Below are 72,089 nucleotides of genomic sequence, written 5' to 3'. Positions count from 1 at the left end.
GAGGCTGAATGCCCGAAGACCAGCAAGTGGTACATCTGCAACGAGAACAGCGGAATGCAGAACCGAGATACTGAAGATTGCATCCATCAACTCATCACTGAGCAACAGAAGCTAACAACGTGCAAAGCGGCTCGAGTAACTATTCATCGCCCAGCTTATGACGAGCTCGACGAGAAACACTATACTATGCACTTTCCCACACCCTCTAAAGTGCGTGTATCCTGCGGACAGGATCTCTTCAAAGAATTAAAAGGAAGCTACCTTGCAACTATTCCGAAGAGTTGCTCTATTACTACATCAGACTTCGTCATCTCAAATATGAACGATCACATTGAAGGCCAAGTACTAAAGATTATGGATATAACTTCAGAGGAATCACCGCAGCTGCAATCACCAACTTCAATAGAGTTAAATACCATCAACCTTAATCATCTACATGAGATCAACACAAAAGTTTCTGCGCAGCATTCGATAAATATAAAGTTAGAAGCAACCGAAAGCAGTATATACCACACAACCATACCACTATATCTCATAATCGTGGGAATTGGTGTGTCCTTTATTGCGTTCCTGATTTATAAGAAATACTGGCGTATCCAAGAATCTATTAAAGAAGCACCAACGGAAATTGTAGTCCCTGAAGTCAGAACAAGGTTTGCCCCTGATCAACCCCCAGCTTCCTTCACATCAAAGGTGTTCAGGCGCTGTTCTACGGGGGGAGGTGTTACGCGAGGCAACCATGCAGCGAGTACGTGAGGCAGCCCTTGCCAAAAGTGCAAGATTGCACCCATTGTTCGGCCGCATTCCATTGTATGAGCGTCACCTACTCTTTCACAATATGTAATAATTATGTTAACACTTTTACTCCCAACTTTGGAGTAAACAGGCACTTACTTGTAACTTAGCTGTAGTTTCTAATATTAAATCTAATCATAAGTCAAATTTGGGTTTTCTTTGAAATTCTCGGTGCGACCATACATTTTTCGTAGGACTCAAGTGGGGACTTGCATGCTAGAGTTAGGAACTGTTTATTGATAATGGTTTTTAGTTACCTTAAGGGCCACGTAGCAAGAATGAGTGACGATAGATGAACTTCTCGGCTGACGGCATGGACAGAGCATTTAGGTGCTAGAAAAAGAGGAAGACCTAGAAGTAGATGGGCAGACGACATTGAAAGGACGGCTGGAAAACAATGGAGAAAAAAAGTCACAGAGAGACTACTGGTCGTCTCTGGAGGTGGCCTTCACCTTCACAAAAAATTGTAATTTTTGTTGTTTTTGTAACAAAATTAAAATTTTATTAACTTAGTTCACTATGTAAAATCTATGCGAAATAAAAGGCTTTTTATTTTATTTTATTTATTTATTAAGGCTTGGTCAATCAATTACTATAACCATAAAAACCTCTCAAATGAAGGTGACTATGAACTGAAGCATGGGTCTTTTAATAGTCCATAGAATGTAACTGGAACTGAGGCATAAAATATGAAAGCAATAATATCGGCGTCCATTTTTATTCTCACCGTTATAACCGCCATTCGAACTGGACGCGCCTACGTCTTTACGGCTTCATATCGCGCTTTAGTGTCGTTTTATTGACACCGTGCGTGGATGTACGAGTTGTTTTAACCTTTTCTTGACACTAAGGGACAACGCTCATTATACTACGGACACGGACCGGCGTATCGACTCGCTGTCCACTCGGAAACGCCGCGATTACGGCGCGGTCACATGGCGTCAGTCTAGATGTGATACCTCGTAACTAACAATTTTTGGTAAAAATTGATTCTGATGCAGAAAGCTTCAAACAGCTTTTCCGGTGGTAGCCCGTAAATATCTACGTACGTACATTAAAAACGTTTTTGATCGCATAAAACGACTTTTAGTAATACCTAAAAGATATTTCTTGTCTCTCCTGTAAAGTTCGTCAGTTTGCACGTACGAGCTATCACATCTAGACCAACGATGGTGTAGTCTGAGAGCTGATGGATATTTTTGGGTAGGTTTGTTGTAAACCTGTCCTGTATCAATGCTATTCTAACACAGAACTGGAGACTGGCTGGAGAGTAATAGGTTTTTTTTGGCGTTTATAAGTAACCATATCTCGAGGTGTTTACGTTACGTATCCTATTAGCAGTGGCGTGCATAAGGTTGTCGATCAGGGTATGCACTTGTAAGAAAAATTAACCAAACTGGGAAAATCTTCATTTAATAAGCATTAAGAAAACAACTCTTAGGGTATGCAGTACTTTAATGTATGTATGAAGTGCACGCCACTGCCTATTAGCATACTCGAAGAATGTAGTTTCATACAAAGTCGAGTCGGCTCGACGCGATATGGAGCCGGTCCGTGTCCGCGGCGATATTATGAGTTTTGACCTTAAGGTACCTAGTGATCTCGCGACCACTACCACGACCAGTGGTGTGGATTAGGTTAACTAAAGAAACCATAACACGACTGGTCGTTACGACCAAGCTACTTATAGTTATAAACGTTTGTGCACTATAGACAAGGGGCAAACCACCAAAAATCAAACTAGATCCATAAATAAAGGCTCAATAGCTGCACAATAGAGGTGGTTCGATCCCCGCCGCGTCGGTACCCACTCCTAATGGGAAAATTGTACATATTTAAAAAAGATATAGCAAATATTCTTTAAAAAAAAAGTTAAGGGTAAAAAAGAGTACCTAAGAGGGTTTAGAGTTTTTTTTTAATTGAAACCAAAATATTTGTTATTTATTTATTTGCAACTAACAGCGTTTAACAAAATATGTACAGAAAATATATAACAAACAATAATAAGGCCACATACAGATACAAAGAAAGTTACAATATAAAGTACTGTATAACAAGTGAAAACAAAAATATTTTTTAAAAGAAATTATAGTAAATAAAAAAAATATTAATAAGTTAATCAGATATTTAAGAAAAATAGTACCTATAAAATTTATTAAAAAATTCACAAGTTGTATGTAACAGAATGAGCGTGAGAGTGTGTGTGTGTGAGTCGATGGATGTGTGAACGCGTGTCTATGAGCATGAAGTCAGCCATTGACGGTCAATTATTCTCACGTTTCTGCAGCGCAAACGGCGGCGAAGACGTTTCATAAGTCGAGCCGTCATGCACGCAGCGACCAATACACGATCAGTTATAGTCGTGGGTGCTGAAGAAACGTTAGAATAATTGACCGTCAATGGCTGACTTGAGAAAGAGAATGGACAATAATGCACAATACACCTGTTTACGCATAATGTTTTTTTTTATAGCAATAATGATTCAAACAGACTATCCTTCTTATATTTACATTTCATATTCTTTGCCAAGCAAAGAAAAACATTTTTTAACAATAGATTTCTTCAATTCAGACAGATGCACTTTGCACAGCAAATCTTGCATTCTTCTGCTATCTTGATTCATCGCACCGTTCCAGTAACTCGCATTATTTGCTAAGCACTCGAGCTTAACACTTTACAAGTCATGTTCCGAACTGAAAATCGAAAAACTACATCGCTGGACGAATTGGATTTAATAAAATAGTGAATAAAAGTCACTTTTGTATATTTTTGTACAGCAGTACAATGATATATTTTATATTAATGCATCAAATCTGAGGCGGACAAATGTACTTTTTTTTATTCTTTACCATCAGTTGAGATTGTAGTCAAAGGCTACAACCTCAACTGTAAAAGGGGAGTGTTATATATCTGTCAAAGGCGCCTTTAACCCTACACACATCGTTCACAAGTGCGTAACTTCAGTCAAGGTCACTCTCTGCCATTCTAGGGTCTTATTTTGGAAACAGTTTGATTTTTTAATTAAGTTGTGACTCATAACCCTTGTTCGACATTAGTCTTGTTATTTTTGTAATCACTTTTGAGTCTGCTAAAATAAGTTTTCTCAAACATCGTCAAAGTTCTCAAGTAACAAAGAACAACAGTAGCAATCCTTTCACGTTATGCCGTAAAGGAAAAGAAGACATAAAGGTTAGTGGTGTAATAGTTTAGCCATCTCTACTGGGTGCCATTTTGAGATTGGTTATTTATGAGGCGGGGTGTACCTCATAAATAAATCCATACGCTATGCCGGACTGTACTGTGGCTATGCGTTACCTATACGTTAGCTATACGGTGTGTGTATACTCATCCATATTTAGATGTAAACTAAAATTATAAAGATGTTAGTTTTTCATTTGTTTTTTAGGAACAGACTCTGAAACTACTGATTTTAAAAATTCTTTGATCAATTAAAAGTTACATTATTAGCTAGTAACGTTGACTATAATATGTATTTTACAATGCGGATGAGACCACGGGCGTCTGCTAGTACATTATAAATGCTAATGTGACTTTATTTGTTACCTTTTCAAGGCTAATTTTCGAATATAAAAAAAATCACCAATTAGAAGCTACAATAATACAGTAATAAAGGCTATTCCGAGAAACAGGTTCTATTATTAGAATAGGTAACACTTAACTAGATAAGTATAGTTGCCTCGATTGGTTACAGAAGGGCTGGCTCCTAGACCAATGACTTATAGACCCGTAACACCTAACAATTTTTAACGGCAAACATAAGCCATTTCTGTGACAATGTGAGCGTAAGAACTAAGCTAAATACACTCGCCGACACGCACACAAGCGTATTTATCGTAGCGTAGTGATGCATCAAGGGCTCCTATTTCGGAGCACATAAAACGGCTAACGAATCCTGCGACTACCGACTACACACTATATATGTATAACAAAAATCTATTTTTGGCTCCTTTTTGCGCAATCCTGCGACTACACACTATCGTACGTATAATAAATTTCTGGCTCATTTTTTGCGCAAAGGATCAGCCTGGCTGTTCAACGCGGAAATGCAAGCAGTATTTTTGCCTACATTCCACGTGGGCATAATTTGTGCCGTTATTATAATCTTTTTAACATAAAAATGGGTCCGACTTTAAAGACGTATTCCAGTTATTTTGATTTTAACACAAAATTACTAAACCGATTTTTATGAAAATGAAATGGGAGTAACTCTTTCAAGCAAAAAAGGATTTTCAAAATTCCTCCTTTTTGAAGTCTGTTGAAAATAAGTTATCATAAGCTTCCTATTGCATTCTTTCTCAATACTCAATACAAAAAAGAGATGAAACTTGAAAATGTTTTCAAAATCAATCTTATACAATAACAAAGAACTAGGAATACAGTTTCATAGACAGTACAAAGAGTGTGGTCTGAAAGACCGCACAAAGCTCCTCGACAAACTTGCCGAGTCAGATAATCACTAAAAACCGGCACGAAAGTAAAGTTAAAAAGTCCAGCGACGTGTCGGGCCTCGCAAACACCTCCACTTGAACTATCTCTTTCAACGAGACTCGCCTCGCACAAATAAAGTAGCTAAGTTAAGGCTCGCGACACGTAGATGCCAGATAAAGTGGATATGGCATTATTCATATTATCTACTAGCAGATCCTCGCGGTTTCACTCGAGTGGTTTCCATTCCCGTTAAAATAAGGGGATCAGTGCCTATAGCACTCAGGGATAGTGTAGCTTCAAAAAGTAAAAGAATTTTTCAAATCGGATCCAAACAAAAAATCAGATTAATAGTTCCCGTTCCTGTTAGAATACGGGGATAAAATATAGCCTATGACACTCACAAATAACGTAGCTTTCTATAGTGGTAAAATAATTTTCAAAATCGGTTCAGTAGATTCAGAGTATAAATCCATACATATCCATAAGTATAAATATAAACACATACACACATACCCTTGGTACCCTTGGTCTCGTTGATCTAACGCAGTAGCAGCAATACCAAACTACCCCTGATTTTACATTCCTTTTAGGGTTCCGACGTTCAAGTACAAAAACGGAACCGTTATAGGATCACACGGGTGTCCATCTGTTCGTTTGTCGTTTTTTCCCCAAAACTCTCCTTGAAAGTACGAAATTACACGAAATTTCGTACTTGTAGGGGCAGAATATGCAAATTCCGATGTGTTATTTACTCGTAACGAGCTTAGTTAATGATCCCGACTATAATTTATTGTTAGTCACAAATAAATTTATATAGTTTTTAAGTTACTAAAAATAATTGAAAATAGCATTTCCCACTTATCGCTGAAAGTACGATCATATTTACATAAATACAGGAATCACCTTATTTACATACAGATAACAGATACAGGAAAACCTATAAAAAGTTAATTTAGCTTTCAACTGCCGCATCCACACACCTTTGCAAACTTTTCGCACTTCCGATAAATTTCCCCATCAGTATGCGCGACGCAACCCTCAAATGCCGGACCGACTTGCAATACTTATAGCAGTTTAGTGTTAGCCCCGAGTATTGTATTACTGGGGGTATTATGTGCCGGGGTCCATACGTGACCCTACGGCTTTTGAATTTTCAATTAGATTGTCCGGCTACCTGTTATTGGACAAGGTAGTCGTTTTGGACCCTAATCACTTGATAAAACGATTTTGTTAACATACGTACATTGTCGTGGAAATGTGTGAAAATACAACGCAACATTTTTTTTTATAACGATGAATGAATGAATACCAAAAATAAAAAAAAATACAAGCGAGATAACTTAAAAAGTAATGTACAATTGGATATCGCTAATGAGCGATGTCTTCCAGGCAACCAATTAAAATAGAGAGAATAAATACAAGGAATATTGATAATAGTAATATAATATAAATATAATAATAATAATATAATACTAAAAAACACGAAAACATAAAATTAAAGTTACCAAACGACAAAATTATATGTAAGGTGCTGACAGACTAGAGCATTCACTTGTAACAGAACATCGAGCATTCGTCGTTTTTTATATTTATCTAACTGTACAACTAGCCGAGCCAAGCATAGAGCCAAATATTGCTATGAACATCTAGAGAATTCTAGCGAACGATCAATTCGATCAAGCAAATCTGCTCGCTAGAATGCTAGCCATAACGCTCGATAGAATGCTCGCTAAAATATTCTCTTATTTTTCTGTGTGTATTTACAGCGGACGATGGAACGAGCTACTAGGAGTATCTCTGCGTGATCGAATCAGAAATGAGGAGATCCGCAGAAGAACCAAAGTCCGACATAGCTCAACGAGTTGCTAAGCTGAAGTGGCAATGGGCGGGGCACATAGTTCGAAGAGCCGATGGACGTTGGGATCCCAAAGTGCTGGAATGGAATCCCCGCACTAGTAAGCGCAGTGTTGTCCGACCCCCCACCAGGTGGACTGACGACATCAAGCGAGTCGCAGGGATTCGCTGGATGCAGGTGGCTCAGTATCGTGATATGTGGAAGTCCCTACAAAAGGCCTATGTCTGCAGTGGACATCCATCGGCTGATATGATGATGATGATGATTTTTCTGTGCTGTAACATTCGCACGAATGTTACAACAAGTGAATGCTCAAGTCTATCAGCACCTTAATCAGTTTTTTGATCAAAATGAAATTTTAAAAAAATATTTTTAATTTACCAAACCTCACAAAGTACGGTTAGTAATGAACCACGAGCAACTGCATCGCCCCAGGCAGTAGCCAAGTTTCCATAATAAAAGGAACAGCGTAACCACGTTAGTTTATTAGTCGGGGCAACAAGGCTATTAGCTAATATAATTTAGCCGGGATCACATGCCGACCGCGGGCGGAGCAATCAAATATTTGCGCGCCCCGGGCGGTTCCACATTCCCTATTTACCGAGCTAACAGATACACAGACAGCATACTCTGTAAGGATTAACTATATTAAATATCAAGCACTAGTAGCTTGACGCTTGCATTTAAGACTATGGGGGATATGGGAGGACTATGCCCTTGTAGCGAAACCTTTAAATAAATAAACATTTTTTTTTTATTTTTCACAAGTTAGCCCTTGACTACATTGTCACCTGATGGTAAGTGATGATGCAGTCTAAGATGGAAGCGGGCTAACTTGTTAGGAGAAGGATGAAAATCCACACTCCTTTTCGATTTCTACACGACATCGTACCGGAACGCCTAATCGCTTGGCGGTACGTCTTTGTCGGTAGGGTGGTAACTAGCCACGGCCGAAGCCTCCCACCAGCCAGACCTGGACCAATTAAGAAAAACTCAATCAGCCCAGCCGGGGATCGAACCCAGGACCTCCGTTTTGTAAATCCAGCACGCATACCACTGCGCCACGGAGGCCGTCATAATTGAACATTACACACATCACTACTTATCCCTAAACTTAGATCGATAGGTTCTTCACAGAATTTTACGTGACACTAAAAAAACTTATAGTTTTCCTACTACATACATGACTATGTGTTGAATTAGAAATGAGGAGATTCGCAGAAGAACTAAAGTCACCGACATAGCTCAACGTGTCGCGAAGCTGATGTAGCAACAGGCGGGGCACATAGTTCGAAGAGCCGATGGCCGTTAGGGTCCCAAGGTACTGGAATGGCGACCCCGCACTAGAAAGCGCAGTGTTGGTCGATCCCCAACCAGGTGGACTGACGACATCAAGCGAGAAGCAGGTATTCGCTGGATGCAGGCTCAGTGTCGTGATGTTTGGAAGTCCCTACAAAAGGCCTATGTCCTGCAGTGGACGTCCATCGGCTGACATGATGATGATGATGACTATGTGTCACGGGGCATTTTACTCTACAGCAGCTCTTCGGCTTCCCTACTATTTATGATATCCACCGTAAGCACCGGATGATAATTGTAATTTGTATCATAGTATGTGGATGACATTTTGACAATTGATTTGTTTTTTTATTTTGATGGGTTAATAATAAAGACCAAAATGGTGAATAGGCCAGCTGAACACTCTCTTAAATATTAATAATAGACCATCTATTATATTTCTCAGCTTCACTCGACCCGATTTTATATTAACATATTGTAGTATACTCCTATGCTACAGCCAATGACACAGTTTTTTAAAGTTAATAGGAATTTTTCAAAAATATCACCATGGCAACCCAAACACCACCCCCGCGCGGCCATAGGTCGCCATCTTCATTCTGTGTTTCTGTGTTCAAAGCCTAGACACGCTAATTCAAATAAAAATAATTTTAATCGTGGAAATCTTAGAATTTATAAAATTTAAATAAAATTATTTAGTTAGTCATGCCAAAAGGCAAACGTAAACGTAAAAGTAATGAAAAATATGCAGATATTAGGAAAAAATTACGGAAAATCGAGGCAAGACTCGATAGGTCAACGCGGCGTCGAACCATATCTTCAGGGGCGATGATGTTAGAAGAAAAACATCATTATTCAGGGAGTAAGTCGTCAGGTCAGTTCAACATCTTGTATAATATAATATACCCACATTTTCTTGTAAGAAAACGATTTGCTATCATAATTTAATTTCATACGTAATATGATGACATTTAGTGATGCGGGATGCCATCTGGGCTATCCCTGTCACAAAACCTTTTTTCACTTAGCCCAACTGGGGCTAGGTCCATTCTCAAAGATCATATTAATTTATGATTCTTGTTACATTTTTATAATGTAAATTAGTGATGCGGGACGCCAACTGGGCTATCCCTGTCGCAAAACCTTTTTTTCACTTAGCCCAACTGGGGTTAAGTCCATTCTCAAAGATCATATTTATGATTCTTGTTACATTTTTACAATGTAAATTAGTGATGCGGGACGCCAACTGGGCTATCCCTGTCGCAAAACCTTTTTTCACTTAGCCCAACTGGGGCTAGGTCCATTCTCAAAGATCATATTAATTTATGATTCTTGTTACATTTTTATAATGTAAATTAGTGATGCGGGACGCCAACTGGGCTATCCCTGTCGCAAAACCTTTTTTCCACTTAGCCCAATTGGGGTTAAGTCCATTCTCAAAGATCATATTTATGATTCTTGTTACATTTTTACAATGTAAATTAGTGATGCGGGACGCCAACTGGGCTATCCCTGTCGCAAAATCTTTTTTCACTTAGCCCAACTGGGGCTAGGTCCATTCTCAAAGATCATATTAATTTATGATTCTTGTTACATTTTTATAATGTAAATTAGTGATGCGGGACGCCAACTGGGCTATCCCTGTCGCAAAATCTTTTTTCACTTAGCCCAACTGGGGCTAGGTCCATTCTCAAAGATCATATTAATTTATGATTCTTGTTACATTTTTATAATGTAAATTAGTGATGCGGGACGCCAACTGGGCTATCCCTGTCGCAAAACCTTTTTTCACTTAGCCCAACTGGGGCTAAGTTCATTCTCAAAGATCATATTTATGATTCTTGTTACATTTTTACAATGTAAATTAGTGATGCGGGACGCCAACTGGGCTATCCCTGTCGCAAAACCTTTTTTTCATTTAGCCCAACTGGGGCTAAGTCCATTTTCAAAGATCATATTTACGATTCTTGTTACATTTTTATAATGTAAATTAGTGCGGGACGCCATCTGGGCTAAAAAATGCTGGTCACGTAAAAAACACTTATTAGGCATTCTTATACTTCTTGTTACCACAAAAAAAAAAAAAAAAACTGATAATGGTATGGCATTGATAAACATTTCGGTTTTAATCGCTTATATGGCTTCACTCCTTGACCAGCCTGACGAATATAAATCAAACCCTAGCATGCAGAATATGCCTGTGGCTTCTACCACAAATCTTTCAGCGATCCCTATTTGACCACCTCGAACAGTACTCCGAGCCCAAGCTCAGCGGGTAATCAATCTTGCGCCCTGAGCCCGACACCAGCCACTGCAATCGTGCTAGTCTCAAGTGATGCACCGGCAGAGTCCCAGGAGCCAGAGATCGATGAAGAGATGCTCGCTCTATTGGGTGATTGTATTGTAGACAACAAATTTGGGAAGGCTATCCATAAAGACCTAAAGACCATCATGATGGCTTGAAATACTTAGTAAGGGGCTACAAAAGGAGGTTAAAGATAAGATACTCCAAGAATATTGAATACCCGAAAATTGCGATTTGTTGGTCGCGCCCGTCCTTAACCCTGAGGTTAAGGCAGGCAATGGTCAAGAGGGATTCATCACTAATGACTAAACAGAAACGCCGTTGCGGCTATTAATCAAGCTATTGAATTATCACTAGCTAAGGAAAATCACACAAAAATATTAAAGATGTTTGTTTTTCAGATTTCTTAAGAAGTAATAATAATCCTAATAATAATCGATTAATCTCGAAAACCCTGCCTTGGAAAACGGGGCTGAACTCTGAAACAGAGAAGCCTCGCCGCAGCCAGGGTCATCGTGTAGCGCTGAACAGCTCTCAACAGCGGGGGATATCCGACCAGCCAGCACCGAGAACTTACAAGTACCCGAGACAGTACCTCTAAAATTATTTAGTTAGATTGCAGCGCTATATTAAATGTTGGAGTGATATTACAGATGATCCCATCATTTCATCGTGGTTACATGGATATGAAATTCCTTTTACTTCATTTCCAATTCGTATTCGGAATAATACTTCAGACTTTGTTAATCAATCTAATGTCTGTTAGATATAATTGCTATATCTATATCTATATAAATCTGTCAATCTAATGTCTGTTATATATTAATGCAAAATCTAGATGCACGCACACATTAATGGCGAATTTATTTTAAACATATTTTTAGTTCCGAAACCAAATGGCGATAAAAGATTACTTTTGCATAAATAGATTTGTTATCACATTTTTAAAATGGAGGATTATAGAAATATCTCCAAGCTTATTACACACAACTATTATATGGCAAAAATTGATATATGAAGCATGCCTATTTTTTTTTCTAAATCATTAGAAGGACTTGGGACTTACAACTCACAACTTTTTTAGGTTTTATGTTCGATGCGATAGAAATAACTATAAAGTTACCTATTGAAAATAAAAAAAAAAAAGAGATTAAAGAATCATTAATAACATACATTAATCAGAATAAGTGTAAATACTATCAATCTTGAAATGAAAGTAGCTTGCTTTGGTCTGAAAGTTTGTGCTAAAAAGCTTAAATAGTAACGAAGTATTACTGCGAATTGATAATGTTCCTGCTATATCATACATCTGAATGAAATTGCTAGAGAGATGGCAAGATGGCAGTAGTGTGAAACAAGAAATATAACAGTGATTGCCTCGTATACTATAATAGTTTCCCTCGTATGCTAAGGATAATCTTGAAGCCTATTCTATAAGGCATAGGGACATAGGAACTTTGTGAATATGTTTCTTATGTTTCTTTTAAAAATAGTTTATATTTTCGGTAAATCAGAGATAGACCTCTTTGCTTGATGTAATGTATGTGCCACTTCTCGTTACATTTCTCGAAAAACGTTCTCATTGCATGGGCTGTCAATGCCTTTACTGTTTCATGGTTTCATTTATCATTTTATGCATTCCCTCCGTTCTCCTTTATTTTGAAAGTGTTACAAAAAAAAATATGCGATAAAGCAGAAGGCAAAGTATTTGTGCCCTATTGGCCAACTCAAGCGTGGTAACCTATCTTTAAAAAAAAAAAAAAAAAATTACAGTAAAAGATCCTATTTATTTTGGTCCACGTATTAGTTTATTTGAAATTTCTTCTAGGGTTATCCTGGTTGCCGTGACATATTCTGGCAAGCTTTATTAAACAAATCAATGTTACCTAATTCAGTCGACATTATGTGAGCTTCTTTAACTATTAACACGTATCAACGATGGGTGTTTTAAGGAATGGCTGGATTATTGTAAAAAAAAAAAAAAACAAATTAATTATTTAGATCCTATCCTTCTATTCCATTAACATTTCAAAATTGTACCAAATATGGCACAGTTAATAGTTACAAATCAGCTTTATTGTTGTTCATAGGTTTTCAATCTGTTAATGACAGAATGAAACGGTTTATAAAAGGTGTTTTCAGATTAAGACCACAAAGGTCCTAGGTATAATCTGACCTGGCCCATCATCCCAGCATCGTGCTTAATTATTTATCTGATTTTTGGCCTGGGAAAACTTAAAAAAAAAAAAAAAAAAAAAAAAAAAAGAAGTCTTCTACTTTGCTAACCTTGGTCACCGCACTTCGAGTACAAACTTTAGCTCTTATTTAATTAACTAACATGAAAATATTTGAGAATATTGAAATAATTATAAAAATTCCAGATTTGATAAAAACTTCAAATATAAAATAATTTCAACCTTTATTAAAACTACCGTTTTTTCAAACCTGAAATTTGTCCCGCTAAAGATATGAAATCGTATACACAAAAAACTAGATTATTACGCACAAAAAATTAAGACTGCTTGTTTCATAGTATCAAAAATCATCATCAGAATATTTTATCCCAAAGGCTTAGCCATTGGATAAAAGACACAATTCAAAACAGTGGTGAAGATACGTCAATATTCTCTGCACATAGTAGGTACTCGACATGCGATCATTTCAGCAGCTAATAGACTTGGGGTTAATTTTGATATAATTAGGAAGACAGCGGGATGGACTCTGACATCCTCAGTCTTTGCAAAAAATTTATAATCGAGAAGTTATATCCGATCATAAACAATTTGCGTTGTCTATATTATATAACAACAATAATATGAATGGTTCATAATATACTCTGATTGTTATACTCATGTAATCCTAACGAAAATGATTAAGAATTAAAATTCTACATATGTAGTTCACATAACTTTTATTTACTCTGAACATCCTACAATATGTTAATATAAAATCGGGTCGAGTGAAGCTGAGAAATATAATTAAGGATCAAACGAACTTACCTGGAAGTGAAGTTCGATCATAATTATATGATCAGCTTCACTCGACCCGATTTATAAATAAGCACCCTCCCATATGTAGCAAATATTTATTTACTTCCCTACCCATTATGTGAACTAGTCAATATCCCTAACTCTAAACTAAATGAAGATGGCGACCTATGGCCGCGCGGGGGTGGTGTTTGGGTTGCCATGGTGATATTTTTGAAAAATTCCTATTAACTTTAAAAAACTGTGTCATTGGCTGTAGCATAGGAGTATACTACAATATGTTAATATAAAATCGGGTCGAGTGAAGCTGATCATATAATTATGATCGAACTTCACTTCCAGGTAAGTTCGTTTGATCCTTAATTATTGCTCTGTTATTTTATCAATAACTAGCTGACGCCGCGCGGTTTCACCCGCGTGGTTCCTATTCCCGTAGGAATACGGGGATAATACATAACCTAAGCCTTCCTCGATAAATGGGCTATCTAAAACTGAAAGAATTTTTCACATAGGACCAGTAGTTCCTGAGATTAGCGCGTTCAATCAAACAAACAAACTAACAAACAAACTCTTCAGCTTTATAATATTAGTATAGATTTTTAATAAATTTTCTACCCGTTACCCTAGTTATAAACCTTAAACACGCAACTGCCCCTCTCCTATATGGAGGGAGATCTTAAATAGGCTGATAATGAAAATTACTCTTAAAATGCAACGAGGTTATTCAGACTTGTAGCAGATTGTCAATCGTTGTAGCTGGTAGTAAACCATGTTTCGAGTACTAGGCGCCGTAAGAGTACATTTTGAGGGTAGTGCAAACATTAACGAAACTGGTACTGAAGCTCTTTGATAGTTCGAAATACAAATTGTATCCAATTTACAAACTTTCTGTCATACTATTGCTGTGACAATACATAGTATCTTCAGACTCAGTGGTACGAGCATGTAGTAACAGTAGTCGTAACGCGTTACGTTACGAAGCGGTGAAGTTATCACTACAAAAATGACACGAATCGATAGAACTACATTCTGTTTATTAATTCGGTAGAATCCTTACATTTCAATTTCCGGTTCCATTTGTCAGTCACTTTTGAAATTTCAGTTGTCACAAACCTTTTTTTTCTGCTGTTTGTTTCATCAAACCATACTAAAAATCATTCTTAATATGAAAATTGATTTCACCTAAATTTATTAAGTATGTTATTTCTATCGAATTTGATATTTTGTAAATTGTGTTACTTATAATTAAGATAATATTAATTTATAATTTAATTGAAACCTAAGCCTGTATAAATTTCATTTTTAGAATCTAAAGAATAAGTTTCGTTTTAGTTGTACTTGTAATCTTTTTTTTATAGGAACTGTTTTACAAATAGAAACACCGGAAACGGAAACAGAAATGTCAGAACTCTACGGAATTAATAAATGGACTATAGGTAGTTAATTGGATCAATAGTATGGTATAAAAATTGTAGAATTGCTCTGAACCATACATTCTTTGAAGAAAGAAGCTAAGAAGCGAAGCGTCAATATTGACCGCTCGATATAAGCTAAGCCTGTCTACCCTCAGTCTCAAAGAACGATACACGTATGCGATGTTTTCAGTCAGCAAATATTTTCAGTCTAGCTGTTCATTTCTATTCTAAAACTATAAAGAACTTGAGACTGCAATAGCCTGATATGCCTCATTTAAGGCTAAAAGTTAGTCTAAGATCCGTGTTAGAAACGTGCTTCACCCATATGTTTAATGTGTGTTTTATATCAAAGTTAAACAGTATTGCGAGAAGGTTGCCTCAAAAACTCATGGGCGAACGTATTATTATAACATATATTATTAATCATCACCATCATTAACAACCCATATTTGGCTCACTGTTGAGCACGAATCTCTTCTCAGAATGAGAGTGGTTAGGCCTTAGTACACCAGGCTGGCCAAATGCGGATTGGAAGAAAATTCTTAGATTTCACGATGTTTTTCCTTCACTGTTTGAGACACGTGATATTTAAGTTCTTAAAATGCAAATAATTTCTTTTTTGCGCAATAAATTTATTATAAATAAATAAATAAACAAATAGTTCTTGTGACTATCATTAATGATAGTTTATAATGGTTAGTAATTGTTTGACTAGGAAAATTTTAGGTGACCTACTCGCGATTTATTTTTAACGTACTTTTGATATAAAACACTTTTCATCATGATGGGTGAGGGTCGTTTCTAATACGGATCCTTTACTATGGTATGGTAGCCTATTAGGGAGTTTGGACCGTAGTGGTTTTGATCTTAGGATTCATGGGTCCAGAACCCAGATCCTCAATTGATCGAATAGACCACGTATTTTTTTTGTAAGCACGTCAGATAGATTATTTAATTGCTAAACACTATCCTCTCCGACTATTTAAACATAACCTATGGGAATTAAAGAATTACAAACTAAAGTAGGTACTGTTAATTGTTTTAAATTATATGATAATTGAAATAAACTCGAAAAATATTTTGTCGCCATTCTGCCAGGAGATTAATAAAAATTGCCTCTAAAGTCTGTACTTTTCAATTCAGATGAAAGCGGAAACAGGAAATTTTAATAATTTATCTATTCTTCCCGTCTATTAAATAATAATTTACAGGTAAATGTAATTTATTCTTCCTCTATTCTTTCTATCACCTAGCAAAACCCATATTCCGCGATGCTCTAGTAAATACACGTTTAGCATCATTGTCTACGTACAGTCATGTAAAAAATGGTATATTTTATTATGAAATTCGATATCCGAGCAATATGACTGGATCCACTATCTCATATAAGTCGACGGATCGCTCGAGGCGAGGATCTTCACCGAATGTTAATATCGACGTCTTTTATTACTCGGCCATTTCGGACGCTCAGCTTTGGAACACCCCTTATAATATTACTAAAAGGAATATGACTCCGTTTCTAAAAGGGTCAGTTAAAATAACGATCGAATAGGTACTTGAAGATGTTCATATTTTTTTATTACTGAGGATTATATGACCTCTGCCTCCGTGGCGCAGTGGTATGCGCCAGTGGACTTACAAGACGGAGGTCCTGGGTGCGATCCCCGGCTGGTAGGAGGCTTTGGCCGTGGCTAAACTAGTGGTTGGCTTGTAAAAATCCGGTCCGGGACTTGCACCTCCAACTTTACAGTTGTGTGCATTTAAAGAAATTAAATATCACGTGTCTCAAACTGTGGAGGAAAAACATCGTGAGGAAACTTGCATACCAGAGAATTCTCTCAATTCTCTGCGTGTGTGAAGTCTGCCAATCCGTATTGGGCCAGCGTTGTGGACTATTGGCCTAACCCCCCTCATTCTGAGAGGAGACTCGAGCTCAGCAGTGAGCCGAATATGGGTTGATAATGATAATGAGTATTTTATGTCTTCTAGCAGACCTCCACGTGAAATTCAGTTTTCACAAATTCCGCGGGAACCATGGATTTTTCCGCGATAAAAAGTATCTTAAGCTGAGCTGTACACCCTTTCTTTTTTAAGGGTTACAGACAGACATGCTGTTTTCAAAGGATACTGTTTGTAACTTTTAAATTTGAATAAATTTATTTTCTTTCTTCTAAATATGTTGCTCGACAACCTTTTCATTGAAGATGCATGGGATCCGCTAGTTTAAAATACTCCAAGACGTTTTCAAGCCCCGAACAAAGTATTCCTTTTGTACGAGTATAATAGTACATTAGGCGATTCGCGTCTCGACCTATTTGTACCCATTTAGGTACGGGTCACGCACAGAGGCTCGCGAGGTCTTCTGTATGTCTTTCTGTTTGTCCTGGGTAATCTCTGGAATGACTGAACCGATTTTAAGTAAACTTTTTTTTTATTCTTTACAAGTTAGCCCTTGACTACAATCTCACCTGTAAGTGATGATGCAGTCTAAGATGGAAGCGGGATAACTTGTTAGGAGGAGGATGAAAATCGACACCCCTTTCGGTTTCTACACGGCATCTTACCGAAACGCTAAATCGCTTGGCGGTACACGTCTTTGCCGGTAGGGTGGTAACTAGCCACGACCGAAGCCTCCCACCAGCCAGACCTGGACAAATTAAGAAAATCTCAATCTGCCCAGCCGGGGAATCGAACCCAGGACTTCCGTCTTGTAAATCCACCGCGCATACCACTGCGCCACGGAGGTCGTCAAAACTCGACTGGACTGGAAGATAGAAGAGGGTATTGAGAAACTTACGAGTATAGGCTAAACTAGATCGACTAGGTCTAAGGGGCTGAACTGAAAACCCGAACTTCACTTATTTACAGTTTGTTTCGTGTAGGATGGTGCGGGTGACAGTTCGTTTCACTTTTGAAAATTAGCCGATATTCACGATAATAGTACGTATTATGAACGTCACCGTACCCATGCTATCTGAAAAACACTTTAGTCGCGGGCGTCTGCTAGTTTAAAATAATCGAACACCTTTTCAAGTCCCGTACAAAATATCCCTTTTGTGTTACAACAGTAAACTGTATTAGGGCGTCGCGACTCGCGTCTCGTATTTGTACCCATTTGGGTACGAGTCACGCGCGGAGGGTCGCTAGGTTCTTTTCAAACCGTTTTATCAGATCTACTTCTATACTATTGAATAAGTACATTGAATACATTCGAAATCAAAGCCTCGGTAGCTCAACGGTATTGAACTCACAGCCGGATAAGGATTCGAACCCCGCTAGGACTATTGTCAGGATACCACAGCGCCACTTGGTCATAAAATAATAGTTGAAGTAATGATTCGATTTATAAAATTAAAGTGGTTATTACGGTATCTGGCATCAGCTTTTTTATTGTCTTGGAACATCGTCAAGTTTATGAGGATGGCTATCTATGTAACACTTTTTTGTTTTTTATACAATAAAAAAAAACACATTAAAAATAAATTAAAAGTGGGATTTATGGAAATATTTAAAATCTAGTTTAGTTACTTATAAGATTTTTCACAAATATTGTCAGATTTATCATGACGATTCATCTATATTAATATTATAAAGAGGTAAAGTTTGTAGCGTTGTCATCTCTGGTTCTACTGAACCGATTGTGAAATTTTTTTACCACTGAAAAGCTACGTTATTTGTGAGTGTCAGAAGCATATTTTATCCCCATATTCTCACGGGAATGGGAAATACGAGGGTGAAATCTCGGGGCGTCGACTAGTATTAAATAAAAACATTTTGAGTTTTGAATTTATTCTAAACGGACCAGCCAACGAATGTTTTGACGACCTCTCTGGCGCAGCTGATAGTTCTGCGAATCTCAACAGATCTTGGGTTCGATTCCCAGCTCGGATCAGTTTTGGATTTTATATTTAATAAATTGACTGAAGTCTGCTCGGTGGTAGGCATCGGTCTTGACTAGTTACCACCCTACCGGCAAAGACGTATCTACATGTAATTTAGCGTACCTGTATGATGCCATGTCAGTCAAAAGTAGGGGTAGCTGAAACTTGTACCTCTTCCAAGTAAGTATACCCGCTAACATCTTAGACTGCATCAAATCAAATTCAAATTTCATTTATTTTAATTAGACTTAGTTTACAAGCACTTTTGAAAACTTAAGTTATGTCATGACTAGCTGAGGCCGCGCGGTTTCGCCCCCGTGGTTCTCGTCCCCATAGGAATACGGGGATAATATATAGCCTATAGCCTTCCTCGATAAATAGGCTATGTAACACAGAAAGAATTTTTCAAATCGGACCAGTAGTTCTTGCAATTAGCGCGTTTAATCAAACAAACAAGCTCTTCAGCTTTATAATATTAGTATAGATTTAATGGTGGTAATTAAAGTCGAAAACTTGAAATTAAAGTTACATCCTCACCTAACATCAGGTGATATCGCAGTACGCCATCTTTTCCAGATTTTAACCACTGCTGTATTGGTAGATACGAGTAGGTTCTTACGGTAGATATACTGGCCTGGTCCGGACTCACGTAATATTGTTTATCAGTTCCGTGGGCCGTGCTTCCGGTTCGTTTAGCGATCAAACAACGATACGTGTTGGTACAATCAATCAACAAATTGGATGTTCCTTGTCCAGTTAACATAATAAAGTTACTCGTACCATTTGAGATTCAATCAACTAGTAATTATTATACAAAAAAATCTAACCAGATCTAATAAACTATAGAAAAAGTTGTATGCAATTCAAATTCCAAGTCAATTTACATTAATTTATAATAAGAATAATAATTACATCAATTTTGTATCATGTGACATGTAATGATATTATGAAAGAATGGAATTCGTATTTTATAGCTGTATACCAAAAATGCAGTTGTTCTAATATACACCCAAGTACAAAAAGCCAGCTATTAGACTGCGCTATGAGTTTTCATGCCTTGCATAAATGCCTTAGTAAAAAAAAAATATTTATAAAATACGTGTAATAACATCCAAAACAGCGTAACTACGAAATTATACATTTTGTGCGTTGATAAATTTTTCATTCGTACCGGCTGATTCCATGAATACACCTTTCTTAGCTTTTATATAGACTAAGGTCGTGTAAAGACCTCCACTCAACACATAACTGTGGTAGTACTTATGTCTTCAACTACGACAAAATCTGGTACAAAGAGTTCTAAACATGTGCGGTATTTTTTATATCTCGGCATCATCATCATCATTATCAACCCATGTTCGGCTCACTGCTGAGCTCGAGTCTCCTCTCAGGATGAGAGGGGTTAGGCCAATAGTCCACCACGCTGGCCCAACGCGGATTGGCAGACTTCACACACGCAGAGAATTAAGAAAATTCTCAGGTATGCAGGTTTTTTCACGATGTTATTCCTTCACCGTTTGAGACACGTGCTATTCCTTAAATAACTTAAGAAATTATATCGTACAAACGCCAAAATAAAAAAAATATTCAACAAAATAAAATGTAATAACATCCAAAACAGCGTAACTACGAAATTACACATTTTGTGCGTTGATAAATTTTTCATTCGCAACGCGGCGGCTTGATTGCGCGCACCCGTTCCGTAGCTTTTATGCTTTTACACCGACTTAACGCAATTTCCAGATTGACTTTTTACGACGGTACAAGAATAAACTTATAAATAAATGAATAAACGGCGGAATAAACGCGAACCGCGCAAGGGCAGATATCAACAACATTTTTATGACATCTGCAATGTTATTTTATAAAAGTTTCCATAAACTTAATGAGATTATAAAATAGAATTAGGGAACATAATGTATTTTTAAAATACATCTTACATCTATACTAATATTATAAAGAGGTAAAATTTTTGGTGTTCTGGGGGTTATCAAGGGGGGTAATCTAAATCTTTTAAACCGATTTTGAAAATTATGTTATCACTAGAAAGCCAAGTAATTTGTGAGAGTCATAGGTTAAGTATATTTCGTGGGAGAAATCGCGGGGCGTTGGTTTTAGTAAATATATGACACCACTTTTATTAATGGAAAATTTACTGAAAATTCAATTTCAAACCCGGTCAGAGGCCGAAGCCTCCCACCAGCCAGACCTTTTTTTTTTTTTTACCCACCACCTCCCATGGCCCTTTCAACCTCTCGGTAATTTGGGCCGAATCGAGGGAGGGCGAACCCATACTTGCTCTTTGCGTGTTCCCGGGACGCCTTCTTGACTCCCTACAAGTTATTTTCTCTTTTCGCTCCTTGTCCCTTGATACTCACTCTCCCCCTTCTGGGGCTGGACGACACCAGCCAGACCTGGACCAATTAAGAAAACCTCAATCGGCTTAGCCAGGGATCGAACCTAGGACCTCCGTCAAGTAAATCCACCGCGCATACCACTGCGCCACGGAGGCCGTCAAAAGGAGGTACAGAACCTTTATAATCGAGACAGTTTCGGGTGACGCTATTTCGGACCTTGTCGAAGGATATCTTCGTCGACCGTAATAAAACCGGATGGGGTGCTCCCAATGATTGTTTTTATCTTATTCGTTGGACATCGATGGTGAGACGCTTGCGGGTTTTCAAAGCTATAAATTTTCTTGGAAATGGTAACATTTACAAACTAACATCCACGATAACAAGTGATCGCTGAAAAAAGGTTTTGCGTTTCATATAAAATGCTGATTCTTGTGTGTGTTGAAGTGGAGTCATGAAGGCTTTTTTAAGAATATTTACTTACCATATATTTTAAATATGACCAGTATACCTACAGGGTGTTGGGAAGTATCTCCCATAACCCTCTTGTCTGTTATGTCATCATCATCATCACAACAGCCTATGGGCGTCCACTGCAGGACATAGGCCTTTTAATGGGACTTCCAAATATCACGCAATTCTAAGCCGCCTGCTCACCCAAAGCCAGCGAATCCCAATGCCCGTTATGTAAACCAACTAAGTACATAAAGAAAGATATTCAGTCTTTTCTATACTGAATAGTATAAAGCTGAAGAGTTTGTTTGATTGAACGCGCTAATCTCAGGAACTACTAGTCCGATTTGAAAATTTCTTTCAGTGTTAGATAGCCAATTTATCGAGGAAGGCTATAGGCTATATATTATCCCCGTATTCTTATGGGAACGGGAACCACGCGCATGAAACCGCGCAGCGTCAGCTCTTAGTTATATAAAGTGGCTTAGTATATCCGAAAGGTAACTACGTAAACAGAAAGCGGCCCAATAGTACATTTTTCAATCAAACCCTTCGCCTAGCATCGGGTGTCAAACGGCTAAAGGTCCAATAAAAACGTGTAAGGTTACGACACGCATTTGTTCTGAACGTTAGGAAGGCTTGCACGTTACGAGGAAATATAAGGGTCGGGGTACTTCACGATATACGGACTACGGATTTATTTATTTAATCAAGAGCAAAATTTTGCTAAACATATTATTTTTATTATCACCATAATCAACCATTTTAATGGCCCAAATGGGCCAGATTAGATTTAGAGTTTTAACCCACCACGCTGTTGTAATGTAAATTGTATGGAAATGAAAATAAAAATGAATTAAATTTTAAAAACCTTTATCTCAGGATCCTCGCTCTTTATACTTTTACTACTAAACTACTGTTTTAACAATCATAGTATAGAAGTTAACTCGTAAGAATTTAAGATTAGCATATGAATATGTATGTATATTTGTGTGTCTTTTTGTATGTATGCGTGACACATACAAAAACTGACACATGGTAAAGACTGTATAATCTAGAAAGTTCGTTGATAACACTCCCTTGATATGCAGGCGACAGGAGGAAAGTCTGCGTGGGTGTGAAATCGTGCGTGCGGGTAAGTGAGGTGCATCAGTCGTCAGTTTTTCATTCATCGCTACACGCCCCTCGGCCAACCCCATCGGGAATGTTACGAACGAAGGTGCCAAGCTATAACAAGCAATCAACCCAATAAAAAATATGCTTAGTTTCAACTTAGGTCTATAGCAGTTAAACAATTCGCAGTATGCACGAAGTCAAATCTTAAGTCTGATGTCAAACAGGTCACAAGGATCATAAATCATTTTCTGTTCATGTATTGGTGAACAGATAGCCAATACGAGAAATTGGATTGTGCATATCTTCACAGACGAGCTGGAGTATTGTATTGTTAGAGTTCCCAATTCTTTTCCAAAAAGATGCTATACGAGCCCTAACACTACAATAGAAGTCGGGCCCTCGCTTCGGCAAACATGGTGGAAGCACTGCAATACCGTGGGAGACCCATAATAATTCGGAACGCGTTGTTGTACTATACACGTATTGCAGTGTGTGTTCTAATGAAGAAGCAAATAATACAGGGTTAGGCTAATCATTAGAAAAACGCGGAAGTTAGTACCTACGTAATATCATCACTAATACAGAGTCAGGCATTAAACATTAGCAAATATAAGATAAGTATTCGCAAAATCTGAAATTTTCGCGCACAACCTAATGTTATTAGATGTACCAAAGACGTAGAACGGCTTACATGAGGGTATTATTAAATTGGCAATGCCTGCAGACATTTGCAGCTCTATTCAAAATGGAGGGAAAAATATAGCGGAATTACGAGTCCGCACTGGATTCGCGGCCCCTACTATTGTAATTTTGGGAGGAATATTACAGAAATTGTTTACTTCTGATATTTTCAATTATATAAATCAATAGTAAAAATATCAGTATCAACCATTTTAATGGCGTTCTACAATAACAGTAATATATTCTCTACTCAAAAATGATTTTTTTTATTAAAAGTTACTAAGAAAAAAGAAAAGCTCTGTACGTATCAGCCCAAAGCCCAAAGATTCGAACCCAGGATCTAATAACACTTAACAGTTTAATAAGCGTTTCATCATTATCAACCCATATTCGGCTCACTACTGAGCTCCTCTCAGAATGAGAGGAGTTAGTCCAATAATCCACCACGCTGGCCCAATGCGGATTAGCAGACTTCACACACGCAGAGAATTAAGAAAACTCTCTGGTATGCAGGTTTCCTCACGTTTCTTTCACCATTTGAGACACGTGATATTTAATTTCTTAAAATGCACACAACTGAACGAAACGCAACTTGCGTTTAAAAATATGCGCAAAAATTTGCGATTAACTTTCCTCAATACACATTGTTATACCATAGTAGGGGTACAAAATGTTATTACGTAATTCATCCGTGTAATTTGTATAAATATAAAGAAATACGAAAAAGTTGAGTGTTTTGTAAGATTTTACGCAGTTGTTTTAAAACCCGAACCTTTTTTCTTTATTTTATTTTATGACGCCAGCATTATAATAGTACGTTTACTCATTATAAAAAAAAAATGCTTTAAATGTTCTTAATCCTTATATGCCCAGTGAGTCGTTATTGTCCTGAAAATCGAGTTTTGGGGACAGAGCAATTACGACAGTCAGAACAGTAATTTAGGACGCCTAGAGACATCTATCGAATAATCATAGTGTGATATACCAAAAAAACGCTTTAAATATTCTTAATAACAATCTTGCAGCTTAATATTACGGTATTTTTGTTTTTTTTTGTAAGTTGCCGTATCATAAAAAAATATTACTTTAACTAAAAACATATTCATATCACTTCTTTGCTTCGTTAGCGTTCTTATCGTTAGGAAGAAGTCATGGAAGAATGTGTGTACTAACGGGGTATAATGTGCTTAAAAACATACACACAATGAAACATAGAATGTCTCCTTTTTGGAAGTCAGTTAAATACATGCATCGACTTCACAACCCGTAAAGTTGTAAAAGGCTTAAAAAGTTACAACTGCACTTGTTTTACGAAAATTTTACAGCACATTCGCAATACGCTTTCACTTTGCGGCGTCTCATTTGAAGTTTCATATTTACTTATTTATAACATTATTCTTGCTGACATAAAAATTTAATCTGCAAATTGCGCTAAGGCGCAGTAAACGCCGGGAAGGGAAAAAGCTATCAAGCGCTCGAGTTGTGAATAAAATATTTATCAGTGCTCAAAATGTTATATCTAGGAGTTGTACCACTTCTATATTACAGTCTTGAAACTTCAGTCGCAAGAAGTGCTAGAAGTTTACCATGTGAATCATCATAATAATCTTCATCATCATCATCATCATCATCATCATCACCATCTGTTATCGCCGCGTTGCAACGACTTGCGGTACGGACGGATTCAGTGTGCTCGTGGCGTTCGAGCCGTCCACATCTCTTGTTGTGTAATTCTTTATGGGTTACTTGGGATAGGCGGGGAGAGTGACTTGAGTGGAAATGGGGAGTGTTTATTAACAGTCAAAGGATCCTTTAACCCTACTCACAACGTTCACAAGTGCGTGACTTCACTCAAGGTCATTCTCTGCCATTCTAGAGTCTTATTTTGGTTACAGTTTGATTTGTTAATTAAGTTCTCCTGACAAATGTTGTGAATGATAACCTTTGTTCGAAATTAGTTTTCTTATTTTTGTAATCAGTTCGGAGTTTGCTAAATCATCATCATCATAATCATCACAATCATTATCATCATAAAGTCAAAAGTTCATTTATTTCAATTAGGCTTAGTTTACTACCACTTTCGAAACGTCAGGTATCTAATAATAATATTATTAGCTAATGGTGATAATAATTGGTCGAAAACTTAAAATTAAAGTTACGAGAAGGGCCCACGACAAACTCATAAATATTATCAGCCGAATACCACTGCTGGATGTAGGCGGCCTCCTGTATGGATCCAAACACCAAGTAATATCTCACAGATGGCGCAGTGGTATGCGCGGTGGACTTACAAGACGGAGGTGCTGGATTCGATCCCCGGCTGGGCCGATTGAGGTTTTATTATTTAGTCCAGGTCTGGCTGGTGGGAGGCTTCGGCCGTGGCCACTTACCACCCGATCAGCAAAGACGTACCGCCAAGTGATTTATCGTTCAAATTATTACACATAGTGCATACCCCAGTTAAAAAACTTGTGCACGTCACTGACTCGTAGCTATTAGTTTTACTCAATACTCGTATCTACATGCTAAAATTGAGTTTCGAATAATATGACAAGAAATGTAGAAAATGATGCTTCTAAAGTATGCCAGGTAGAACTAAGGGACTAATTACTTATATTCAACTATATTCAGTTTCTATACAAAACTTAGTTTTCTATGGAGATGTAAGCATAATATCTGTTCTGCTTCCTACCATAAATAATAATTACAATAATTTATCTCAGTATACCCACATAATCGAGAACTACCTTACGTTACGATTGAACTCAAAAACTACTCGACCTATTTTGAAAATTTTTACACCATCAGAAAGTTACATCTTCATCGAGTGACATAGGCTAAATTTTATGCGCGACTTCGTCCGCTTGGAATTTAGTTTTTCATAAATCCCGCGGGAAACATGAATTTTTCCGGGATGAAAAGTTGCCTAAGTGTTAATCCAAGGCAAAATCTATTTTCATTCCAAATTTCAGCCAAATCGCTTCAGTAGACGCGACGAAGAGGAGGAACAAACTTACACACACACTTACACACAAACTTTCACCTTTATATTAGTGTGATTCTCATGGGAACGGAAATTACGCGTGCTAACCCCTAAGGCATCTGTCTGCTAATTTATCTATACTAATATTATAAAGCTGAAGAGTTTGTTTGATTGTTTGAACGCGCTATTCTCAGGAACTAATGGTCCGATTAAAAAAAATCTTTCAGTGTTAGCTAGCCAATTTATTGAGAAAGGCTATATTTTATCTCCGTATTCCTACGGGAACGGGAACCGCGCGGTTTCAACCGCGTGGTTCCCGCATTAGCTAATTAGTTAGCTAGGAACTTTTCAATTTTCCTTCTTCACCTTTTTACCATAGAACTGCCAGGCATCGCAGACAGTCTGCATCCATACGTAGTTGATGGACGTGTACGAAGCGTTTCGGTTCTTCGTTCCTGATCCTGCGAAGTTATGGAATGCCCTTCCAGTTTCCGTTTTCCCAACCACCTACAATATGGGTATCTATAAGTCAAGAGTGAATAGGCATCTTCTAGGCAAGCGCGTTCCACCATAGGCTGCATCATCGCTTACTGTCAAGCATGATTGCTGCCAAGCGCTAGCCTATATAATGTAAAAAAAAATGATATAGATATAGTTTTAAGTTTGCTCATCCTTGAAAAGCTAGTCTACACTCGTTACAGAGTTCAGTAGTTCAGAATTTTACGTTTTAAAATTACTGTGAACATTTTTTAGGAATATTTCTACCGGCGCGAGCGAGAGCCACCTTCTAATTTCCCTCGAGACTCTATGGACTGGCGGTAATTGTTTCCACATCTACATAATTGAAATACTATTCTTTTGAGTGTACTATACGCATCGGTAATTTTGGACAGCATTATTTCTTCAATTGAAACCCCAATTTATCAATAGTTAAGCGGCCAGAATCAAAATCGAGAGGCTTAAGGTTCTATTAGTAACAATTTTTAAATTAACTTTTCGCTTAATCAATCAATAACTGCTGGACATAGGCCTCTTGCATGGACTTCCAAACAAAACGGTCTCGAGCCACCAGCATCCAGCGGCTCCCTGCAACCCGCTTGATCTCCTCAGTCCACCTAGTGGGATGTCTACCAACACTGCGCTTTCCGGTGCTGGGTCGTTATTCCAGCACTTTGGGACCCCAACGTCCATCAGCTCTTCGAACTATGTGGCCTGCCCATTGCCACTTCAGCTTCGCGACTCGCTGAGCTACTCGTATATCAGTGACTTTAGTTCTTCTGCGGATCTCCTCATTTCTAATTTGATCACGCAGAGACACCCTCAGCATAGCTCGCTCCATCGCCCGCTGAGTGACTTTGAGCCTTTTTATGAGGGCCACAGTTAGCGACCAGGTCTCGGATCCGCAACTCGCACTGTTCGAAGACTTTCGTCTTCAGGCACTGAGGGATTTTGGATGAAAATATGTCGCTGAAGTATAAAGGTATAGAAGTTAAGTAATTTTGAGAAGCATTATTATGGCCAAGGGGGTCACGATCCTCACTCATAAGGAATCTTGAAATCTTTTCACGCACTCGTACTTCTCCTCCATCTTGTAGTGTAAAAGGTGCGGGCTCCTATCTCTTACGTATCTCTAGAAGTTCCGACCATAGGGTTGGATATTTACACCGTGGTCATTACACCGTCAGCCGGAGATGGGAGCATAATATCTGTTCTGTTTTCTACTATAAATAATCCTACTAATATTATAAACCCGAAAGTTTGTATGGATGTTTGTTTGGATGTTTGTTGCTCTTTAACGGCGCAACTACTAAACCGATTCAGCTGAAATTTGGAATGGCAATAGATTTTACTCTGGATTAACACTTATGCTACTTTTTATCCCGGAAAAATCTATGGTTCCCGAGGGATTTGTGAAAAACTAAACTCCACGCGGCCGAAGTCGCGGGCGTCCGTTAGTTGTAAATAAACGTGTCTCAGTTTTTATACAAATCGGAATTAAACTAACCATTGTTTAAATACGTAGTAAGATTCTACCAATTTCTTAGTAAAAGCATATGAAGACGGTTTAATATACATTTCTAGTCAATACATTCGCAATTTTCAGCAACATATTCACATTTTCATATCGAGTACATCTGAATCACAGATGCGAGCAAAGCCCGTGTTAAATATAGAGCTTAGATGTCGCTATAGCGCCGATGTCGCCGCTGCAGATTAAACAAATATTACCCCGTGATAACGTGCACTTACTAATCTATTAGAGCGGGCATTTTTTTGAAAAAAAAAACCTTGGCTGAGTTTGTAGTGGGCTCTTCTCGGACCAAGGCGCGTTTGGAACCCTCGTAACTTTAGTTTTAAGTTTTCGAATATTATTACCACCATTAAATTAAATTAAATTATGACATAATCATGACCTTTCAAAAGTGCTTGTAAACTAAGCCTAATTGAAATAAATGAATTTTGACTTTGACTTTGTTAATCAAATTTTGTTTGTGTCGAGAAGGCTTAGATTTATTATATTAATTGTGATTCTCTATTTGGATCGGAAGAAGCTATTTGCTGTTTTAAAATAATGATCATTTACAATAATAAAAAAAATGACTTGAAAATTGCTATTACTTATTAATTTTTATTCCCACCAATAACCCTTGTCATAAAGAAATTCGATTCGATGTCGTATAGTAGTCTCGACTTAACAAAATGTGTTTTAATACATTTTAAAGTTCTGGATTTCCTGTATTGTGGTAATCATTACCTTCCATTGTTGTAACAAAATGTAACAATAGATTTAGGCGTTACGTAACTTCTCCCTATTTTTTTTTGGCTTTGATATCTCTCATAGTACAAAGGTTCAAATATAGTACAAAGGGTCAAAGTGAAAATCGAATTCAAACTATAAATAATTGCCCACCGTACTTATCGTATGTATATAAGTATAAACCTGCCGTATAGGAGTATGGCTTTGCTTTTCAACTTTTGACTACTGTAACGGCCAGACTCAATAAAATCACAGGTCTTACTTGGAAAAGACGGTTTATCGCTGAAATTTAGTAGTGACTCGTAAGCGGTTAGCAAAAAAAACGGTTTGTATGTTCAAAAGGATGTGAAAGTATGACGTATGCTGTCATCACGTAAATTACTTCACGTATTTGCGTCGTTACAGTAATAAATAAAAATACATGATCCTGTCTAAAAGTTCTTAGGTGTTGGCATCGCCAACAGCTTTTGGCGCGTAATATCCAGCAATATCAATACGGCAGTCGAACCTGAGCAGCCTCGCCCGATATTATTGTAGCTAAGCACTTCCATATACACTGCGCTCTTTGATTGCTGGGCCATCTCATTTTGTATCTAACACTGCTGTATTTTACAAGGTTTTATTTAATTTGTTTTGTATGGGATGAGCTCGTTTTTATTCGATATCAAGTTTATTTATTTATTATTATTATATACCCCATTCGAATGAGAGCTTTTTTAACGGACGTTTAAAAAGCGTACACTTACGTACGCAGACGTAGCGTAGGGGTAGCCCGGGATGCTAGATTTGCAGTTACTCGAGCGTCATGAGGACCGATTACATTTGGTAGATTAAATTATAGGAAGAATAAATGGTTATACGTATACGTTTTTCGCTTTTAGCTGTGGAATAAAAAACTACAAACTTTATTACTTTGGCTAACTAAAATGGCGATCAATAAGGAGGTTATTTTCTTCAAAATAAGTAAAAAATTAATCGCGCTCGTAACTCGAGAACTAAAATATATGGGTTTTATTTTGTAACTTTAAAACCCTCTCATTCCATTACGTCGCTCAAATCGTCAGATTTTCAAAATGTGCAGTTTTTAGCTATCAACTCACCTACCTCATGAAACTTAAAACACCCCTTATTTTGCGTCGGGGGTCAAAAATACAACATCTTACACACATTATCAACACATCCAGTCTACCATCTAATCTCCAAAACACGAGGCACTCAGTAAGCGCTCATTTATCGCAGTGGCGTAGGCAAAAATCTCATTTCCTGCGTTAGAAGGAACGAGCTGATAAAAAGCACGCTTCGCTTCGCTTACTTCCATTTAACAACGAGCATATACCCACTTTTAGAAGCTATGGATTACATGAACGTATACAATAGACACACTATTTGCAATGTATACCTATAGGTATTGATAGAATGATCTTGTGAAATAAATAAGCCCAATGGATATGACCTCTGCCTTTTCGATCGGAGGACAAAGGGTCGAATTCGGTCCGGGCATGCACCTCTAACTTTTCAGTTATGTGCATTTTAAGAAAATAAAAAAATATATCAGGCGCTTCAAACGGTGAACGAAAACATCGTGAGAATACCTGAGAGTTTTCTTAATTCTCTAGGTGTGTGATGTTTGCCAATCCGCATTGGGCCAGCGCGGTAGACTAAGACCTAACGCCTCTCATCCTGACAGGAGACTTGTGCTCAACAGTGAGTCAAATATGGTTTGTTATTGATGATGAATGATGATGATGATGATCTATGTTTTGTGATACTAATAGTAGATACGGGTACAAAGATATTAGTATCACAAAAAATAACTAATTGATAAAGTTTTTAAGTGATAACTTCTTATGGTAAGGTAGAATTTCGTAACGTAACCCGTTACGGGTAGGGGTAGGGTAGGGGTAGGGTAGGTAGGTCCGCTAGTTAAAAATAAGTCGGATTTCATACTACTGACTAAACAATCAGCATCTATTTAAATCAAAATCCGTGACACTCTTTTTTTTTTATTCTTTACAAGTTAGCCCTTGACTACAATCTCACCTGGTGGTAAGTGATGATGCAGTCTAAGATGAAAACGGGCTAACTTGTTAGGAGGAGGATGAAAATCCACTCTCCTTTTTAGTTTCTACACGGCATCGTACCGAAACGCTAAATCGCTTGGCGGTACGTCTCTGCCGGTAGGGTGGTAACTAGCCACGGCCGAAGCCTCCCACCAGCCAGACCTGGACTAATTAAGAAAATCTCAATCCGCCCAGCCGGGGATCGAACCCAGGACCTCCGTTTTAGCAAATCCACCGCGCATACCACTGCGCCACGGAGGTCGTCGACACACTCCCACATACAGTTAACGTTTCGTGAAGGGTAAAAGAACAAGAACAATATCGCAAAGAAAATCTAGCGAAAACAACCCCATAGTTAAGTTACGCCACTGACATCCACTAAATATAAGGAGAGCGAATAAGACGGAGTGCGTTTTAGTAGCGGAGAGGCCTTAATCTTTTTGTGAGGGCCTCGCGTGCCCAAGTCGCGAGACAAGTGCCCAGTAATGGATATCTATTAGCCGCAGACGCACGACTTGCAGGGCTGTCAAATACTAACTTTTATATAAATACAAGCTGACGCCGACGCCGACGCCGACGCCGACGCTGACGCCGACGCTGACGGTTTCACCCGCGTGGCATCTATTCCCGTTAGAATGCGGAGATAATAGCCTTTAGCCTTCCTCAATAAATGGGCTATCGAACACTGAAATAATTTTTCAAATCGGACCAGTAGTTCCTGAGATTAGCGCGAAACTCTTCAGCTTTATAATATTAATATAGATATAGAAGCGGAAGGTCATCACAAAACATCGAAAACTGCTTACGTACAAAGATGAGACGTACGTCTCCTAAGAACGAATTTTGCAACAGGGTTGGATTAAGGATGTCTAAAGTTGACGAAGGCTCGATCATTCATTAGTACTGTCATAAATATGTCAATGGACATCTAATACAGAACATAGGCCTTTTGTAAGACTTTGAAACACGATTGTCCTAATCCGCCTGCACCCACTGACTCAATGCAATGAGATTCATGTCATCATTCCACGTGGTTCGACCGACTTACACTGCATTCCAGCACCTTGGGACCACGTCAACCAACGGCTCCTCGAACTTACCCACCAATTGCCACTTCCTTCAACTTTGCGAGTCGTTGAGCTATGTCGGTGATTTTGGTTACTCTACAGATCATTTCATATCACACGCCGTGGAAACGAAAACTTGGAAAAAATTGTTGTGGTGGGAAATGTGGAAGGCAAAAGGCCGCGAGGTAGATCTCCAACTCGATGGTCCGATCTTCTAAAGGAAGCAGGAGCCCGAACCTTTTACAGTGCCGTCCAAATGGCCAGCGACCGTACTCGATGGAGGAGCATTGTAAAGCAAACGATGACTCGCCAAGGTGGTCACGATCCTCAGTCATGAGGGACCGACTAGAGAGAGAGAGACAGATCATTTCACTTCTGATCCGATCAGAAATTCAGGAGTACCTTAAAGCGACGAACTAGTAGGAACGGATTGTTGAGAATGGAAGAAGCAAGGGCAATGCAAACATCGTAGCAAGTGGAAGAGATTTCTGCCTACCCCTACGTAATGGTACCCCTATGCGCAGTGATGAATTTACTTTTAGACCCAACAAGCCTAATGTGATGAAAAATAACAAAATATCGCTACATAATTACAAATTACTTTAAATTTATTACTTTCTGGTTTCTTTTAACTTACAACCGTTTTGAATGTTTTATTTTTGCAATTATTCTCAAAACCTTGAAACATATTACAGAATTTATTTTAATAAAAGACAATAATTTATATACATGCAATTTCATCTTGATACTTTGAGGCCTCAAGCAGCCAAAATTACAAATCCGCCATTGCATATATATATGTGCATAGGTGTAGTAAAAATAAATACTTTTTATGCCATTATCTAGAAAGTGACAACCCTGTCTGTAGACCCTCCATCCATTACAGTGATTTCCGCCACTCGGTCTGACGCAGCGCACTTGCGGGATCAAAGAATCTGTTCCCGCCTGCGCCCCACGCAGGTAAATATCCTTGCGATTTATCTTGAAGTCATGATGCCCATAATTAATTGTTAAGCCACGTATTACTGTCGACAAAGAAAATCTCCTGGCCTTGTACAATATACTGGCATTTCTTTTTTATTGAGAAATAATACAACAGTCATCATCATCATCAACGAAAACGAAAATATTTGTGTGATGAACATGGGTGTTTTCCAGTGTCTGTGTGTATTTATACATTATATAAGTATTTATATGCAGTATATAAATGTACATGAATATTATAATATCAACTATCTTAGTACCCATAACACAAGCTGCTCTGTATGCTTACTTTGGGGCTAGATAGTGATGTGTAACAGTGTATTGTTTATATTTAAGTCTATTTATATCATCATATCAACCGATGGACGTCCACTGCAGGACATCGGCCTTTTGTAAGTACTTCTGTTGGATACAACCGTAACTTAAGCTAATGCTAGCTACAAACAGTCAATTATTCTCACGCTTCTGTAGCACCCACGACTATAATTGTTCGTGTGTTGGTCACTCTTTTTTTTTTTTCTTTACAAGTTAGCCCTTGACTACAATCTCACCTGATGGTAAGTGATGATGCAGTCTAAGATGGAAGCGGGCAAACTTGTTAGGAGGAGGATGAAAATCCACACTCCTTTTTAGTTTCTACACGGCATCGTACCGAAACGCTAAATCGCTTGGCGGTACGTCTCTGCCGGTAGGGTGGTAACTAGCCACGGCCGAAGCCTCCCACCAGCCAAAAACTCTTTCATGACTTGTATAGTATGCCGCGTGGCTACTGCCGTTTGCTTTTCAGAAACGTGAGAATAATTGACCGTCAATGGCGACCTTAACTTATCCTAATAACTATGTATTACAAAATCATGCCCTCATGTGCCATGGCAAGTATACTGGCTGCATTTCCGCGTTGGACAGCCAGGCTTATCCTTTGCGCAAAAAATGAACCAGCCCTTCTGACACCAGATGAAGCAACGAACCGTGGTTCGGAGATTTTTTTTATAAATTTTCTAGTAGGTATATGTTGAAATGAAGAAAACCATAGATAACTACAGAGTGGCAATAACACAGAACACACAATCTTAGCATATACTGCGTAATGCAACTCTATGGACCGGAATTCAGCATAAATACTTGCTGGCAAAGGCTTACCAACAACACCTGAGAATTTTTTAATTCTCTAAGTTTGCGAAGTCTGCCAATTTGCATTGGGCCAGCGTGGAGGACTATTAGCTTAACCCCTCATTCTAAGAGGAGACTCGTGTTCAACAGCGAGCCGAGTGTAGGGGGATTTATTTGTCAATAATTATTACGTGGATATTAGATTATTCTGGATTGTTTTCATGAAACAAAACTTAAAAATCGTTAGATGCTTAATCAATCAAAGAAAAGCTGGAAAAATTCACTATATTTATAAAGAACTACCACTGTATTTCCAATACGTTAAAAGCTTCGACAAAGCTAAAAGCTTGCACTCGCCGAATCTTTACAATATAAACATTTTCGAATTTGAAACAACCTAACGAAAAACGAACCAAGTTTTTAAAGCAACCTCTAAACATTATTTTGTTTGATTCGAAATCTTTATTACCTACTAACTCAGACCAATTATAGAAGGACCTGTATCGCACTCATAGTCACGAACAAAATTGTCTGTCATTTTCTGAGGAAAATGAGCTTAGATTTGATATATATCTTTTACTAAATTAGAAGTTTTTGCCCATTTTTTACACCATTCAATTAAACAGAAAGGTGTTTTTACGGAGCTCTTTCACCGACGAACACGATTACAACTATAAAACATCGATACTATAGAGACAGTTTTTATAATCGCATTAGATCGTTGATCATATACTTTGACAGAAAAGTAACATCAACAAAGGCAAGTCCTATACAATAATTGGTCTGAGCCTACTAACGAGTATATTCGTGATATAACTGCGTAATTTACTAAGTAACTGCGTTGGGGTCCCAAGGTGCTGGAATGGCGACCCCCCACTTGGTGGGCCGAGTGCATCAAACGGGTTTCAGGGAACCGCTGGATGATGGCGGCTCGAGACCGTGACGTTTAGAAGTCTAAACAAGAGGGCTTTGACCAGTAGTGGACGTCCACCAGCTGATGATGATGATGATGATGATGATGATGATGATGATGATGATAATGATAACTGCTTAATAAAATGCTCTATTATTATGTTTAAATAAAGAAAAGAAACAAAGTAAAAACGTTGTAAACACGTTTATTCTAAAACTAGCGGACGCCAGCGGTGGACTACTACGACTAAAACTAGTGGAATTCAGTATTTCACATCACTCAACCCGCGAAAACCAAGGATTTTTCCGGGATGAAAACTAGCCTATGTGTTAATTTAGAGTAAAATCTAGCTCTTAAAATAAAAATTGTTTATTTGAAAAAACTCAGTACACAAATTACAATGACGTCCTGACCCTTAAACTAGGTAAGCCCCTGTCTTCAGGGCCAGTGCCTTCCCTAGTTTATATGCATAGGTACAATGACATAATAATGTAATGAACATAAAATATCCAAATAGTTGGAATTTTTAAAATAATCTTAAAAATACAATACATAATAAAAAAAAATATGGATTAGCTGTTTAGTTAGCAGAATGTAACCTTTCAACCCCTATTTCACCATTTTGGAGTTGAATTTCAAAAGTTCTTGAAACACGTTATATTTCGATTTTCTTAATGATTTATTTATTTATACAAACTAGCGGACGCCCGCGACTTCGTCCGCCCTACGTTGAATTTTTTCCTGAATTTTCTTTGCTATAAACCTCACGGAGCCCGAGACCTTTCCAACGAATGGAAAAAAACCGTGGAAATCGGTTCGTGCGTTATGGAATTATAGCGTCAGAAAGGAAAACCTAACTGTAACTGTATTTTATATAGTAGATTTTTAAAACTGTAAGTATAATAATAAAAGACTTTTTCCATACAAATTATTTTTATTTTAGGATCAAAAAGTACCCTATGTTTTGCTCCAAGATCTCATTGACCATTGTACCAAAATTCAACTTAGACGTGAAAAGGTAACAGACAGACAGACCGACATACTTATTTATGCATTTATAATATTAGTATAGATTTTTTCACTCTCAAAGTACATGAAATAGTCGTACACTCGCATCAAACAAAAACCAGATCCCCTACAAAGGAGATGAGCGTCTTATCGTGGCGGTTAGGAGCAACAATGGAAGGCTTTTAGTAAATTACGCGATGTTTTTGCAGCGTGGAATAGATATCGTCTGTAATCCGATGTTGTTCGACGTAATTACTTGTGACTGTGAGTAGGATTGTTGGTGTGTGGTCCAAGTATCATTTTAAAAAAATCTAAATTACTTTGTAGACCTTAAATAAAAATCCTATACAAATATAGGATGACGCGGCAATTGCGTTACTTAATCATTTTATACTCGTAATAATACTAACAAACTTTTTGCTTATGACATGACGTGTTAAAAAAAAATTTGGTTGCCTGTAAAGTCGGTATACGGGCGAAAGTTTTACGTGACAACGACTTTGAGTGGTAAAATAATTTTAATGTGAATATTCATTCGTATAGTAGGAAGAAGGATGAAATAATAGTAACAATTTAAAACATTTATTTATACAAAGAATTATATTTAAAACATTAATTTATACAAAGAATCTCGCACTGAATTTCATATTAACAAAATTTTATTCACTCGCTCTCATTGTGAGCGCATAACGTGAGCGGAGCGTAACGCAGTTTCTTGAAGTGTCACCCGGCAAACCAATTTATAAGACGTTGTCACGTCAAAATTGTAATGGAAATGTAACAGAATTAATAAATAAATAAATCCCTACGTTTCCTGTTCCGCCCATTGTAGTTCCAATTTGCGTGGGAATATGGAGACAAATTACGCATAAGCTACTCGCTTTAGTGTAGTTTTCCATTGGCATTGAAACTATCTGTACTGCGATGTTGATCGACTTAATTACTTGTGACTGTGAGTAGGATTGCTGGTGCATGGTCTAAGTTAAAAATCTAAATTTATTATAGAATTTTAAAAAATCCATACAAATACAAATACAGGTATCCATACATGTAACGGCAATTGCGCTGAAATCTTTAAAAGATTTTGTGTTACGATTAAAACATTTTAAGCTGTAATAAAAACAAAACCTTAGTATCTTACTAAATTCGTAGAGGTCCGCTATCATAAACTCCTAAAATAAAAAATACTTACCTTTAGGTATGTGATACTACGAGTATGTAAACAAGTAGATTTTAAAGATATCTTTTTAATTTTAAAATATAATAAGTAGGTATCCGCTATCAGCTTATAACTTATCGTTTCATTAACATTAGAAATACGCTCCTGTTAAGGAACAGCAGATCCTGCTCAAGTAAAATCTGTATGGTAGCTAAAACACCATTTACATAGGAAGCTTTATGTTACTTCGCGCAATTGATACTTTATATTTCGATTTCGATTGCGATTTCGTCCGCGTGAAAATCAATGTAAATATTCAAGCCCTATTTCACCACATCACAGTTTGAATTTTAAAAATTTTTGAATCTCATTATGTTTTGTATTTTTTTATGATTTATGAACAAATTTTTAAGACTATAAGTCTAAAATTTAAGGACTTTCCATACAAACTTCCCCTATTTCACCCCCTTCTTATTTTATTTTAGCAATAAAAAGTATCCTATCTATAACCTTCTCCGTATTATGGTCTTAAAAATGAATTCATTCGGTAGTTTCAGCGTGATGAAATTTTCAAAATATCTTCAATGTATAGAATTCTATTATAAGTATAGATTCTAGATGGCGCTGGCGTCTGTTATGCCACGGTAACGTTTGGTGTTACAAATGGTATAAGTAAAATCTCAAATTGCGAATAAACGTATAGAATTCGACCAGTTTTATTATAAGTAAAGATTACGTGTAACATTCAAATAAAAATCGGCCAAGTGTGAGTCAAAGAATTCATCACCACTTTACATGTAAGGGACTAACCATAAAAGAAATTTTTTTTTCAAGATTTTTTTTTTAAGATTTTGTTTATACTCCTGCTAAATTACATATTTCCAGTGGTAATAATCTCTGCGCTAAACCGCAGACAAACGGACGGATAGACAGACGGAAATGGCGAATCTATAAGGGTTCTTTGTGGACTACGGAAACCTGAAAAGATAAATATGTTAACCACATTAAAATTGCAGAAGGCAGCGCGGTAAATATATGCACCACAGAGCATTAAGCATTTAAGCTACCTGTCTCATTATCAACCCATATTCGGCTCACTGTTGAGCTCGAGTCTTCTCTCAGAATGAGAGGGGTTAGGCCAATTAGTGCACCACGCTGGCCCAATGCAGATTGGCAGACTTCACACACGCAGATAATTAAGAAAATTCTCTGGTATGCAGGTTTCCTCACGATGTTTTCCGTCGAAGGAAAAATTTCAAAATTGGAGGCAGAGGTTATTCCACTGGGCTATCACGGCTCAAGCTACCTGTCTAAGTGTCTACCAATTGTGAATTTTTTATGTTTTAATTTTACACAAACATACTTTTTTTTAATTTTGCGTTACGTGATTATTTCACTCTGCGATAAGCTGTACAAAAGTACTTTGTTCCAATAAAATCCTGTTTGATTTAACAAAATTAACAAATAGTCTGGAAATAATCTTAAAGATGACACACGAAACAATGGCGAGTCCATTAAACGAGCAACGAACGGTCACGCATCCCCCAAAAAGGACGTCGATTGACCGGAAATAGTGGCGCTGTATTTACAGCTTCCGGCCCGGGGGATGGCGGGAAACCAATTAATAACTTTTATAGCTTCCGGCGCTGGCGTCTCGAACAATTAGCGCTGCAATAAAAATCTTCACGGCTGATTGGGATCGGGATACATGACGCCGAACTATTTGTGCGATTCACCTCGCTAAATACTTTGCCGTGTGATTCTGTAGTATTTTATCTTTTTTATCTAACAACCATAAATTATTAAAAAAAATAAAACTCGACTACACACATGCTAGCAAAGCATTGCTGTTTTATAGACGACTAGCGGGCGCCCGCGACTTTGTACGCGTGGAATTCAGTTTCTCACAAATCCCGTGGGAACGATGGATTTTTCCGGGATTAAAAGTAGCCTATGTGTTAATCCAGAGTAAAATCTATTTCCATTCGAAATTTCAGCCAAATCGCTTCAGTAGCCGCAGCGTAAAAGAGGAACAAACATACTTACACACTTACACACAAAATTTTGCCTTTATAATATTAGTGTGACTAGCTGATGCCGCCCGGTTTAACCCGCGTGGTTCCCGTTCCCGTAGGAGTACGGAGATAATGTATATGCTAATAGCCTTCCTCGATAAATGGTCTATCTAACACTGAAAGAATTTTTCAAATCGGACCAGTAGGTCCTGAAATTAGCGCGTTCAAACAAACAAACTCTTCAGCTTTATAATATTACTATTGTTGTCGTCTATGAAAATCGCGCGTTATCTGTGGACAACGTAGCGTTGCGTAGTTGGCAACCTTGAACCGTTCGCGCCTTATTACATGAAACAGTTGGGATTACTGTAGAAAAATGGCGCCTCGCACCATTTTTCCTATCCCCTCAATTATTGACTGTTATAAAAGGTGGTGTAACAAACTTTTGGGTTAATCAATAGTGAGGGTGCTAGCGGTCTCATTCTGTTAAAAGTAAAAGTGTCACTAATAATTAACGTGACAAACAGTTACAAGTATACGGATTTGGTATTGTATTACAATTATATATTATTGTCTAAAAAACAATTAACTATTAGGAGAGGTTATACTAATGTCTTTGTGCAATATTTTCATATGATTTTGTATTACGGTTTCATGATGACTCTTAAACATCCTTGTCTGTTCTTAAATCTTATTATGTGATAATACATTGTATGAACATGTTATCATGCGAGTATGTGTGTAACTTAATTAACTGATTTCATGATCATAATGGTTTAAATACATAATATTGATGTACCTCCAATGTGATTTATGTGGTAAGATTGTTAGCGAAGCTACCTTTAAATACAAAGTGAGAAATTTTTACATTAATTCTCAAATAGAGGCAGCACGATTTGTTTATAATAATTTATGAAATAATCATAGATATCTATTTAACTCGTATTTTATTTTTATTTTTTTTATTGGTATGTATATATGTGTAATTATACATATATGTATTATTATGTATTATTTTATGCTTTTATGTAATATTTTTGTATATTGTATATTATTATAGTGTAGATTTTGTAAAGTATATTTTATTGAGTTTATGTTTATCCTATTCTATTTTTTCTTTTAAATAATTTAGTAGTAAGCACGGTGCACGTTAGACCGTTGTAACGGAGCAAACTGAAAATCAGCGCTGTGCACTATGCACAGCAGAAGGCTGAGTTTGCGACCAGTTGCCATGTTGCTAGGTAGGCGAGTAATAATAATTAGTTTCTTTTCTTTTTGTTTAATTTATGCATTATAGCTTAAGCACAATCATTAAAATTAAATAGAGTTTATGTATGCCTAGTAATAAGTATGGTAATAAAGATTATTTATTATTATTATTATTATTATTTCATTAACAGACCTTACATGTTTTAGATTACTCTTAATACTATACATTTTGTTCAGCTTCCATTTTCTGTACATTTTAAACCTACATCTTCAATTTTAGAGTAAATAGGCACCTTTCAGACAAAATAAATCTATCATAGGCTGCATCATCAGTTACTATCAGGCATGAATGCAATTATCCTACTAATATTACAAACGCGAAAGTTTGTATAGTAAATATTTGTTTAGATGTTTATTTGGATATTTGTTACTCTTTAACGCCGCAACTACTGAACCCATTTGGCTGAAATTCGGAATGAAAATATATTTTACTTTGGATTAACGCATACCTAGGTTATTTTTCATCCCGGAAATCCCATGGTTCCTGAGAGATTTAAGAAAAACTGAACACCACGCGGACGAAGTCGCGGGCATTTGAACAATCTAAAAATCTCTTTTAAAAATACCTGTATCTACCTACGTTGTGATACACACAATTCAGTGTAGTCACTTACGATACAGTGCAACACTAAAGCGTTTTATCGCGCAAGCTATCGATAGCTATAAAATCCGCTGTGGGTATAACATTTTCGATAAAAATCTCCCGATGCGAGCGGGAGTGCCTATCGCGCTGTGATGTCATTACGTGGCCCCCCGGGCGCATAAGCGATACGTTCAATTGAATAAAATGGAGGAGGCAATGAAGAAAGAAAGAAAGAAATATTTAAAAGCTATGCCTTAAGCCATAATGCCTTACCTTAGCAGGGTAGTTGACTCATATAAAATTCGAGATAAACTATATTAATTTCGTATATTACCTACATAGAGTAAGGGTCTGTTATTGTATAATAAAAGTTAAGAATTTCTTGTAAAACTTAATGTAAAAAATTATGTATTTTTTAAAATTTTCCTAACGTCAAAAACGCAATCGTCCTTTTTGAGACTTCGTCAACCTACTTGTTAACCAATATATTTGTCAAACACTCCGTTTGAAAGAGATTTGATAACGTGACAAAAATATATTTAAAGATTAAAATTTTCATGTAATCACGTCTCGAAAAAATATCATATGTTTTTCAATCTAGTAGAACTATAACGAACAATATGACTATTTTAAAAAAAGTGTCAACTAGCCTATTGTATGCCAACTTAGTTTTATTCACAAAGATTAAATATACCGCCTCCAAGGTTTCCTAGCTCCTTGATCCGCGATAGTCAATACAAAGAGGATGTAAGTAGATTTGCGGAGGCTTCCGCACGACACGCCGCGGGCTCCCTCATTCAATTACTGGTTCAGCAAGTGCCTCTGTGCCTGAGCCGAGATAATACTATACAGCATACAAGCAATACCGAAGAGGTCCCGGAGTCGATTCCCAGCCGGGGTCAATCTAAACTACGAGTAGAGTTTAAGGAGGTTTTTGAAGGTCTCCGTGGCGCATTGGTATGTGCAGTGGACTTACAAGATGGAGGTCCTGGGTTCGATCCCCGGCTAGACCCATTGAGGTTTTCTTATTTGGTCCAGGTCTGGCTGGCACCCTACCGACAAAGACGTACCGCCAAGCGATTTAGCGTTCCGGTACGACGTCGTGTAGAAACCGAAAGGGGTGTGGATTTCATCCTTCTCTTAATAAGTTAGCACGATTCCATCTTAGATTGCATAGTCACTTACCATCAGGTGAGATTGTAGTCAAGGGCTAACTTGTAAAGAATAAAAAAAATGTAACATTTTTTTGTTCATTTGTTTTACGATTTAATTCAAAACCTACTCGACTGTAGCTTGGCAATTTCGTTCGTAACCCGATGAACTACTCCTCGGCTGGTAGCGATGAAAGAAAAACCTACAACTGATGCACCTCACTTCCCCACACGCACGATTTCATTTTTATTTCCCCCCGTCGCCCGCATATCATGGGAGTGTCATCAACGAACTTGCCAGACTATAATTCTGAAAATTCTGTCACTATTAGATAGCTACATCTTTACCAAGTAACATACATTATCTTTTATCCTCGTGTTTCCGCGACAAATGGTAACTAAGCGGATCTCCCTCATTCAATTAGTGGCTTAGCAAGTGCGAATACAAAACACAGGACAAACCGGAGATGTCCCGGAGTCGGTTCCCAGTTGGGTCCACCACAAAATATCGAATTTCTCGACTTATACAAAGATGAAATTTGGCAGGGAGGTAGTTTATAGTTACTCTCGTTAAGAACCGATTTTGCGACAGATTAAGGAGGCCTTCACCCTCAAATAGAGGGGTTCGCACTAAATTTTTTTAAACTTTATAAATAAGTATTAAAGTAACAAAAATTTAAAAATTGTAATTTATTTTTATAAATTTTATTAACTTTACTGTACACATTATCTACTATAAGATCACTATGTATATGTGCTTACTTATGTGCGAAATAAAAGGCTTTTTATTTTATTTTATTTTAAGGAGGTCTGAGGGCGGTCGAAGTCGCACGCGTCCTTTCGCTTTTATCTCTCTCTCTCTAGTCGGTCCCTCATGACTGAGGATCGTGAGTCGTGACCACCTTGGCCAATCATCTTTTGGTATGCTCCTCCATCGAGTACGATCGCTGGCCATTTGGACGGCACTGTAAAAGATGCAGGCTCCTGTTTTCTTGAGAAGATCCAATCGTGTTGGAGATTTACCTCGTGGCAGTTTGCCTTCCACATTTCCCATTTCCCATTTCGCTTTTATAGATAAAGATAATACATAGTTCTTAGTTCAACAAACTCACCACTTCCCTCGAATGTGTTCCACAAACAGTTATATAACCCCAGACGAGTTTAACAAGTAGCAAACGTGTCCGAACTAAGACAGGGAACTACAAAAGCCATTCCGGTGCGGACGTCGTTAGCGAAAAAAGTTCCAACTAAGTTAATTAGAAAAGTTTTCCCCGTTTCGACACACGCTGTATAGTGCCTGGTGTTACCATTGGTCTATCGGAGTTTTGTAAAGTGTATTTTCGAACAAAATATCAGCAAACAAAATTCATAACATTTTGACTATTTTTGGCTTCCTCCTCAAAACTTTGGGATTTAATCTCTATAATGATAACTATCATACTTTTTTAATGCCTACTACCGCTGGCCTATTCATTACTTTGTTCATTCTTATCAACCAATTAAAATAATAAAAATTTTAATAAAAAAAATACAACCGACTTCAAAACCAAAAAACGTAACCAGTAAACTAAAAAGCGAAAAATAACATCATAATATGTTCTACCTGCTGATCAGTATGAAGGCGGTGCTAAGCCGGTGATGTATTAATTCAAGCCATTTAGATTTTGCAGACAGTGTTGTTTCATGTGGTCCTGTCAGAAATGGCTTAAATCAAGACAACACCGGCTAAGCACCGCCTTCATACTGATCAGCAGGTACAACATATTATGATGTTATTTTTCGCTTTTTAATTTACTGGTTACGTTTTTTGGTTTTGAAGTCGGTTGTATTTTTTTTATTAAAATTTTTATTATTTTTTCATTTTTAGTGTAAAATTTCATCTCAAACGAACACATCAGACCCCTAATGACAGTCACAACCCATCTTGGTACAAAATTCTCAGCAATACAAATTAATCAAGCCCAAGCACAAGGTAGCTACCGTACACCGTTAAGGGGTTCCCTTAATTGACCTTGGTCTTCATCATCAGACCCCTAATGACAGTCACAACCCATCTTGGTACAAAGTTCTCAGCAATACGAATTAATCAAGGCCAAACACAAGGTAGTTACTGTAAACTGTTAAGGAGTTCCCTTAATTGTCCTTGGTCTTCATCACCAAACCCCTAAATGATAGTCACAACCTATCTATGTGGAAAGTTCTCAATAATACAAATAAATCAAGCCCAAACACAAGGTAACTGCTGTAAATCTCCGAGGAGTTCCCTCGTCTGTTTTATGGCTCCATCATCAGATCGATTTTAAACCTTCATGAAATTGTAGTGCTTAAAAGTATTAAATGGAAAAGTTGACGAACACATTAGATACCCATATAATTTTCGAAAGTTCCCCTCAATTTCTCCAGGATTCCATCATCAGATCTTGACATGATGGCAATGGAACCAAATGGGGACTATACCGTTTCAAACAAAAAAAGAATTTTTGAAATCGGTCCAGGCGTCTTTGAGTAATCGGTGTACTTACATAAAAAAAAAAATACCGACCGAATTGAGAACCTCCTCCTTTTTGAAGTCGGTTAATAAACATCAAATTAATTGACACAATGTCATTAACTGTGTGATATCCACCAGTCTGAAACGGTGAAGGAAAAACGGTTGATTTAAGCTTCCACATTCGTGGTTTAGAGCCGTGATAGTCCAGTGGATATGACCTCTACCTCCGATTCCGGAGGGTGTGGATTCGAATCCGTTCCGGAGCATGAACCTCTAAGTCCACCTTTTCAATCGTGTGCATTTTTAAGAAATTAAATATCACGTGTCTCAAACGGTGAAGGAAAAAACATTGTGAGGAAACCTGCATAACAGAGAATTTACTCAATTCTCTGCGTGTGTGAAGTCTACCAATCCGCATTGGGCCAGCGTGGTGGACTATTGACCTAACCCCTCTTATTCTGAGGGGAGGCCCGAGCTCAGCAGTGAGACGAATATGGGTTGATAATGATGATGATGATGATATGTGGTGGTGATATGTATTATTTAAAATCATCTACAATATTATTTTAAATTCAGCCAGCAATCATGCGATATTTCAACACAATTTAAATGTGGAAATGGGAAATGGAAAATGTGAAACAGTGACAACACATGGTAAACCGCTAACGTGCCGAGAATAAACATATTTTTACAAGAAAACTGTTCCTTATTCAATTATTCTCACTGAAAGAGGACAATAAATTACCTTTAACAAGCTTCAAGAGCCGTTATAGCCCAGTGGATATGACCTCTGCCTCCGATTCCGGAGGGTGTGGGTTAGAATCCGGTCCGGGGCATGCACCTTTAACTTTTCAGTTGTGTGAATTGTGTGAAAAAAAAAAAAAAATATGACGTGTCTCAAACGGTGAAGGAAAACATCGTGAGGAAACCTGCATACCAGAGATTTTTTTTTAATTCTCTGCGTGTGTGAAGTCTGCCAATCTGCATTGGGCCAGCGTGGTGGGTCAATTTTAACTAATTTATACATAAAAAGCAAAGATTGTCCCTAGATTATCTCCAAGGGCAAAAAGACTTATTTCGCCTAGCAAAAGCGAGAGAAAAGAATGCAAGGGATATAGTACATGTGAAATGCATAAAAGATGATGCCGGAAAGGTTTTGACAAATGACGAAGAAATAAAAGGTCGGTGGAAGGAATACTTTAAAAAGTTGATGAACGAAGAGAATGACTGGAATCGCGAATTAGAGAATGTATCAATGAATGTGGCAGTGGTAAAAGAGGTGAGTATAGATGAAGTAAAAATGGCAGTGCAAAGTATGAAAAGTGGTAAAGCGGTAGGGCCTGACAGTATACCAGTCGAAGCATGGAAGTGTCTGAAAGTGGATGGATGGAAATGGCTGACTTTATTTTTCAATAAGTTGTTGCACGAAGAGTCAATCCCGGAAGAGTGGTCCAGCAGTTCGTTGGTGCCCATATTTAAAAATAAGGGTGATGTCCAGAATTGCAACAACTATCGAGGAATAAAGCTCATGTCACATACTATGAAGATTTGGGAGAAAGTGATAGATAAGAGAATAAGAGAGGAGAGTGAGGTTACTCTAAATCAGTTTGGGTTTATGCCAGGACGGGGTACAACTGATGCAATTTTCGCTTTACGTCAACTGAGTGAGAAATACAGGAATGCACAAAAGAATCTCCACATGGTGTTTGTTGACTTAGAGAAAGCGTATGACAGAGTGCCCCGTGAGGTTGTATGGTGGGCTATGAACGTGAAAAAAATACCTGGGAAGTATGTTAGAATAGTGAAAGAAATGTATAGAGATGCATGCACGAGCATACGGTCAGAAGCTGGTGTTACTGACAAGTTTCAAGTGGAGGTGGGCTTACACCAAGGATCGGCTTTGAGCCCCTATTTGTTTCTCCTAGTAATGGATGCTCTGACATCAGACATACAGGAAGAAGCACCTTGGTGTATGCTGTTCGCCGATGATATTGTACTTGTCGGACAAAACGCATCTGAGGTACAGAGCAACAATGGGAAAATGGCAGGAGAAATTGGAAAGTTTTGGTCTACGAATCAGTCAAACGAAAACTGAATACTTATTCTTGGACTTTGGCGGTACATCTCAATCTTCCAAAATTGCCTTAAATGGTGTAACCCTACCAGCTTGCTCCGATTTTCGGTACCTCGGGTCGCTTTTTCAAAACGATGGAAATGTGGACCGAGACGTAAAAAGTAGAATGAATGCGGGATGGATGAAATGGCGACAGGTCTCAGGTGTACTATGTGACCCGCGAATGCCTCTTAGACTTAAGGGTAAAATATACAAAACGGTTGTAAGACCTGTCGTGCTGTATGGATCAGAATAAGATAAATAAGATAAGATAAATATACTTTATTTGCACACCACAAAGACAAAAACAAGTTAAATAAAAAACAAATTAGGAAGAGATCAGCATACAAAAGGCGGCCTTATCGCTAAGTAGCGATTTCTTCCAGGCAACCTTCGGTTTAGGAAAACTTAAGGACATCAGAATGTTGGGCGGTGAAAGGGATGGATAGTAAACGAGTGCATGTGAACGAAATGCGTATGTTGAGATGGATGTGTGGTGTGACAAGAATAGATAAAATAAGGAATGAGTATATAAGAGGAAGTCTGAAGGTGGCGCCAGTGACAGAAAAATTGAGGAGTAGAAGGTTAGCTTGGTATGGACATGTAATGCGTAGAGAGGAAAGTCATATTACTAGAAAAATGTTGAATGTGCAAGTGGAAGGTCATAAGAGGAGAGGAAGGCCAAAGTAGAGATGGTTGGATTGTGTGAAAGAGGACATGTGTGTAAAAGGAGTGGATGATGAGTTGACGAGTAATAGAAACGAATGGAAAAGATTGACATATTTTTCCGACCCCACTTAAATGGGATAAGGGTAAGGTGATGATGATGAAAAAGCAAAGATTGTTTGGATATTTGCAAAATAAATGAGATTATAAAATTTCAAAATCTATTAAAAATATTTTATCGTAATTAGATGCAAATTCATACAGTTTTAGCTTCCTTACATTAAATTTGACATTTATAAACATATGAACTATAAACATAAACGCACAAATAACATCTAACGATCATTTCATTACCTACGACGTCATTAGTTCGTGCCGTTTTGTATGAAGCGTTTTTCAGGGATCCGCGGCGGCGCCGCAAATCTGACCCTTTAAATCCCTGTAGCTCCGAAAGTAATAATCGCAGACACCCTGTTACTTTTACAAAATTGCTTTACTATTAGCATGCTCTTAATTTATATACAATTTAAAAAACTGTCATCATCCCTAATCTCATTCTCATCATCGATAGAAGACTCGAGCTTAGCAGTGAGTATGGTTTTAAAAACGAACAAGCTTCAATACCTGTTTCTTCACCTTTTTCAGATGAAAGGTACCTAAAGCTAACGATAGTTTAAATACTTCACGGACAATCAAAAATTCTGGCAAAGGAGCAAATAAAACAAATAAAAAAACACTCAAAACTTTTATGGTTGTTCAATACATAGGTTTACATCACAAACACTTAGAAATATAACAACAATATAAGGCGAATAGAGGTTATTCCGTTTAAATTCAATCGTAATATTTTTTTAAATAATATATGCCATATACTATATTACATACATTCATAATATAGAAGGAGATCTGATAATATTAGGATTTTGTTTGAAAAAAAAGTAAACCTTCAGGTTCTCGTCCACTAAGCGACCATGACCAAGACATGGGTCTGGGTCATGGTCATGGTCAGAAAAGTGAGGTCTGCTTGTTAGCTAGATTTGCAGCCGCAAATAAGACCGCTCATAATGTGGCCAATTAGGTATTTCACTACATTTGAATATTACTTAAGTTAAGTCAATATTAATTAATTAATACATAATTCTTTTAATTCTTAGTCGTAATTCAATTAATTATAATTTTAAACGAGAATTTATATTTACATAAATATAAATTTATTTTCTAGAAATAATAAAATGAAAAAATCAAAAATTTGTAAAATAAATAAGGTTCGAAAATTTCAAAAATAATAATCATGCATTTTAAAATATAAAAAAATTAAATAAATATACTAAATGAAAATCGTACAATTTTATATTCGACATTTTTATTGGAAGAAATATATAAACATAAACGCAAAATTAACAACGATATCTGTAATTTTATACGCCCATACAAGTTTTACATAAGACGTACCGCCAAGCGATTTAGCGTTCCGGTACGATGCCGTGTAGAAACCAAAAGGGGTGTGGATTTTCATCCTCCTCCTAACAAGTTAGCCCGCTTCCATCTTAGACTGCATCATCACTTACCATCAGGTGAGATTGTAGTCAAGGGCTAACTTGTAAAGAATAAAAAAAAAACAACGATTTTTCTTCGGTGTGACGTAACGCAAAACATATTTACTATGAGGCGTTTTTGAGCGCACAGCATTGTCGCAAAGAAGTTCGTAAGTACGTACATCTCCGAAAGCATAATCATCGCAGATATACTGTCTTTCTACAAAATTGCTTTACTAATAGCATACTTTTAATATCAATAAAAAAATAGTCAATAAAAAATTAATAGTTTCAAATTTCTTAAAATAAATAGTAAGTACCTAGTTTCTTCCATAACTTTGTCACCAGTGTGTTTAGTGGGAGTTTTCAATATTTTCATATTGTCACTATCGCGTTGAAGTTAATGCGAATTTATATGTAATTTTAACAGTTGTGCAGTAGTGCCACTAGATGACGCTGTTTCAATTCCTTAGAAATTCGCGTTTACGTTAACGCGATAGTAACAGTATCAAACTGCCACTAGGCCCTCTGTTTTTTTTTATATCATTTTCAATGAAAACAAAAAAGTAATATTTTAAACATAAAGTATCTTGTACACAAGAGCATATAAAAATTACAAAATAATAAAAAGAAATAAATTAAGTTTCATTCACACTCTTACAAATAAGTTTAACAACAATAACTTTATTCTTTACAGATAATACATTTATTATTTGGTTTTGTTTTGGTGATATTTACAATGTGTTTGTTATAAAATATTCCGTGTAGTGGATTTGACGTAATAATAGAGGATACCACTAAAACAGGGCCTTCACCCATCTGTTTACTGGATGAAAAGATTTTTATGTCAAATTAAATATGCCAATAAATATATTTAAGCTACTGTTACACATGCTCATTTCAAGCACGAAAGCATGCTACTTATTAGCATGTATATCGCAACATTGCTAATAAGCTTTTGAGCGCGTCTGAACAGGTTTGCTTATCGAGTATGCTAGTCGATCAACATTGCTATTCTGTATTCACCTTTATCTCTCCCTGTCTAACACGATACTATAGACAGAGAGCGATAGATAAAAATTAGCATGTGTAATTGGAATGTTTGCTTTGAGCATGCTTATTTAGGAGCATACTTAAAAATAACATGCTTATAGCTAGCAAATGTAAACGGATGATAAGCATGCTCGGAGCATACTTAATAGCACGTTTGTAGCATGCTACTTTAGAGCATGTGTAACAGTACCTTTAGTCCAGGATCCGAGAAGCATTTTTACAATTGATTACTATCAAGTTAATTTTCCATGAGTAGCTTCATCTTGATGCTCAACTTTTTTATCTACGAAAATTCTTGATTCTGGTAACTAACAGGGTTACTACTACTAGGTAATAAAATCTTCTGAGCGTAGGAATGAGATAGAGAGAAATTAACTTGATAATAATCAATTATAATTATAGTATATTATATTCTATTTTATTTTATTTATTTATTTTATAATCAATTGTTAAAACAGCTTGGGTCAGCGTGGTGGATTACTAATTAGCCTAACTCGTGCTCACAAGTGAGCCGAATTTGGGTCATCAATGATGATGAAAGAATAGCAAACATCCTTATATAATTTTCTGCTTTTAATAGATATTTATTATTATTTGTTTTAAAAGTTAATTTATTACAGATTTCTGGAGCAGTGTGAATTTTTCAAAATTATATTTATTTATGTATAATAAGTACTTAGGTATATCTACTATTTACATGTTTGTATTTTATATATTAGATATTATCTACATAACAAAAGGTACTTACGTATTTCATCGTTAATTGTACTTAAAAAACTTTATAATAAAATTAAAAACAAACAGCATTGCAATGGCATTGCACATTACGAGTATATATGTAGATGCAAAAGTAATCTCACATTTAAATACAATTAGATCAATTGAACATTTAATTTTGAAAAGGGCACAAGTCCAAAAATTTAAAGTGTCCAGAAATTTAAAAAAAAAACTAATTATTTTCCAAATCAGTGTATAATTTCTAAAAGTAACTATTATTAGCCTTCGAAAATTACTAAAACTATTTATTTAAAAGTAAACCTAAATAAGTTATTAGATATTTTATATTTGTGAGGTGTATGTACAGAATATCCGACATGTGCCCTTTTCCAAATTGCCTATATTCAATTAAAATCTTAATAATTCGATTTAACTCTAAGCTATTATTGTAGAAACTTTTGCTACTACTATAAATCTTTTCTGGAAGACCGTTTGGTTTTAATAAAGTTAACAAACAAGTCTGTATGTTTGAGCGTATAATCACATGTGAACTGAAAAACGGCTAGCCGTCTATACTAGCTGACGCCGCGTGGTTTCACCCGTGTGGTTCCGGTTTCCGTAAGAAAACGGGGATAATATAATAGCCTATAGCCTTTCCCGATAAATGGATCTAACACTGAAAGGATTTTTCAAATCGGTCCAGTAGTTCCTGAGATTAGCGCGTTCAACCAAATAAACAAACTCATCAGCTGTATAACATTAGTATAGATTATAATGAGGTAAACTTAGTGAGATTTTGAAAATTCTTTCACCAATAGAAAGCCATGTTTTTGTGAATGTCATAGGCTATATGTTATCCTCGTATGCCCACGAGAACGGGAACTTTTTTATTCTTTACAAGTTAGCCCTTGACTACAATCTCACCTGATGGTAAGTGATGTTGCAATCTAAGATGGAAGCGGGCTAACTTGTTAGGAGTAGGAGTAGGTTTCTACATGAAATCGTACTGGAGTGCTAAATCGCTTGGCGGTACGTCTTTGCCTGCCAGACCTGGACCAATAAAGAAAACCTTCATCGGCCCAGCCGGGGATCGAACCCAGGACCTCCGTCTTGTGAATTCACCGCGCATACCACTGCGCCACAGAGGCCATCAAAACACGGGTGAAACTCCGAGGCGTTGGCTAGTGTATTTTATAACGCTTGTCTGTACACATTATCACTACATTCAAAGCCAAAGACTTCCAAAATAGGTATAATATTAATAAATAAATATTTTTTACAAAAACTATGACTTGATGAATGTGTTAGCACCAACTTAAAATATAAGACAACCATATAGTATCGGAATTAAAGCTTTAAGGTCGAAGCTCATTAGAGCCACCCAGGACCCGACCCGCACCACATCGCCTCGAGTGGTTAGTATTCTTCGTTTAGATTTGTATCCGCATGCGCTCACTACGTCAACTTCGTACCATCACCAAGAGGTGCGAGGCGACTCCTCGATGATAGCTCGCTGTTGGCATGCTTGCCTCGCGTGAAATACTACTTGGAAATTCGTTGGCCACGCGAGGTTCACTGGTGACAACGCAGCGTCCACCCGTGGTCTCTGTCGACTACAAGTGGACGCCTAGTTACGAGGCGGGTCGGGTCCCGTATGGCTCTAATGAGCTACGATCTTTATGCTACAAAAGAAGAATAATATTTCCAATGCAACAATATATTTTCAACTTCACGCCATATTGAAGGCTCTAGTCACATGCAGTTAAAATGTCTCGATTCGCGACACGTGTATTATAAAGTCAAGGGCGTAACCAGGGTGGGGCAGGGAGGGTCAGCCACCCTACCCCCCTTGAGATTAAAACATAAATTGTTCTTTTTTTACTACAACAATGTTTGTTATTAAAAATTACTTTTTACATTAAAACAGACAAATTATTTGTGCAAAGCAGCTTAGGATAAATTAAGGCACAAGATTTGACTTGGCTAATTTTTACATGCAAGTTTGTAAGTAAGTAGTACCTGCATAAGTTATGTAAGAAATTGATCTTTACTAATATTATAAAGAGAAATGATTTGATTGTTTGTTTGTTTGCATTGAATAAGCTCTGAAAGTAATCGACCGATTTGAAAAATACTTTCACTAATGGAAAGCTACATTATCAGGGAGTAATATGGTTATAAATTATTCCCGTATTCTCACGGAATTGGGGTATGAAACTACGCGGGTAAAACCGCGGGGTTCTGATAATAAATTATATGAACACTAGTAAACGCCAGTCGATTTCACCCGCATAATTCCCGTTTTTGTGAGAATACGGCTATTAAATATAGCTGACACTCACAAATTACGTGGCATCTGGTAAAATAATATTCAATTTTGGTTTAGTAGATCCAAAGATTACCCCTACAATACTACAAACTTTAACTCTTTATAATTTTAATAATAAATATATTTATTTCATAACTTTCTTTGTTAGGATTCTTTGTTCTGTTTTAAGGATTTCATTTGTGGCCAAAACTTGCCAATTCAAATCTCGTTTTAGTTACAGATAAAAATTTCATTTCATCCTCTTGGAGTTAGTTTTTCCATTTGTAAATCTACACTTAAAAGGCTAATGTCATTGCAACCGTAGCAATGTCTCTGTTTATATCATCTACACCTTTCACCAAAGTTCGGCAACCACCAACTGCGGAACTGCTTGTAATACTTCGGCTTCTCCATTGACACTGAGTTAAGAGCTTTACACACTTCACATATGTTATCAGTACTGGACGGATCACGATAGGAGTAGTAAGACTTCCAGCCGAAAAACCTGCTGTACTTTGTGTAGGACTTCATGAGGTCGACAATGGTGGCTGCCAACTCGGTGGGGGTGGTGTCTCGCGCGTTCAGGTACGACCCTGGAGGGAGGAACCTGCGGGATTAACAACATTTGTTAAAATGGGATGATAAGTATCTACTTCTTATGCTAGTGTCATCCAGTGGCCTGCCTTGGAGAGGCCTTGTATCAAAATTTAGTTTTAATGATTTAATGGATATATTATAAATACGAAAGAAAGACTGTCTGTCTGTTACCTTTTCGCCGATTTGAATGAAATTTGTCATAGAGAAAAATTGTACCTTGGAGCACAGTTATGGATACAATAAACTTGTAACTCTACCAAGTTAGCCCGATTTTAACTTAGACTGCATCGTCACTTAACATCAGTTGAGATAGCGGTCAACATTTAACTTGGAACAAAAAAAGGAGTTTTTTATTCTTTGACAAGTAAGTAGATGGATCAAACAAATAGCTTGTTGCTTGGTGTAGCGAAGCATACCTAATGTATCGAATTCTGTCATAGAGAGCCAAACTATGTATCTAATACTAACTAATAATAAAAAGAAACTGATTCACATTATACAATTTAAGTCTAGTAATATAGTGCATATATTATTATTATTGCTCAAAACACCTAGGTGCACTTGCATGAGCATTAAGCAATTAAAATTCAAACGAAATGTCGAAACAATTACTAGAATTGCTCCATATCGCTCCACTAATTGTGCTACAATTATCCATACATGTTGTCAACTAATAATTGCTCCATTTTCCCGTTCATCTTCAGCAATAATCAACTATTATCTCCAGGTATGAGGTGAACAAAACATCACAAAAACCTTTACCTGGGAAAAACCTTTACCTTTACACACTTAAATTCACTAACAAATTGTCTATCGTTTTTTGAGGGTAAACTCACACATCGAAAATATTTAACACTAATAGAATATATCCTGTGTCCTTACACAACACACAACTATAAATTTTAAATCGTTATACACTCACGTGTAATTTTAACACAATGAAACATCAATTGTATAGACGCAGTTTGATCATGATCAAATAGTTTTGACAGAGGGATAACTTCTAGCAATGCAGATCCTTTAATAGGTATTTGGTCTGCGCTAGGAGATTCATTTAAAAAGTGGACAAAATGTGTTAATTCAAATATATTTACCTAGAGTAATCAGCACCACCAAAAACGATCGGCACAACGTCATGCTGCATCGCCGTTATAAGCTTCTCGGTAACATAATCTACCGAAAAAGAATTCTCAAAAGAGAGGTAGAAGAAATAATCTCTATCTAATATTGTACTGCAATTCTTCTGTTTCCTCGGACACGTGAGTGGTCCACACTTTCCATATATATCTACACTTAATTTGTATCCCTCTAAAGCCTTCTGCAGGTTATTTACATATTCACGACGATTGTTCCTACTTCTACAATTAGAGACAAACCACGCCACTGCTTTGGTTTTATTCTTCAGTCTCATCGCTAAATTCTCGTCAACAGAACCACCTACAACCCAATCCATCTCCGGCTTGGGTCCAATAACTTCGCCTTCAGTATTTTTAACTTGTATATACGGAATCGGTATATCTGAATCTAGTCTATATGTAGCTGTTAGGTTAAAGAAATCTTCGTATATATCTTTGCATACAGGTATATTAACAGCTGATTCCATATTGAAATAAACGTACTTCTGTCGTGGCGAACGACTCAATGGAAGATCTGATTTAGTCAACGGCTCAGTATTACGTCCATTGAAGAATATATAATCGAACTTCGTAACATCGCCGTTAAAATAATTCCTATCAGTCGTCACGTAGCAGTTAATCACTGGGCATTTCTTGTCCACGAAAGCTTTTTGGCCTTTCCCAAAATAGTAGAACGGCGCAAAATCATATCGGGTCCACAGAAGAATATATTTTACATCGCTAGGTAGCTTTTCCACCTTTCTGTATATTTCCGCATATCTGTAATCACGAGCGACATTTTTTATAACTTCGTTTATCAAGGTTTCGTTGATGAATGTTGGCTTATCGGTTTCTACTAACTGTATCCATATCACGGAGAGCGCCAGGCTGATACACGTGATAAGGAGGAAGAATCGAATCGATTGCATGTGTTTCAAGTACGTTTCAATACGTCTACGCATTTGAATGCATCGAGACATCATTCTCGTCTGTCATGATCGGACCATTTGACCATTTAGAAAAGCTATTTTGTATAAGTTCATGCCATCTGAAACAAAAAATATTGTAATTGTTAATACATTAACAATACGAAGCTAAATGCACGTTATGCTTTCGCTCTTTGCTTATGGGTCTCTTTTTCTCGCTCCAAATGAATTAATTGTTTCTTTTCAGTGTGTCCATGCCAAGAACTCTCGACGATGGTTGACATAAATATTTACGATTGATACTTGAACTGATGACGTTGCATCTTTATAGTGTGTAAAGGTTTTATATTATTTAAATGTATCTATATATATAATAAATTATGCAGCAATTATATAATAACGAAAAAAGTCTGCTGTTATTGGCATTGACGTGATACAGATAAACTAAAATATGTTTTTTATCTATACTAATAACCTCAGAATACAGAAAACCACCAGAAGCCACGTTTAGATGTCATTCTATAGTGCGCAGTGTGTCCAAAAATTGTACACAACAGCCTGCACTCGTCGCAATTCTCACCCGCGTAATGTTTCTAGTACATAAGAATATTTATTTGTGCTACTTACACGTGAAATGTGATCCTATTCAGTTTCTTTTTTTTACCAACGGCATTTTTACACGAAGGAATAGCACAAGACGGCTTAATTTAATTAAATTTGTCACCTGTATAGCACGTCAAACAACACGACAAACACAGAGTGAGTAATCGTAAAATGTGTAGTTTAAATGGCTTCACTTCTTTGCGCTATTACTCCTTCTGGTGGTTTTCTGTATTCTGAGCTAATAACATAAAAATAGGTAAATGAAATGAAAACGTATTGTTTTAACAAGTTTACTTTTAACTGATTGGGCTGGGATCTTATTATATCTATTATGTGCTAAACCTGTATCAGAAGGCCCCGCTCTTCCTTAACGTATAATAATAATTATAAAACAATAATATTAATATCTATAAAGTAGGTAAGACGTAATCCTACCAATATAATAGACTCGAAAGTTTGTATTGATGTATGTTTGTTTAGATGTTTGTTACTCTGTATCGCCGCTACTACTAAAGCAATTTGGCTGAAATTTGGAATGGAAATAGATTCTACTTTTCCACGCGGACGAAGTCGCGGGCGTCCGCTAGTTTTCTTATAATTTAATCATACAAACGTCAAGTGAGGATAAGAATAAAATTGTGGGCCTGTGAAGAAAGCAAACGCATATGATTTAACCCTAGGTAACTAAACTATATTTGTAGATACACAGTAACTAAACTTTCGTCAGATAGACTACGCAATAAAAAACGTAAAAAAAATCAAAAGTATTTATTAATAACAGGAAATGGTTACATGGCACTTAACTTTGGTTTATTAGGAACTGATGTGAAAGACATTTAACCATAAATCACTATTCCGCGCAGCTACTACACATGTCAATATTGTGCGACCCACAAATGGCATTTTTGCATCTCATGCACCGATGTTTTGTCATCCTGCGAGCCTTCGATGGACATAAATAACATATTTTGCGTACATTGGTCACAGAATGAACAGGAGTTTCAGGTTCTGAAGACTCGCCAATAATATCTTTTATCATGACCTTGATGTCACGCCTCAAAGTCACCGTTTGTAATCGCTCCCGTAGCCAAGGCTCCATCAGTTGATCTCCCATCTTCATGACAAAATCGCGTCGTAGTGTCGGCTTCTTCTTATTTCTTAAGTTGTTTGAGATGTAAATAGCGTAGGCATTGATACTAGCTAGATTTAACATATTATAAAAAATGCATAACGGCCATCTGTTAGTTTTTCGGTTGACACACATATTTGAGCACATTTGATCAACCGTGTCTACGGCACCCTTTGTACTGTTATAAAAGTGAATTATTTCCGGTTTCCCTGTCGTCACTTCAATATTTGGTTGATCGTGAATTGTGGACAGCACAAAAACCACTTTGTTTGACTTAGCTTTATATGAAACTAATGTCTTATCGCCATCGTAACAAAACATCGAAGTTCCAATGGCACGAGACCTAGAATTTTTAAGTTTTCCAGGAATTTCCCGTTTGTTACTTCTCAAAGTCCCCACTAAAGTCAAATTATAAGGTGACTGTAACAGCTCATCAGCCAAAGATACAGACGTGAACCAATTGTCCATCGTTATGTTACGATTGGTGCCGTGTAAAGGAGTTGTTATGTTTTTTATGAAGAATGTAGCCAATGGTTGTTTTTGGGTATCGGTTCCTTTTCCTAGGTACGGAATTGCATTTATTACATATTTACTATTGACATCTGCGGCCATTACAAGTTTTATCCCATATTTGTTTGGTTTATTAGGAATATATATTCTAAATGGGCATCTTCCACGAAAGCCAACCAGTTGTTCATCTACAGTAATATATGATCCAGGCGTATACCATTTTTGAAAGTTATTAATCATATTTTGCCACAGTTCACGTATGTGTGTGAACTTGTCCTCTTTTCTTCTGTCATCTCTTGTTTGCTTTTCGTCAAAACGCAGACATTTTATGAGAAAATTGAATCTTTCTGCACTCATACAGGCTTTAAAAATTGTGCCTGATCTTTGAGTATTGAACAGGATGCGAGTTGGCAAATGATTGCTCTTCATAGCTGCGGCGTTCAATAACAAACCGAGCAAAGCTTTTATTTCTGACAAACTAGTCAATGAAACGGTATAAGATTCATGTTTATATTTATTCCTTTGAGTAAGAATCTCTGCATTGGTAAATGTCACAACTTGTTGCAGCATATCATCAGTTATGAAAAGCCGAAATAAATCTATTGGTTCCTGTAATTCCCTAGCTTCTCCTCTTGGACCTGGTATAAAATGTACGATATTCCGTCTCAAAGTACGAGTAGTGGCTGATCTAGGTACAGACGACCATTTATGTTGGTTTTTTCCATAAAGGAATCGGGAAGTTGATTGAAGAACACGTTGGTTACCTTGGTTTGAGGTTTGAGGAGAATTTGTTTCATAAATATCCCCCAAAGAGTCATCAGAGTCTATAATTTGAGTTCTTTGTCTCTTACTTGGTCGTATGATGCCATCCTCAGGTTCCGAAGATTCATTTGAGAATTCTGAATCGGAAGTGTTAAGATGTATTTCTTCCTCCACGTTATCCTCTGTCTCTGAGGCCGTATCATTTGAACCCTCTTCATCATCTTCCGCTTCTTCTTCGAGCCATTTACTTATCTGCTCTTCTTGTTTTCTCAAATCCATCTAAAAATAAGAAAAGTTGCAAATCATATAATCAAATAAACAGATACAACAAAAAAAGATTTCATAAAATATAAACTTTTCGTAGTTCATTTCACTTATATATAATTATAATAGTATAATATATAATTTAATAGTAAAATACATCAATTGAAATAAAACTTAAAGAAATACTTCATGTAAGTTGTGTATAAATAAGAAAAAAAAAACAAAAACTAATCATACGTACCTTTGCAAAAAAACGTACGTTGTAACTAAACTTTCGTCAACCAGGCAACGATATAGCCGTAGGTCACCTCCTAATTATCGTGTGACGGCAACCGAGTCACTCGATGAACTATTGGCACCAATCAGGAAGGTAAACAAAGAGTGGTGGGTGCGGGGCGCGGGGAAGTAAGTGCACTTGACTTTCTCGGAGAGGGGCGTCGTCGCGTAGACGAATGTTTAGTTATCTAGGGTTAATAAATACGCATATGATTTAATAATAAATACATATTAAATACGATTTTTTGCAATACGGTAATTACAAAATGAAACTAAGGCATGAATCGAAATCGGCAATTGATCTGAAATGACTTTCCATGCTTTAATTTTTTTTTGGTTGTAGTTCATTAGACCCACCCGACACACCCGGAAAGGACCCACCCGGGACCCGACCCGCACCGCCTCGTCGCTAGGCGTCCACTTGTCGTCGAGAGGTTGTCTGGTTTTTAACCGACTTTTAAAAAAAAGGAGGTTTTCAATTCAAATTTTATGTTTGTTACCTCATAACTTCGTCATTTACTAACCAATTTTGAAAATTCTTTTTTTGTTTGAAAGAGTATATCTTCTGTGAAAATTAAATAAAAAATGATAATGAATCTTGAAATTGGTTTAGTAATTGTGTGTTAAATTTAAAATAACTGAGATACGTCTTTGAAGTCGGTTTTATTTTTATGTTAAAAAGATTATTATTTAGTGCATTGTTTGGAGGAACATATCTCTTCATTAACATTTCTAATTACTGTAACGCATTGCAATTTGTGTATCGTTCGTTATCAAGCCATATACGGCTCACTGCTGACCTCGAGTCTCCTCTCAGAATGAGAGGGGTTAGGCCAATAGTCCAGCACGCTAGCCCAATGCGGATAGGCAGACTTCACACACGCGGACTTCACACATTCAGAGAATTAAGAAATTCTCTGGTATGCAGGTCTCCTCACGATGTTTTCCTTCACCATTTGAGACACGTGACATTTAATTTCCTAAAATGCACAGAGCTGAAAATTTGGAGGTGCATGCCCCGGACCGGATTAGAACCCACACCCTCCGGAATCGGAGGCAGAGGTCATATCCACTGGGCTATCACGGCTCTCCAATTTGTGTGTATGTAGTTAATTGATCTGGCAACAACCGATTACTTCAGCAAGGCCACAGTATCCGCACTTTTCAATTCTCTACGCTACAAGATATTTTAGCAAGCGTCTATTTAATTTTACTTCCTCTATTTTATTGTGTTCTATTTTAGTTTTGAATCGATTTTAATATTGATTTTTAGGGTTCGGTACCACAAAGGGAAATCCCTTATAATCCTACTAGCTGACGCTGCGCGGTTTCACCCGCGTGGTTCCCGTTCCCGTAGGAATACAGCGGTAATATATAGCCTATAGCCTTCTCAATAAATGGGCTATCTAACACTGAAAGAATTTTTCAAATTGGACCTGAGATTAGCGCGTTCAATCAAACAAACAAACAAACTCTTCAGCTTTATAATATTAGTATAGGGTTTTCCTTTTGTGGTATCTGCATTTTACCCTTTATCTCGTAAGCGCGAAAAATATATACGACCGTTTATGCCACAAACAACTTCATAATTTACTGTAAACCAAGAACAATGAAATTGGGCAACTAATTTTACTCAAGTCTATTGAAAAAACGCACAAGAACGATTCAAACTCGCTCTCCGAGGGTTCCGTACATAAGATAGTTCTGGAATTTAATTGCGCAGTTTTTGCCGAGTATTCCCGCTTGAAATTCAGCTTCTACCTTCTTTTTTAAAGATATTATAGTTATAAATGTTTTGAGATTTTTCTAATGCTTTAACGATGTATTTATCTAGTGCTAACGATGTTACTTACCAAATTTCATAGTTTTTGGTCAACGGGAAATGCCCTATGAATTTTGATTTCATTGATTGTGTCGAAATAAGCGTTTTTTGCTGAATATAAAGCAGTATATTTTTTTACATAAAGTTTGATTTTTCACAACTTCATGGGACCGTAAACCTTAGGATATGGTTTAAATTTCAACTGTCCGTCCAGATAATAAAGTGATCTTTAAGGGGTTCCGGTTTTTCCTTTTGAGTTACAGAATTCTAAAAACTACGCATTTGTAATAATCAATCATAAAAACATGGTATTTATGTAAGGAACAGTGGGCCAAATTTATAATTAAGTTGCCATCGTCATGCGGGATATTTTATGAAAAAACTTAATTAGCACTAGCTTTTCTATTTTTTTTATGATGTTTAGTTTTCGATTTATGAAAGAAGCAATAAGAAACTTTGTATGCAACTCTCTTGTTAAAAATTCAAAGGCCAAGAGTTATGCAGACGAAGTCAGGGCGTATGCATTAGCTAGTTTTTCCTATTATTAATAAACTAATCTCGATGTTATCATAGATACACACTGTTCTCATATAAATCCATGACGTATGCACGGTGTCTGCACAGACGTTTCACAAATAGCCCAGTCATTCTACATTTTATATGGGTTCTAGATTTTAGAACGAATCTAAATTCTGGATTAAATCTGGACTAAAGCTTCTTCAATAGAAAAACGTTAACAAGGGCTCTTGATTTAAAAACGAAATAAACAATGTGTTCCGTTTTTTCCTTTTGAGGTAGATAGGGAACCCTAAAAATATCCAAAAAAAAACATAATGTAGATAAATAAACTGTATCTGAAATTCTGACTTTACCGCGCCTTATAAGGTAAAGAACCCGACTTTCGTTAAGAGAAATTTCAAATACTACCTAATCGTTTTTCTCAAAATTATTAAATTAAATGATTTCAACATAAATAATCATAATCATCATCAACCAATGATAATTTTATACTATAGATAGGTTACGTGCCTACAAAATCAACGCAAAAAGTGATCCGAATTAAGCGACTCCACTGAGCACACACATGCACAATTTGGTCTTAAATTCCATTATAAATTTATGTAAATATATATAGTTTTTACACTTCCTGAACAAAAAGTTCGACATTGTAGACGATAATTAGCTACGGTATTATTTATCTAAATTTCGTTCGTAGTTTAATAAACGACTAAATGAAATTAAGAACATTAAAACAATAATACACATTTGTCCGCCTCAGTTTTGATGCGCTAGTGCCATATCTCTAGTATAAAATATCATTGTCATCAACATAATAAAAAAAAAACCTAAAAGGCAAAAGCCTATTTCTAAACATCCAGCATGCACAGCCACTTCTCTGTTTCATCATACAAAAATAAACCAATTAACCCCAAACACCTTAAAAGTACAAACTAGAAATTGAAAGAACAAGTAAATAAATGCATCCAGTAAATATAAACACCGCACCTAATATCATCACTGCACTACAATTTTCAACCTTCACACGTATACACAAGATACAATTTTCATTGCAGTACGTAGTCTTAAAATCCTATCGAATTAAGAAGACACAATTGAAAATCACGGTACGCTGTCAATTTCGTCTCTCGCATCGTCAACACAATTTTGAATCTTCGCACACACACGTAAGGTTCACAATTCATCGCAGCACGTATAACCCGACCGAATTGAGGAGCGCACTATTGGGGAAACAGGGTGAACTCGAAACTGTCATTATTTCGCTCCGCACATGCGTACAACTGGACACACCTTCGTGGTCCATACTTATAGTTCTCGGGAAACGGTGAATACGTTTTATTTTGTATAAAAACAGGTAATTTAAGTAATATTTAACTGAAATTGTTCTGATCACACGCGTTCGCCAGTTGGGTACCGTAATAGCGTTTATGTTTTGTTTTGTTATGGAAGCGTGTATCCCCACTTTTCTATTGGAGCGGGGGCCTCCATGGCGCAAGCTCGCCAACTGACGTAGTCAAGGTCATTGGAACAGCTAGGGTGAACCACCTCTGTGTTTGTCGGGAAAATTGGACGCGGGCAAATTGGGGCCTTGACTAAATGATGGTGTTACAAATGTGTCATATAGTGTGACAGTTTTTAGTGTTCCGTATAGCAGAATTAGAAACTAACTTCGTCCATCTGTGTGAAGTATTTTATTAAAAGATATATTTAATTAGTATTGCGTTACTAAAAAGCTCCTGGCTATAGTTTAAGGGTTAATAATAATAATGTATGGTGCGTAGAATGACATCTTTTTTATGTTATTGTAGAAGATTCGGATTAAGACCTTCTGTTTATTGGATGAAAATGTTTTTTTTTATTCTTTACAAATTAGCCCTTGCCTATAATCTCTCCTGATGGTAACTGATGATGCAATCTAAGATGGAAGCAGGCTAACTTGTTAGGAGTAGGATGAAAGTCCACACCCCTTTCGATTTGTACACGACATCATACCGGAACGCTAAATCGCTTGGCGGTACGTCTTTGTCGGTAGGGTGGTAACTAGCCACGACTGAAGCCTCCCACCAGCCAGACCTGGACCAATTATGAAAACCTCAATCGGCCCAGCTGGGGATCGAACCCAGGACCTCCGTCTTGGAAATACCACTGCGCTACGGAGGCCGTCAATTTTTTTTTTTTTTTCGTTTGGAAGGGCTTTTGAAGGCATAGTTTCCAATTAAAGTTTTACTATTTATACAATTTAGTCTACCTATTAGTTACCCACATAGATAACATAATTTATATTAACAGATTTAACTGATAACGATAATCTTAATTGCTCAACACAAATACAAGTTCTTGTTAAATTATAGATATCTTTATAGATTTTATCATAATTTTATTTAGTCATTGGAAATAAAATTTATTATCACCTAAAAAACGATATGTGTATGAATTTTAACAATAAGATAAAACTGAGCCGTGATAGCCCAGTGGATATGACCTCTGCCTCCGATTTCGGAGGGTGTGGGTTCGAATCCGGTCCAATTTTTCAGTTGTGTGCATTTTAAGAAATTAAATATCACGTGTCTCAATCGGTGAAGGAAAAGATCGTGAGGAAACCTGCATACCAGAGAACTTCTTAATTCGCTGCGTGTGTGAAGTCTGCCAATCTGCATTGGGCCATCGTGGTGAACTATTGGCCAAACCCCTCTCATTCTGAGAGGAGACTCGAGCTCAGCAGTGAGCCGTATATGGGTTGAGAACGACGAGGGAAAACTGCGCGTGTGTGAAATCGTGCGTGCGGGAAATTAAGGTGCATCATTCGTGGGTTTTTCATACATCGCTACACGCCCCCCGACCCGCGCGGACCATCGGGAGTGTTACAAACGAACTTGCCAAACTATACCATACAATATGAGTGACATTATCTTATTGTTAAAATGTAAAGCAAAAATAATTAAAAAAAATAAAACTATTCTATAATATTCCAGTTTCCACATCCGAGATCACTGACTTGCTTGTTTGACAATTATTATAAATTAGATAAATTTACATACTCTTATTGATAGGGGTCCGTCAAGGAAAAGGAACCCTTATAAGATAGATAGACAGACGTCCTTGTCAGTCTGTCAGTCTATCAGTCTTGTCCGTCCGTCACACCCTTTTTCTCAGAAATACGTAGAAGTATAAAATTGAAATCAATACCGAATACTGAAATCTGTCCCCTAGAGCTATAAAATGCCTCAAAAGTCTAAGCAGACAAAGCAATGGTCGTTTATGTCACATTTATCATACATTCATATACTACCCATTATCTGAAATCATTTATTTTGACAGGAAGAAACGAAAATTTTAGATTTTCTGTAATTTAAAAAATAAAGGAATTTAATTTTTACGACATAAGAAAGGTCTAAATCTTAAACTAACCTAGTAAACCTTTTTGTTATTTGTTGTTGTACGGAACATTTATTGCGGAAGAGACTCGCACTTGCCCGGTTTTTTCAATTAATCATTTGTACGCCCATGATATCAACCAGATAACACACAAAATTAAAAAAAAAATTAATGATTTAGATAATTGCTGTAAGTAATATTGTAACATAATTATGAGTAGATAAGAAATAATTTCTGGTAGATACGAGTAACTTTCTGTCTTTTAATTAATAAGGCCTCCTTATAGGTTATATAGAGCTTAGACCCACTATGCTGCTCCAATGTGGGTTGGCGGGATTTAGGTGATAATGTTAAATTACCGGCTAATATCAGATGGTGATATGAAGAGAGCCGTGATAGCCCAGTGGCTATGGCCTCTGCCTTCAACCCGGAGGGCGTAGGTTCGAATACGGTCCAGGGCATGCACCTCCAACTTTCAGTTATGTGCATTTTAAGAAATTAAATATCACGTGTCTTGAACGGTGAAGGAAAAACATCGTTTAGAAACCTCGCATACATAAAAATTTTATTAAGTGTGTGAAGTCTGCCAATCCGCATCGGGCCAGCGTGGTGGACTAAGGCCTAACCCCTCTCATTCTAAGAGGAGACTCGCGCTCAACAGTGAGCCGAATATGGGTTGATAATGATGTTCAATTAATGGCTAATTTCAGTAACGTGCTCTCCGAGGCACGGGGGTAACACTACTAACTTTCCAAATCTAGGCTGAATATTTTTATGGAAAATGTCCTGGAAAAAAGAAAAACTCAGTAGGAATTCCATGACACCACCCAGGATTCGAACCTTCGACCTTGTAATCTGAAGATCACTGGATCAACAAGGTAGTATCAGACTTACCTACTACATAATCAAGATGTGAGTTTCCGGAAAAAAGCGTTAAATCAAATGAAAATTACGTACGATTACTCATTCGACATGCTTTCCTACTATTATTTAAGTACTATATTATATATTTATTATATTATGTATTCCGAGATACTTAAATTTTAAAATTATATTTACAGCACACTAAAATTTGTTATTTTTATACGCAAAAAAATGGCCTCAACTCATTGCAATTATCTAAAAAATTTCACTGTCATAGGAAATCGGAAAAGACTTCCTCAAATAGGAAAAACATCTAACAGTGGATACATAGACGTTGTGGGGGTGCCACCAGGGGATCGTTTACCCGCTGGGTGTCGAATTTTAACTCTATGCGTTTGAAAATTCGACACTCAGCGGGTGAATGGTCCCCTGGGAGTGCTCCTGCAACGTCTATGGATTACACTGTAATAATTGTGCCCCTCAAAAGTATTGCTCAATATTTTATTATATTAACACAAGCAGACGCCCGTTCTTATTACAGTTCCCGTTCCTGTAGGAATAGGGAAACAAAACATAGACTATGACACTTGCAAATAACTTGGCCTTCTATTGATAAAGGAATTTCCAAAATCGATTCAGTAGGTCCAAAGATTACCTGCAACCTCACGAACATTACTTCTTTATAATATTAGTAAAACTACACTAAAATTGTTTTTCCTACTTGAACTTTATTACTACTTTATCCTCGGGAAACTCACATCTCAATTATATCATCATCACTCACTAAAATTAACTTCACTTTTTACACTACTTAATAGGCTGTATGATCACCGATCTTTGCTTAGTCGTAGAGAACGAATTAAAAAAATAAACTTTTAAATGTGGAACACATTTTTCCGCTTGACCGCTGCACGTACCGGCGTTACACTCAGACTATCATTATGTACACACAAAAGTCAACATGAAGTGAGTATTTGCGCGCGCTATTAAAAATGCGGCAAAGCGTGACCGTATTTAAAACAGGTATTCCGTAGGTTTTATAAACAATGAGCTAGCCCTTGAGTGAGGTCTCATCTAAGATTGAAGCGGAAAATGCTTATGTTTGCCCAATATGACCGGTGATTTATAAGCGACATACCGGCACTCTAAATAGTTATGACCGTCTTTGCCGGATGGGTGGTAACTGGGAATCGAACTTAGTACCTCTATGTAGAGAACCACAGTACTACCAACTTCCCCCGAGAGGTCATCTCTTTTTGTGCTATTGTAAATTTTTACCAATTTTTCGTCTGGGAGAAAATTGGCAAGCGACGTACCGCCATGAGATTTAACGTTCCAGTACGATGCCTTGTAAAATCCGTCGATAGTTATGGATAGAATAAACTTGTATCTTGTATATAAGCCCGCTTCCTTAGAGGGTATCATCACCTAACATGAGATAATATGACAATCAAGAGTTAAAATTTCATTGAAAAATAAATAAATATAAACGGTTTTTGGTTGACTTGAGGTGATCTACGTGAATCTACAAGAATGATGTCACGGCTGAGATTATTTTTACATTGAGACGATGTAAAATTCACGCGGGCAAAGTCCAAAATTAATTCTGAATACAATTAAAATGAAAAAAATAGTTGAACCGATCTATCTTGATGATATCTCCCGCGTGTGCGGTGGAGATTAAAAACGGATATTTTTTTATTCTTTACAAGTAAGCCGTTGACTACAATCTCACCTGATGGTAAGTGATGCAGTCTAAGATAGAAAGCGGTCTAACTTGTTAGGAATAAGATGAAAATCCACACCCCTTTCGGTTTCTACACATCGTACAGGAACGCTAAATCGCTTAGCGGTAGCTTTTTTGCCGGTAGCGTAGTAACCTCCCACCAGCCAGACCTGAAAGAAAAACCTTATTGGCCCAGCCGGGGATCGAACCCAGGATCGTCTTGTAAGTCCACCGCCCATACCACCGTGCTACGGAGGCCGTGATGTATAAAATTATGATCATATTTTATATTCTTCGTTTTTCCTTATAAATGTTAGTTGTACTTACAATTTACTAAGTTGGTAGGTATATGCGATATTGCAATTATATATATTAACCGCGTAGTTCCCAATTCACGTTCCAGTGAGAATAAGGATATAAAATACAGCCTTTTTTTTTATTGAGAGAGAATACAATAAGGAACTTAAGCTAACTTATCCTAATAACTATACAAATCATGCCCACGTGGAATGGTGGCAAGGTCGAGGCAACAAGCCGCGGTGAAATGATACAGCCTACGTTATTTGCTGATAACATAGATTTCCATTTGTGAAAGCACTTTTAAAGTCGGTTTATTGATTTAGGCATGAAACGTAAATAACTAGCACGCATATTCGTATTTTTATTAATATACGAACTAATACCTAAAGAATAGAGAAATTAAGGTCTTCGTAAATTCCCCGTCGTAATAACCATTGATTTTTCCGTGATAAAAAGTAGCAATCTGTCTTTATATCTGCATCTGTGAGCGTGCCGTCACGCACACATATGCAATATGACAATATATGATGAGTAACAAATAAACGTACGAGCGCTTTTTTAAAGACCGTAAGAAAGCGCTGCGGCTGCGTTTTAAAAACGAGACGCTTTTTTCGAGCTCTCGAGAAAAGCGCTCGTGCGTATGTGGGCTAAAGACCTTTAGCCCTTATTCGCACGAGACCTTTTTAAAGGGATATTAAAAAAGCTTTCATGCGAAGGCTTAGACCAATCCCTCTAAATGTCGTTTCACCTCACCCGATTACACTTTTTGTAACACATTCACCAGTTCAAACGAACGTTACAAAATTTAACTTAAAAAATTACGGAAAACACTTGGAAAAATACAGAAACTCACCGACATACTTCTCTCGCCGCAAAGAAAATATTTGTTGTGACACCATTACTTGCTTTTATCGTGGTTATATTCACTGCACCCAAAATTAAGTCCAAACCAACATCGCGCGACTAAGTGCTTAACTATGTTATATGAAATTATATACAAGTTACAACTTGTATAGATAAGCCGTTATCTGACAAAAAACGTATGTGATAAGCACTTAACGCTGGCCACACACGGTCAAGTTTACAAAGCTGACTGCAGTGCGCGTAAGGAATAAAAAGGCGCGTAAAAAATATCTAAGCTAATAAAAATAATGCTTTATTGTAACTAAACTAATAAATGCATACATTAAAATAAATTAACTAGTTAAATAGTTTAAATTAAAAAAAAAATCTATTACTTAAAAATACTTATTCAAAATTTGCTTCACAAGCAGCATTCCCGCATTGAATTGCGATAGAAAGTCGATGCGCGGGAAAGCTGCTTGCCAGAGGGCCGCCTGATGCCTCCCTGAGGCATTTGCTGATATCCTTGTGGGCGCTCATGTCTCACGGACCTAGTGTGTCGCCAATAACCATATTTCGATAGTTTTTTCACTACCCACATCCCTACGCGCACTGCTGGCCGCTGGCTACTTACATGCACTTGGCTGTGTGTGGTCGGCGTAAGGCGCTATAGTAGTTGAATTAAGATCTTATAAAACAAAGTTTTATTTTCTTTCTCATTTTTAGAAAAATGACATCATTAACTACGACAAGTGAAATTAACTGATTCTGAATCTAAATCAAAAAGAAATAAAAGAAATTACTACAACTTTTACTTGCGTTTTTTTATTATTATACTGTTAAGTATTTAAGAAAAATAGAGACAATAAACAAAAAAAAACATACATACAGCCGAAGTAGAACCTTTGGAAGTCGGTTAACAAAGTCTATGTTTCAATAAATTCAAACACTATAAATAGGATTTTTATACGGTTTTTACAGATAAATACCAAAGTGATTTATGAAGAACAAGGTTTTTACAAAATTTTTACAATATATTGTGTAAATTGGCTGATATATGTCGTGAATATATTGATGATATTTGTCGGAAACGTCAAACCTATTGGGAGCTTTTGTCGAAGACGCTGCTTATTTTTGAGATATAACAAAACATGCATTATGGAAAAAATCCCACCATGCATGTTTTTCTTCACATTTTTGTAAAATATATTTGTATAAATATATCCGCAATGTATAATGTAAATCTGATGATTTTAAACTTATTTCGTGGTATAAATCTGATTAAAAGATTTCAAGATCTATAAACAAACTCTTTCGGTTTTACAAACCCTCAGATTCCAGTTTCGCGTTTTGAGGATCTCTAAAATACGTAATACCGGTGACTGTTCAAAACGATAAACATGTGCCAGATCGTCATACGATAGTTGCGATAAAAGAACGTTTTTTTTAATAATTCACGAAACAGACACGTGGCCCATGGCAACCAATACCCATCTATACATAATATTATAATGCTGAAGAGTTATTTTGTTTGAACGCGCTAATATCAAATGAAAAAAAATAATTTGAAAATGAAAATGAATTTTATTTGTTTTAAACATTTACATTAAATAATAGGGCTGAGACCTTCTTTTAAGTAAATACCTATGTCAGAAGGTCTCGCTCTTCTTTTATAACATCACTAGCTGACGTCGCGCGGTTATACCCGCGTGATTCCCGTTCCCGTAGGAATACGGGAATAATGTATAGCCTATAGCCTGCCTCGATAAATAGGCTACCTAACACTGAAAGAATTTTTCAAATCGGACCAGTAGTTCCTTAGATTAGCGCGTTCAATCAAACAAACAAACAAATAAACAAACAAACAAACTATTCAGCTTTACAATATTAGTATAGATTCTCGTAACTAGAGTATTTACATTGTACAGTTACAAATTTTGATAAGTAATAGTAATTAATATATTATTATAAGTTATAAGGAAAAAACACATCAAAAACATGCAGTAGATATGGGATAAATAAGGATGTGTGAGTGCATGTGTGCGTGTGTTTGTGTGTTTGTGTGTGTGTGTGTGTGTGTGTGTGTGAATGTGTGGCTTCATTTTCTTTGTTTTATTTTAATTTATTTAACAACCTTTAGGAGATCTGCGCTTTGATCATAGGCATGCCCTTTCAAAAATTCACTCACCCTATTTCTCACAAGTGGATATATATTTATAAATTATTAAAGTTCTATATATAGAACTTTAGAACTAGAAGACTGCTTTTTATATTGGGTCGCTGCAAATACAGTTTTAGACATGACCATAGAGAATGCTGCACTCTGAGTTCTTTTATTTATAATGGACTGATTCAGAAGGTCAGTAGGATGTCGATAAGATTTAAAATGTATAATTTTTAATAAATAGCGCTGAGCTCTTTCTACCTCAATAAATCGCGTTTTTGCAGAGCCTCCCCACAAAGAAATACCGATTAGATATTACCGATTGGGCTAAAACTACATATAATTTCATAAGTAATTCAGTTGGAGCAATAGGCTTCAATTTTTTAAAAGATCCAAGTTAATTTTCTTACGATATTGGCAACTAATTCAATTTGAGGATACCATGATAGATTTTGGTCGATAATGATACCTAGATATTTAGTCGAAGATACTTTATGAATATTAGGACAAAAGCAATGTTGACTAACTAGATCGTTACATGTGTGAATTTTTATACTAAAATTTTCGTCAGGTTGAGTATTGTTTTTTATTGAAAAACAAATATAATTAGTTTACTCAGTAAGTATTTAAAGTAAGAAGATTTGAATTTAGCCACAAGGATATCTTGGAGTGACCTTCTTCGGTACGGCTTTTAATTTCTTTCCAAGAGGTTCCGGAAAACACTATGGCAGTATCATCAGCATAGCAAAATACTTTAGCAT

The 72,089-nt window shown here is 36.9% G+C and overlaps 2 protein-coding genes across 3 annotated transcripts; both read right to left on the bottom strand.

Annotated features, from left to right (window-relative positions):
* Positions 1–48,650: 48,650 nt before the first annotated feature.
* Positions 48,651–64,168, bottom strand: LOC112053699 (alpha-(1,3)-fucosyltransferase C). Of its 2 annotated transcripts, XM_052888693.1 has the most exons (4): positions 63,044–64,168; positions 56,107–56,293; positions 55,225–56,025; positions 48,651–54,140 (listed from the first exon to the last, which is right to left on the bottom strand). In XM_052888693.1, exons 2-4 carry the CDS (start codon positions 56,226–56,228, stop codon positions 53,876–53,878), a joined length of 1,188 nt encoding a protein of 395 aa, XP_052744653.1. In that variant the 5' UTR covers positions 56,229–56,293; positions 63,044–64,168; the 3' UTR covers positions 48,651–53,875. The 2 variants fall into 2 exon arrangements, with proteins under 2 accessions (XP_052744653.1, XP_023948968.2); XM_024093200.2 differs by having other exon boundaries at positions 55,225–56,293.
* LOC128199384 (piggyBac transposable element-derived protein 4-like) lies at positions 57,089–59,925 on the bottom strand. The gene is made up of 2 exons (XM_052888692.1): positions 59,681–59,925; positions 57,089–59,454 (listed from the first exon to the last, which is right to left on the bottom strand). The coding sequence occupies exon 2, from the start codon at positions 59,452–59,454 to the stop codon at positions 57,625–57,627; it is 1,830 nt and encodes a 609-aa protein (XP_052744652.1). The 5' UTR covers positions 59,681–59,925; the 3' UTR covers positions 57,089–57,624.
* Positions 64,169–72,089: the final 7,921 nt, after the last annotated feature.

This window comes from Bicyclus anynana, chromosome 23 (assembly GCF_947172395.1).
Source record: "Bicyclus anynana chromosome 23, ilBicAnyn1.1, whole genome shotgun sequence".
NCBI lineage: Eukaryota > Metazoa > Arthropoda > Insecta > Lepidoptera > Nymphalidae > Bicyclus > Bicyclus anynana.
This window is presented reverse-complemented; position numbering and strand designations above follow the sequence as displayed.

Excerpts from the sequence above, each read along its gene's own strand:
- LOC112053699 (XM_024093200.2), bottom strand. The coding sequence starts at position 56,228 with ATGATGTCTCGATGCATTCAAATGCGTAGACGTATTGAAACGTACTTG. Across the intron at positions 54,141-55,224 it reads GGTGGTGCTGATTACTCTAG|GTTCCTCCCTCCAGGGTCGT; the intron begins GTAAATATATTT and ends TTAATCCCGCAG.
- LOC128199384 (XM_052888692.1), bottom strand. The coding sequence starts at position 59,454 with ATGGATTTGAGAAAACAAGAAGAGCAGATAAGTAAATGGCTCGAAGAA.